This window comes from Semicossyphus pulcher, unplaced genomic scaffold, assembly GCF_022749685.1.
Source record: "Semicossyphus pulcher isolate SPU_LCO1_2020_fin unplaced genomic scaffold, fSemPul1.0.p SCAF_12, whole genome shotgun sequence".
Taxonomy (NCBI): domain Eukaryota; kingdom Metazoa; phylum Chordata; class Actinopteri; order Labriformes; family Labridae; genus Semicossyphus; species Semicossyphus pulcher.
In genome coordinates, this window is record NW_027211626.1 from 24,031,344 (window position 1) to 24,103,432 (window position 72,089).

Sequence of the window (72,089 nt, forward strand, 5' to 3'; positions counted from 1 at the left end):
TATTTGGTAGCCCCTTTGCTCTGACATACATTGATGCATGTGCATAAGTCCTGTTTTGTACATGTCAGTATTTTAGGCCTGTTCGTGTAAAACAGAGTGACAAAATTGAATTCTCCCCAGAGGGATTTATAAGGTATGTCTTCGTCTTTTTGCGAAGTGTGATCAGTGGCAACACTCCAAGTCTTTTATTCACCCTCCTTGTCGGTGGTAAAGTACATATGGTAGTCAACCTACATTATCTTTTGGGGGGGGCTGAATATGAGTGGGCCCCATAGGGAAGAATGAGTCCAACCCGTCTCCATCCCAGAAGACATGGAGACATTCCTTATAATGTTACATTAAGTTACACAACTTTCTCTTCAGTTTCCATGAAGGCCCCACTATAGTTAGCCAGGATTAGCTGTTGAAGGGCATATTAAATGGTCTCACAAAGGAGATGGGGTTGAATGGTACTCACCTGGGACCCATCCAGTACCCATGTTTGTTGTCAAGGTGGTATATCCATTTATAACAAATACGTACATTATTCTGTCCATGTGGGGCTCCTACAGCAACCTATTGAAAAAAGACCTAGCCCTGGTGGAGCCCACCTAACCCAGGTTGCACAAAATGACTTCAAACTCTCTCTACAGAAGCTCACAATTCTGACTAGTGACAAATACCGTGATTATGTCTCAGATAACCAGGGACTAGCGAATGAATGTGTTGACTAAATGGTCCTTATAAAAACATATGTGGCAGGGAAATAACATCTAAGCGTGAACAAGCCTCTCCCAAAATGTAAATTACTCTGACAACACAGAAACAAAGAGAGCAATGCATGTTTGTACGTGTATTTTGTACAGGCAGTGAGGGGTAGGAGGAGCACACAAGAGCCAAAGAACAAAAATAGACCTTAATTGACACTGCTTCCACTTATCCTCAATCTTCCTTCCCAGGTGCCATTTGTTTTGGAAATATGGCCATTGCCATGATGGAGCCAACACTGCCAATCTGGATGATGGAGACCATGTGTGCAAGGAAATGGCAGCTAGGTATTTACAAATCTCTGTTAAGTACACATGTATTGTTTCATTGTCAAAAAAATGCATATGGTGTTTAGCCTTTTTTCAGACTTTTGCATGGTGAAATCAATGAATTTTCTTTAATGATTGTCGCACAGGCCACTGTTAAAGACATCCATCCATTGTTAGTCAAATTAGAATTTTAGAATTAGAATTCAAATTGACTTTGGCTCTTTGTTATTGAGGGTAGGCTTGTTGATGATTCATCCTTTAAAAAATATTGTCAGTCATTGCTCCACGTCTTTTGGTAAATGGACTGTACTCATAAAGCGCTTTTCTAGTCTTGCAACCACTTTTACGCTACATGTCACATTCACCCATTCACACTCACAGTCACACACTGATGGCAAAGGTCTAAGTGCCAATCTCCAATCACACCTATGCCCATTCATACCCTATGCCATTAGGAGCAATTTGGGGTTCAGTGTCTTGCCCAAGGACACTTCGACATGTGACTGTAGCAGTCAGGGATCGAACCCCCAACCTTCCGATTGAGAGACGACGACTAATATACATACACATTTCAGGGTAACTTTACGCAGATAAAATGTCACTGCTCCATCATGCTGGATATTTGGATATCTTCAGAGAGGCATCTTTCAGTCTTTACTGTTATTAGTTTTTTTCCCCTCCAGTCCCTCGTATATGAAGTCTAGGTCAGATAAAAAAGGGGTGAGTGGGGAACAGGATATTAGGGTGTCATATGCTGGCAGGTGGAAAGCACAAGTCTTCATTACAGACAATGGAAGATGTACAGCAGCTCAGTGATTAGGCACTGATAGAGATCTGCTTATCTGCCCACACCTTCACTCTCTCATCTCTCTCTCCGTGTCTGTCTGTGGCCCAGGCGTCGCTTTCTTACCAGCGTCCATCTCCTACCTTATTGGAACCAACATCTTTGGCACGTTGGCGCACAAGATGGGGAGGTAGGGAGGGAAATCATCCTTATCTGCTCTCTGTCTCTCTCCCTCTGTGGATGCGATATCTGTTTCCGCTCCTCTAAATTAGTTTTCAGTGTTTTTAGGGTTTAAGAGGCTGGCTTTATTGAGGCTTTGACGATACAGAGCATCCATTATATCTGTACGTGTATGTCTTCCACTGGGTTTGTTCATTCAGAGTATTGCCTTTAAGCGAACTTTTGCATACCAATCTTCTTTAATGTTAAAATGGTATTTTCAATATAACCACTGCTTATTATGCTACTTCGATTACTACTTCTACAGGTTAAACCCTGCTTGTGCTACTTCTCTGTCTCTATTCCTTCTGATACAGCCAGTGTAACAACTTCCACTGCTGTTTAACATTAGGCCAACTGTTACTGTAACTAATACTGTTGCTGCTGTTAAGAGAGTAATTGTAAGTTTAGAAGTACCAATGTGGAGAAAAATACATAATAGAGCATATTTTGGTGCAAAAAAATGAATACAGAACTATAATAAAAATAAGTAAAACACTTAAATAGAATAAGTTTAGTAAAGGTGTTTTATAACACTGACCCTATCTTCTTTCATTTGCAGGTGGCTTTGTGCTCTCATTGGAATAACCGTGGTGGGACTCAGTGTACTGTGTGTAAGTATGAGCAAGACATCTCCACCACCAGTGTCAATTCACTTGCCACCAATGGGATATTTGATCAGCCCTCGTGACTTGATAAAGAGTTTAAAACGAAACAGAAATGTTGAATCCTAGAAAGTTATTACTCAGAATATTTCTCGTCACTCAGCCTCTGGAACAATACGTTGGATCCACTGAATGTGGATTTTTAAGCGCTGTAATGTGGTTAAAACCAATTCGTTTTCACGCAGAAGAAAATATTGACAGGATTGGAACAAGTGTTTTTTTGGGGTAAAAACATCCAGATTTTGTACATGCCAACCGTATTGATAAGAATAAAGCAAAATGTTCATTAAAAAATTCAAAGTTTAAGACATTTTCTGGTATGGGTCTGTCTGTTGTAGGTTCCATTTGCCACAGACATCTATGGTCTGATAATTCCAAACTTTGGGGTTGGTTTTGCGATAGGTAAGTCTACTAAATTTAACACTGTGTTAATAATGTGTTCCCTATTGGGCAGTTAACATCGTTATTGTTTGTTGTGTGTTACAGGCATGGTGGACTCCTCTATGATGCCTATAATGGGTTACCTCGTAGACCTGCGGCACGTGTCAGTTTATGGAAGTGTGTATGCCATTGCTGATGTGGCTTTCTGCATGGGATTTGCTTTAGGTAAGCAGAAACCCAAAACACAGAAACTTTTAACCCCATTGTTGATTGGTAAAACATCTAATGCACCATCTCTGTTTCCAGATTCTGCCTCTAACCTTTGATGTTTACTTAAACATAACATGAGCATAAAATTAAGTAAAAGATAGGTCTTTATTTTCCGGTCATGACTCATGTGGTTCTGTTCTCTACTGATATAGGTCCATCTATCGGAGGATCTATAGCGGAGAATATCGGCTTCCCCTGGCTGATGACCATAATTGGAATAGTGGACATTTTGTTTGCTCCGCTCTGCCTCTTCCTCAGGAATCCACCTGGACAAGAAGAGAAAATTGTAAGATTGAAAACACACTTAAGCATAGTCATAATCATGTCAAGATTCTACATGAACACAGTGCAACACAACTCTCAACACATTTTTTCTTGCATTGCTTTGTGTGTGTAAAAACAGTCAATGTCAATGTAGTTACATAAGACCTAAAACATATAGACAAAAAAAAACACGTTACACTGTTTGTGTTAAATATATAATATATGCTAATTGCACAGAAAAAAAAGTTTACTGTCCATCCATTCTAAACACATTCACATTGTACAGAAAGTACCAATCAATCATTGAATCGTTTAAAAAAACGGCCAATTATAACAGGGATTGTCTGGACACTTTAGATATAAAGCACCTCTGGACTGTATTCTTTATGATAAAATTACCGAACCATAACAATACGACCAGGAGCAAGCACTATGGCAAAGAAAAGCTTATTTTAACAGGCAGAAACTCAAGCTAAACCAGACTCTTGGAATCAGAATGAGAAAGATAAAATGAGGAAGATAAACACAGAGACAAAGGCGGAGAATGGCAAACAGACAGATAGCAGGAAGAAGGAAGGACACAAGAACGTCCAACAGGAACTTGGGAGATAAAAATGTTTCCGTTCCGTCAGAACACGTGCAACAGCATTAAAACCATGTCTTATTAGAAATAAAAAAAACATGTTTGCAGAGACACTATGATTTACCATCACTGGGGAACAATGGGCTGCATGCTATTCTCTGTGGCTGAACCTCCTCATCCTGCACTTACATCCGCCTACCCCCATATGTTTGTTCATCTCTATGCATCATCTGCTGTCATTCTTCACCTCCCTACTCCATTACATTATGTTTATATTCACCCACAACCATTGTGGGTGAATATAAATCTCAGCTGTCATTTTTATTGCATCAGTATTTGTCTTTTTTACCCTGCCAAAACAGACCAGTGTAGCCCTGGCTTTAATTTGCCCTAATATCTGTTTGTGCGTGTATCCCTAGTTATCACAAGGGATACATTTAATGCATGACCACATTTTTATCTGAAGGCAGCGTCTTCAGTGCACATGTAATTCTTTTAGCTACGTCATTCTCAATGTAACCATTTCAGATCCTTTTCAGGGACAATGGAATGAATTGACGGACAGGTTGTTTACTATGGGAACTTTGACACATGCAGCAGAAACATTTCCCATCAATTGTCTGTTTTTTAGGCCATTTTGATGGACACCAACTGTTCAATGAAGACCAGGTCCTACTCCACGCAGGGAACGTACTACCAGGGTGAAGACATGGATCCAGAGTATGACGATTATGATTAACAGAACACCAGCCATGCAGGGTAACCCTTCAGAGGATCTATTTTGTTGTACAAAAAAAGGAACACAGATGGAAAAAACAGCCAAGATATTTCCATGTGAATGTCCTGCGGTCAGTCTTCACTGTTCAGTGTCCTCTTAGCGGTTGTTCTGGGGGAAACCAAAGTTGTTCTTGATCTGTGGTTGCAAGCGCATTGTGTGAGAGATATTTTTTTAGCCAACAGCCTTATTCAGTAGAGAGATGTGTCAGAAAGTACCTTTTGGAAGCAGGAGGATGCTGAGCAACAATTACGCTTTGCTGGTTTATTTTGAATACAAATCTGTCTTAACTCATGTGTTAGCCATTAAAAGTCTCTTGTTTATCTACTGTATGTCCATGATACTGTCCAGAGTATTATTACCAGACCTTGGTGTGCAAGTCGGTATTTTATTGGGTAATTGTGCAGTATGTCAAGAAACTGTTTTGTTTGAAATCCAGGAAGAATTGTTGGTCCGGTCCATGGTCCTTGATTGCATCATTACACAGTGTACATATGTAGGATTTCCCCAGCCCAACTAGTCTGGAGGAATTACGAGAAAAAATCAATACAGATAAGCTGCTTAAGAAAAGGATGAGGAATGTATTCTAAAACATACTATAGCTACATAAAATCCTCCTAATAAAAACAGCACCTACATGTTGTTTTTTTTGCATAATCCATTTCCAACTTCTGAGAGAGAAATAATTAAAAAGCCGCTGTACAATTGTTTTTTTTTAAATAAAGTATAATACTTGAAATTTTCCAATATTGGCATTTTTTTTTTTTTTTTTTTTTTCTCAATGGCAGGAAAACCAAGGCTTAAAACAGGCTCATAGTGCAGACAACTTTATTGCTGGTGTTGAAATAAAAGTTGCCATTTTTCCTCTATGCTAGGCAAAAACCGCAAGCTAGTTCCTTTTCAATATATAAATGGATAGATAAATGTTATAGCTAAACTAACCTGCATTACCTATCGGCAGGTTGTAATTTGAGTTGTTCTGAAATTCTGCTCAAACAATGTTTTTGCTGCCTATGTTTTCTCTAGATGTGCTAGCTTGATTGCCTCTAGCTAGTTTAGCTTGAACTTGCAAGCTAGCTTAATGTTACATGTCGCTTCAAATGATTGGAGGTGATCAGCAGCTAATTTTCCTGTACCCTGGCCCAATTTAACCCCTGATATATTGTGAATGAGAGAAGTATTGGGTTTCATTGTTGACATTGATTTGGCAATAGTGGAAAGACGAGCATCAACTTGTCATTGAAATCAGTATTTTTTTAAAATGAGAGCACAGTGGAGAGATTAAATTCTTTGTTTTTGAAGCCTACTGATGGACCACTGTACTGAATTTATAATGCAAGAAATGTAGTTCACCCTTAATATTTATGAAACCCCTTATGAGAGGCAGGAAAACAGCTATAAGAGATGGGCAGATAGCGTGCAAGGCAAAATTCAAATACGGATATGAACTGTGACTTGTGACATCTGTCTTATTTTTATTGGACGCTATTATTTTACAACACTCTGATCAGATGTTTCTCTTGCACTGATTTGTATCGTAAGCCAAAATAGTAGCAACAATGGAAGCTGCTGTAGACTGCATACTGATTGACAGCTTGATGGATCCACCCCCTGGCAGCTGGGGGAGGTGTCAGGATTTCTTGGAAGTCTTTCTCCTCACTCCATGTGTTTGTGCCCTGAGCCATCATTATCTAATTACTTACACCTGTGTTTCTTCAGCCATGACCAGTCAAAATGTCAGCCTTGGAAAGGGTTTGTTGTCACATATTGTAAGTGTAGGCTTTTCTGATGGAGTTTTATTTGTCACTGTAAACCAATGACTGTATGGATGAAGCATCTCCATCTCCTCTCGTTATACAAAAGTGAAGCCAAAATACCCCCGCAGCAGACGCTGCCATCTTGCTCACTGTGAGCCAGAGATGGAGTAAGCTCAGTAAAGAAGGGCTGGTGGAGCCACGGTATTGATATACCGCCTCTTCCTCTGACCTAAACATACATTTAACTTACAGATAAACTGCAAAGATCCCTCATGTTGGCATATTAAACAGCAGAACAGCTTCTTGTGCTGTTCTTAAGCAGATATTCATAGATAGGCAAGCTTCATTGACTGTAGTCATTGTTTCCTCCCACTGATCCTGCTCCACTCTGCTAATCCCCAACAGATCAACTACCATATTTGTCGGCAGAGCTGCCAGTAATGGCATTAGACCCTTTTTATAGCATCAAATATCTTATTAAAACTAAACATGTTTGAGAAAACTTTATTCGACGTGTATTTTGATTTTATAGTTTGACTCATGTTCCATCTGTAAACATGGAGGAGGCGGGCTTTATGGGGGGCGATAGAGATGCTTTAGCTTCACTTTTAGGGAGCGGTCATTGTATACGGTCTATGGTGTAAACAGTCCATTCACATTTGGTGTGACCAATCTGCATTAAAGGAAGAGGTTAACGTTTAGGAAACATGTTTATTTGCTTTTCCCGAAACTAAAAAGAAAAAGTTATCAGTCTCATGTGTCGATGGGTAATGCTTATGGGTAGCTTAACATTAAGACTGTATGCAGTTGGAAAGAGCTAGTCTGTCCTTTGCCAAATGTCATAAAGTCTGCGTACAGGCACTAATGTCATGTCTCGTTTTTTTTACCTGTACACGAACCAAAGTGTTATAATGACAACTATACATTTTAGAAGAGATTTTGAGTATGCCTGATGTGCTGTGCAAACCCCCAGCGCCTATTCCTGTGCCAAGCTACCCTAAATGTTACTCTGTGCTCCTGTTTTTTTTTTACAATGGCATTTTTAACTATTGTTGTTAAATGTAAAAAATGTATCTCTCTTTTAATTATCTCATGGGTCCTAAAGTGATAATCTAAAAGATTTACATTTAAATAAATGTCTGTTAAGTCACTATCTATCGCTGAATGAGGTAACTGATGGTAATGGTAATTTAGCCTATGGCCCACTAATGAAAGCCTTATGGACTGGGTGTCACAAACAGCGCCCTGTTAGTGACGCGTTTTTCATCACCCAGCAGTGGTCGGTCTGCCAGAGAGGGTAGGCTGAGCTAAGCGGCTGCTTTTCTGGTCTCTGCAAGTGTTGCGAGTAAACAGTAATCTACTATGGCTGAACAAACAAAGAAAAGATGGATGACTACAGATACAAATTCAAAAATAAGTGAAAATCTAAAGAAAAGGGAACAAATTCGACGCTCAGATGAAGGCAAACATATCTGGGAAGTGTGTCCCGCAATTACCGTTTATAGCCATAGGTGCCGCCAAATACATTGAAACTGAGATCTTCGAGATTATAACTTTAAAGTCGTGTCCTTCACCCACTGCTTTCTTATCACCGGCGAGTGTCTGAGCTTCTTTAGTCTGATAGATCAACCATGGTCAGCTACCACCACTAATGAATGAACATGCACAGACTGTTAAATATGGCCACTTCTGGAACCAAGAAACCATATGGCTGTGACTGCTATACAGAACTCTGGGCTTCAAAAACACAGATGACAAACCATCTGGTGAATTCATGGTGGCCATGTTCGTTATTGATAAGTATATGATCCAGGCCCAGATTTCCTCATCTATCCGCTGGTCATCATTGGAGAATGGAGTTGGAGTTAAGCGAAAAAGTCGACAGGATTGTTGTCTTCATTCACATGCAGATATCTGTTTATAGAGATTAAAAAAACCTAAATTTTCATCTGGTGTTCGATGATGGGTTCCAGGATTACATTTCGGCCTGTTACCTGCCTGCATACCTCTAAAACCCGATCAAACATGATTGGTCAGTTTTACTTGAAGTTTGTTACGGTGTTCATTTCATGTAAAATAATTTTAAGCCATTCCGATTTTTAACACCGAAATATTGTTCAGCAGTACTTAAAAATGAAGATTTCAAAGACAGGAGTTCTGTTGACAAGAGTCAATGATCATGTGGAAAATCGTAAATCCCAAAAGCACTCGACCTGGAAATTGTACCCTCGAAATAAAAAAAGGATTAGCTTCTTTTGCCATTGTTTTTAACAGTTGAAGTTGATATTGGAAATCCTGCCCCTTCTTGATTTTGATTGGTCGGTAAGGGAGAAGGGAGAAGTAACATTGATGGGTGCCGCGGTGTTCCGAAAGTTGATCTATATTTTGCTTTATTTTGCCACCATTCTCTGTTGGAAAAGGGACCACCTTTGGCTTCCTTGGATGCAAATTTGATCACTGTGATGGATGAATGGAATATTATTTCTGCCTCTGGTGCAGCTCTGCCTCTCAGTTTTTATTTTTTTCAAGAAATCTGCATTGTCCATTGTGTGTACGATGTACTGCTACGCTCAGAATTATGTGTCACATATGTTTTTGAATTTTCTCACAAACTTGCAGAAAAAAAATCAAGAATGCTGAAAAAACATCAGTGGACTGCATTGGATTATAGTAAAGTATTAAAGTATGTTGTGGTTTTAAAATCTAAAATGAGGAGAAAAGTGAAAGACAGCAAACTGGCTAGTCCAAACGAGATTTACTAAGTCGTATGTTGATGGTTATCATTTTTGTTAATATGTTCTGTCGCAAACGTTCTCCACAATACGTGTGTGTCCATGTCATTATATGAGCCTTCTTATGTATGTCGTTTTTCTTTTTCTTACTTGTGGGAATGCCGTATTCTGCACTAAATGAATTCTCTAAAATTGTAGTTCTCTCAAAAAATAACAATGCTGAAACAGAACATAGACAGAAGGATTTTCGGCACCATTACGTTTTGGTGCATTAGACCACTGTTGGTGTTACTGTTGTTTTCTATTATTGACAAGACAGTTTAGAGCAAACAGAGGAATCACATGTATGAAACCGCTAAGAAGGGGCATACTTTTCAGTTTGGTATCAGAAATACTGGCGTTGATTGCCAGTGTTTGGTGGAAGACAGCAGAATGAGTTCCCATGATGGGGAAATGTGGGAGCAGACACACTGTAATCAGGCTGTCCATCCAAACAGTGGGCTTCAATTACTTTGCAGATGCCCACACATTACCTTCCCTCCTTTCCCTCTTTACTAAGATCCCAGACTGTGGTTCTTACAGCAACATAGGTACAAAGAAGCATTGAGTTCACTTTTTATTAATTCATAGGTCAATCAGGTGTTTTTGCAAAGTGACGTTCAGTGCATCATCAGCGCTCCTGCACAACATTGTTATCTGCACAATGCAATGCAACTTCCCAATTATACATCAGACAAATAAAATCCCAAATCATGCAATTGTCTTAATGCAGACTCTCTTTTCTTGGAGCACTATATATTTGTGCACATAAAATTAATTTAATGTACCATTATGCTACAGTGTTCAATCCATTATCAACTGAGTAAATGGTAAAAATACATTAACAACTTGATCACAAAAATAATGAATGAATGAGTTTAATTGGCGACAACCATCAGCTGTTTTTACTGAAAATATCAGTATACATTCCTGTTGATCATTTTTTTAATGTAAAAAAATATTGAATGTAGACTCAGCTGTTGTCCTTTAGGTCTTTAAGATGTTGTCTTTAAGGTGTTTAAGGTGATTGTTTCTTATGTGGTAACTCTTGTTTACATTTGGATCACAGATTGTGCCTTTAAAGTCATTGTGTGTGGGCTGATCGAACCACAAAGCAGAGTGATACAATTTCATTTGAGCTTGTTTATTTAGGTTCTGTACAATAAAGCTTCATCACATGGGCCTTCTGAAAAACTGTGCACAACATCCCTCACGTACACAAAAAGAAATAAACACCATCTTAACCTACTGAAAGCCGTGGTGGGCGGTCATATTCTAAGTGCAGTTTCAAAGGTTAGAGCTGGGGGAGGGGGTGCAGAAGCGTATGATTATGAGTTCTGTGGAAGAGCACATTTTTGGAACAACAGCAGCAAAAGCAGCGCTTCTCAGGCCAAAAGAGGGGTCAAGTCCTCCACTCAGGTTGTCATTGGTCCCCAAAACCCACCGGGTACATTACCAGACATAAGGGCACATAGACTGCACATTTTCAAAGAGAAAAGAATAGAGATCAAAGACCTGGGGATTCACTTCTCATTGTCAGCTTCATTTCCTACAAAAATATTGCACAAAAAATCTGGATACACAGAGAATGAGAAAAATCGACAGGTATAGCAGCCAGTAAGCCAATATCTACATGAGCAACATAACTATTGCACAAAACAGAACAGGAAATGTGCCGTTGCTTCCTCCGATTCCTTCTCTTATCCCATTAGCTTGGACGATTCGTTTTGAAGACGCGCTACATTAAAAGGAGAAATCTACCCTCTGATTCCTGAACTCACTTTTGTATTATTAAAGTATTAGTTGAATTTACCATCACCACCCATATAGGTTCCAGGCCATGGAACTTGTCCATCACGCTAAGAGAAAACAATGATACTGAAAAAACAATGTGGATTAACATGGGCTGTTTTGCAGGTGCCCTGAACTTGGTGCATCTTTCCAGCTTGTTCCCTTCAACACTCACAACAGGAGACTAATTTTGTAGCTCAATAGTCTGCGAGCTCATCAACCATATACCAACTTGATCTGCAAGTGCTTTGTTCCTATGACTGCGACGACCAGCTCGCTAAAATGATCAAAAAATGAAAAAACTTTCAATTGGAGAGCTTTGAAGTTTGTTTAGTTTGCTTAAAGGCCTAATGAATCTGTTGATCTACTTAATGTCAGATCCAATTCTTTATTTCAGTTGTGTAGGGGAAGGGCCACTGGTTCACAACAATACTATTGATAAAGAAATGGTCTGTGGTGCTTAGCATGTTGGAAATATCTGCCCTAAAGTTCTTAATATGCTTCAACCATCATCGGTATGGCTGTGGAAAACGCAGGCCCCTTATCAATATGAAAATGAAAATTGCTTCTCCAAAACAGTCATGGTGCCAATACAGGGTCGTTAGCAAAATAAGTGCTACTTTTGACCTTGCAATAATCAGCAGGAAAGATCAACTGCCAAGATTTTAAAAACTCTTTATTTTAATATGCACTATGGTACAGTGTTTAAGGGTCTGATAAGTCTCTGAAATCATCAATCTTCTGCTAAAACTGCGATAGTAAACTTCTGGATAGTCGGAGTATTTTTTCATGTGCAACTGGATGGCAAAATTACCATCAGAAAAAGCTAGTAAGGGATCCAAGCAGATTTTTCAGTGTTTCAGGGTAGAGTTTTCCTTTTGATATGCAAGCGTAAGATATTCCCTCTATACAAACAATTTTTTTCCAGAAGGCTCTATGAGGATGAGAAATAAAGATGAACAGCATAGCATTTTGAGCTGTGACTAGTTATGATAGACTTACTGTAACAGGCTACATTGATGCTTGATGTTTTGCTAGGAAACGGGGGGGAAGGCAGTGCCAAACAGCTGTATATAGACAAAACACAGCAAGGGCTGAAGGTACATTCATTTGGGTATGAAAACAATTCATGAAGCCAAATGATCCGCACTAAATCACACGAAAACTTTCAGAAGCATGGAAGTCGTCTGCATACAAACATACATACAGACATTAAAGCAGTTAAATAAATGTTTGAGAAACATAACATCATCAGAGTTCCTGCACAACATTCGTTCAGACTTCCCCCAAAAATGTGCCTTTCCCAAATCGCACACATGAAAGTTTGATCAGTAAACGGATGATGGTGGGGTGTTCTGAACAAAACAGGAGGGCAAGACAAAAATAAAAGGTTCAAAATTAAAACTTAACACAAATACCTCTTACACATTCCCAAGGGAAAAAATGGGTTATGGGTTATATAGTCAATTATGTTTGGCCTAACCAATACAAACAAAAATACCACAAGAAAGAGGCAAATTATATATAAGAGTCCACTAATAATTATTCAGCTGCTGAAATTCCAAAGAGCTTTGTTAGCAGGGAGAATCACTTCTAAAATCCAAATATATTACAGTACAAAAAAGTGCTCAAAACAAAAGATATGTATGACCAATTGCTGGGTCCTTAGACAAATGACTTGTTCTACTGAGGTGGAAGTCTAACCCTGCTTTTCCCTGGTAGTATTCACACTGAAAGAGACTAAAGTGTTCCACCTTCATATGGGTTTGTTACAGCAAACAAATAATGAACAATACATTTTTGTCACAGAAATTGAATCAGACCGGTAGAACACAGCAATGTGCTCATTTTCTAGAGTCCTTATGGCAAAGCAGTTACAGACAAGAACGGAAACTGAATTAAATGCTTACAATGAAATCTTGAAGCCACAGGAAAACAAAACTGGAGGATACACATGCAGCACTATTGAGGGCAGATAATAGTCTAGCTCTCAAGCTTCCCTTTAAAACCAAGAGCGTGGAAACAGGATAACATTGTGCAAATCAAAACATCAATAACAGGTTTACCATGAATCCTTAGGAAGGAAATACCTTAACCCCTTCTTTCTTTTTCACCTAAAAAAAATGTGTGAATCATCAAACACTGGACCCCTAAATCCCCGTAATTAAAACAGACTTCTGAAATGACCCAATCTCAGAATACAAACTGGACATTATTTTGCTGGGAGGCCCAAGCCCAGAGCACTGGTTCCACCTTTTTCACTTTTGTAGTCTTATTTAGTGGAGTGCCTCCACACAGATCTGCTCCTCAGTAATGTCATCCAGCAGCTGCACCTCCACAGGGCTGCATATGTCACTGTCATACACCTCGGGCACCATCAGAGCCTCTTCCTCCAGGCCTTCTGCTTTGCCTTTAAAGCCTTGCTGCTCGGAAGGAGAGGTGCTCTCCACTGACTCCAGGTCCTCAATGCCTGCCCGGTAGTGGATCATTAGCAGGGTAAGGGCCTGGAGTCTCTCCCCAGACTTGGCCAGGGCAGTACTAATTAGGGCCTTGCGCCGGGCATCTGTAGCCTCCCTTTCCTCCGTCAGAAGAGCATTATTGTGTTCCAGCTCCTGGTCTATTTCTTGCTGCAGTTTGTCAAGCATCAATTCCAGCTTCTGAGAGCGCTCATCAGTGGGCAGCCCCCGGTACAGGTCGCGCCCTATCTCCTTCACAGCAATGAACACACTGTCATCCAAACCACCTTCCTTGCGTACAAGTTTACTGCTGCCACCAGTGCCAACAGGCTGTTTTGAGGGGCTTGCACCACTGGTGTAGGTCTCAGTATCACTGCTCTCATTGTCTGAAGTGTTTGGGGTATGCTTGGGTGAGGGCTCCACCACTCCAGGCACCACCTCAGCCACCTGCTCCACCAGCCGAGTCTTGGGCACTTGGCGAAGGTTGAGCAGACGGGAGCTGGTATTGATGATATGGCGCGTTAGGCCTGTGGTGGCCCTGTTTATCGTTGATTTGGCTTCAGGGTCAGCTCCACGCCGTTCAGTTGCTGCCACACAGAATGGATTCTCAGCAAGGCACTTGTCCTGGCACTTCTTGTGGCAAACATAGGCGCAGATCATACACTGAGAGGCTGCCTTGGTCCAAACCTTCTTCTTGCAGTATTCACACCAGGTCGGATTCTGGAACTGGGTGTCCTGGAAGTTGTGCCGAACCTCCACCAACTGCATAGCGCCATAGGCCAAGTCATCACGTGGTGCTGAGGAGATATGCTCCCTCTCCTTCTCTCTTAGATCCTCGTCATGGAGACTCCCCTCTCGCTCCCTTTCTGCCATACCCACTGGATAATCAAACTCACCCTCAGCTAAGTAACAGAAGTTCAGAGATACATCTCCATAACACAGCTTCTCATTGAAACCCTTATGTGTGCTGAGACTGCGTAGCGCAGTGCGGCTGACATTAGCTCTGGGCTCTGGAGGCCCCAACCTAAAGGTGCTCTGGTACTCTGAAGAAGATGTAGCCATACATTCCAGGGCTAAATGCTCCAACTGAAGGCTGACATGGCCCAGGCACAACAAACTGCCTAGCTTAAAGGGATCTTTGCACCATAGGGCCACATTAAGGTACTTATGGTTGCTCTCCACCTCAAACACTACAGAGGCCTTATGCCAACGTGACGTCTGGTTACGAAACATGGTTTCTGGGGATTCCCAGAGGGAATGGTCCTCCAAACTGTCCCGTGTGCTGCAGGAGCTCTCAGAAACCTTGTCCTTTGCTTGATCAGCCTTACTGCTGCTGGTCACAGTGGAGGGGACTGGGAGCTCATCATTTGACTCTGCTGGCTTGGTAGACTGCTGCTGCTGTTTCACAACTATTTTCTCAGAGCCAGTCTTGTCCTCATTGGCTCCAGTCACAGGAGTTTTTTCTGGAGATTTCTCAGAAGCAGCAGTGGTGGTGGTAAGGGTAGGAGCATTTGCAGCATTAGTAAGTGTAACAGAATCAACGCTTTCCAAGAGACTGGTCTCTGATGAGGCTGATGTCAACCTTATCTGAGGTCTTGGTGGTACTGGGGGACGAGAAGGAGGAGGTGGAGGAGGGACAGTTGGGCGTTGCAGACCCTCCCCTGGATCACAACTAGTCTTATGTGGTGAGGGCTTTGGTGATTCTTTGGGCTGGGGTTTCAGTGGGGATTGGAGACCCACTAGGTTTAGCTTGCGGTTGAGGATGGGTGATATGGTACCAAGGGGCTTAGAGGCCAAGCTGGCCACAGTCCTTTTGGGGCTTTGGTTTACAGTAAGTAAGGAATCCTCCTTGATTTCACTGGTGTTTGTGACACTGCTAATAGGGCCACCAGTCTGGCTAGGTTTGGAGTCCACAATCAACTCTTCAAACTCAGAGTCCATATCTTTGCTGTCGGATATGTCAGAAAGGGTGGTGATGGGGGCTGGGTCTTCCTCATAACCACCTGGCTGGGATATATCCTCTAGCTGCCCCAACCCTTCCTGTAAAGTTCCCAGACTTCCAAAAGAGGAAGTCTGGTGACGAACCGGTCTCTCATAAAGCACCTGTACCCTGTCTCCAGCTTGCTTCAACAGTTTTGGCACTTGAACCGAGGATGTAACTTTGACACCTATGAAAACAAACAAGAACAGGATAGTTGTTTGTCAGTCATGCAAAAACGGAATGAAAAAATGTTCCTTTTATGATTATTACAATAGAAACCATGACACATTTCAGACCTCCAATAGCGATTAGGCGATCGCCCCTCTGCAGGTCTGCCAAGGCCGCAGGCGAGTTGTGCGTAACTGTCTCGATGCTGACGTGCACAGCATCTCCCTCACTGGCAGGGACGTGCCTGAAGGTCATCCCGACACTGCCACATGGCCCTTTGATAACCTCCGTCTGATGCATGCATGAAACAAGAGAAAAATTATGATTAAGTTAACTATATTCATAATCTACTTGATGTGGTGTGAGGATTGCAGTGTTCAAGAGGATGATTGATACATGATCAGTGGTAAGAGATTTAATTTTACTTTTGTAAGTTCAAAGCAGCATATTGTGTTCTCTTTAATCCTCATACCTGTGTCTCAATACTTATTGATAATGGTTTATTGTAATGATAAACGCTAGGAGAGGGAGGATATAGTTTTGCCCAGGTTAGTTAATCTGGGTGAGCAACCAGAATGGCTGTTAAAGACTTAGACCATGGCTCAATAAAATCATTACACTAATCTAAAATCCTTATACTAATCCAGGTCACTCTTGACAAACAGATTTGAATCTCAATGAGGCATTTAGTTTGCTAAAGAGAGGTTAAGAAACAGAGATTAGAGGAAAAAGAAAATAATTTTAAAAAAGTTTAACAAACACTTATTGTAGATCATGTGGTCACTGCTTTGTATATTTCTTCATGGTAAAAGTCCCTAACAGTCTGTTAAGATGCAAAACAATAATACTGAGAACACACTATACAACTGATATAAGTGCAACACTAACATCTGCCTCCAGCTCTTTGATGAGAGGCTCGAACTGAAAGTGGCAATTCTGTGGCAGGAGAGAGAGCAGCAATTAAACCCCCACCCCCATCTGCCGTAATAACAGCCACTGCTAACAATCCAAGTCACTTATGCCAGAATACACCTGTTGTGATGCAGAGGTGAGCTGGTTTATGCATGACAGGAATTCTATCAAATTACCATTCATGTGTTACAGCAAGAAAATCACACCTTCTATACTGATGATCAATATTCTATGTAAACTAGACAATTTGTGATTTGTGGAGATTGTCAGCTTACTCAAGACACACGTGGTTGGATCTTTCAGGGTAAAGAGAGCTAAATGAAGTGGAGGAGGCGGAGTATTCGAGGGGGCTGAAGAAGGTACAGGTGTCCTGGTTTAAAAGACAGAAGAGGAGGGCCGACATGATCGGAGTAGACGGAGACGAATGACTGTAATTTCCCTGCTGTCATTTGTTGCAGTTCTGGTGGAAGGCAGTGATTGAGTTAGGGCTAGCCACGAATAAGCAGATGATATATACAATCTGGCAAGGAGGCAACGAGGGTGAGCAGGGTGGGAGGCTAGTTTTACTGAAGTCTGGGGTACGGGGCCCTGATCCATTCTCATGGTAGTCTAATTATTATTGTCCAAGACACTTGGCTTGGCTAAAACTATGCTTTATATAAAGCTATATATACACACATCATATAAACATTGATGTGAAGAAAATTCTTATAGTATGGAGAACTGAGCAGGAAACGGTAATAATGCTTGAACAAACAATGCTACAGTGTTAATGTTGCCCACTCATTTAAGGTTTAAGGTTTTTAGTTTAGTTACATATTAAAAAATGTCTTCCTAAAGCATTACAAATTACTACTTCGATCAAAGACGGAACAATGACTCCAGTGTATCCAACATATGCAAGTCTTTTGACGTTCTGATTCTTTAAGGGCTTGTGAATATCCATTCCTTTCAGAGAGAATCTGCCTCACCGAGTGTGTATATGCGATTGTGTGTGTGTGTGTCTCAAGGTTTAATCTGATTTGGCCATGTTACAGCTCTTAGATGAAGACTATAACAACATTGTGGAGGCAACAGGTTGCTGTGGGGGAGAATGTGCAGGCTAAAGGCCTATTCTGCCTCTCATCACACAATCTTATTACACAGTGCACAAAAGTCGGTTCTGTTGGCAAATGCTCTGAATGCAAAATCACGTTACATTAAACAGGATATTGAAAGTGGTATGGCACATTTATCTTCATTGTGGAAATGAATATCCAGTCAATCATGGGGATATCAATCCTGTGAAGCATCCAAAACAATAAATCTTAAAGGCAAATATATTACGCTACATATAGTATGTATTTTTATCATACATATGTTTACATATACTTAGTGACCACTTTATACACGTTAATCATATTGCATAGGACTTCCCTTTGTCACAAGAACAGCCTGCATTCTTTTTGGCATAGATTCAACAAGGTGGGAATCACCACAACCTTGAGAGGTTGTTGATTGATTGATTGACTCAACCAAAAACCTGTCACAATTATTAAATGCCGTAAACCTCACACACACAGATAAATGATTACAAAGACAACATGCAGTTTCACAATTCACACAGGCGATACTAATGTGCAATTTATGTAGCAGATCAGTTTTTCACTTTGCTACAAACCAGTGAGGCAGACTGTCCGTCTTATTCATCTATCACAAATCTCACTGGTATTTGGCACATGGCGGGTTTCAACTTCTGATCCTGCCAGTGCAGTGTGGCAGCATCTGCTTGGCTACAAGGATACAGACTTTCATGGCAGTGATAGTTTGCCGTTTGAGTAAGAACAACAGAGTGTGGTTGCTGAATATTACTAATTGGACTTGCTGTGTGTATTCAGCTGCATCACTGGCTGCAATGTGGCCATTGTGCCTAGAATAGATTTACAAAGGAGAGCGTCCGAGTCCATTCTGCAGCAGTGCAAACAGTCGCAATCTCCCTTTAACACACTTACACCACTAATATATGCACCCTCACAGACACTCATATGGACCTAATTACATGACAGTGCAGACAAAACTCCAGGGATAAGACTACACCCATCCAGCAGCAGCATTAGTTTCAGAGATAAAGCTTGAGGTTTACCCCTATTTCTTTAGAATCTGCTTTTTTATTTTCCATTTCAATATATAGTCCAAGTCACAGAGGAGCAAAGGACTGTTGTTCTTGCCCAATTTTTTTACAAAATTACTGTGACACACCTAAAGGATTTAGGGCAACGTTTTATTCATACAAAAATGTGACACAATAAAACTTGTAACAGAAAAAGCTGTAAAAAATAAAATGAATAAACGCATTAACTTATTGTAAAACACAGTGTACAACTTTAGAAGCACTTATAGTGGTAAAAACTTTTCAGGGAATCATGTAGTCAAACAAAGAACAGAGAGAAGATTAAGTGGATTAACTGTGCTTTGTAACAACCACCTTGAAGGTTAGGATAGTGTGTCGTGAATAGTACAGATTCAAAAGCAAAAATGTGACATCAGCAAGTAAGCTGTTGAGCTAAGGTTGAAAGTCCATTTGATACACAAGAGAGTTCAAAGGTATGTCAGTGTGTGATCTTTGTATTCTATTAACACGGTTTTAACTGGAAAAAAAGCAATGACATTTTCAATGATGACAGCATGAAAAAAAAAAAATACAGAATGCATTGACAGAACATTTGTAACGTCAGGGTGTCAAAAACGGAAACCATTACGAAACTGAAAAAAAATCAAGGTTTGGTCAGAAATCAGAAGCCCTTTTTACAAAGAGATCCTGTAACAGCACGCTAACCAAGCTCTGCCCCTGGGGGGAAAAAAGCAGGCCACCAAAGAAGTCTGAACTCCTGCTTTTTGGGTGATTTTATTCATTTGTTAGCCCTTTTTTTGTTTCATGTCTGCACTCCTCATAGCTGGCTTATAAGCTTGTTCAGTGTTTCTCATACTTTGGTTTATTTGTGGTGACACCCCAGGGACGTCACTTCTTTTTTGAAAGTTTATATTTTTCTGACAAATATGTTTGAAAGGCATATTTTCTAAATCCATTCATCCGACAGTAGTGTGAGCTATGAATCCTTTCTCCCCTGAATCTCCTGAGCGAAAGTAGCCGTTTGTTGTTCTCTAAATCGCAGAGTTTAATTGTTGTGTAATGGAGCTTTCTCTCGGGGCCGAGCAGCAGTGACTGAACTAACCTTGTTAACATCGACTTAGACAACAGGCAGCTCTTGGTTCCCTGTCTCTGAGCAGAAAACACAAACAAAGAACTCAGCAAACCTCAAACAGGCCGGATGTAAATGGAGCAATTCAACGTCTGTTTGAGCAGAACCAGTCTCTCTTTTATCTGCTCTGCCACAGAGAACAAATGAAAGGTTAATATGTTCAAATAGCAGCTATCATTGCTTCAGAGTTCTCTCCTTTGACTCCAGGACTAAATCCCAAGTCCTCTTTTGATCCCTATAATAAAATCCTCATTATAATACACAAACAAACAAACAAACAAACAAACAAACATCTGTGACACTTTCTGGTACAATTGGACCAGAGGTTTGAAGTCCTCCTCCTTCTGAGTAAGGCTGAGCGCATCCTCATTGACTCTGCTCACTGAGGATGGTTACACTTAGTGACCATGAGTAGTGGTTAGACTGCTAAATGACAGTGACTGTTTCTTAAAGGTAGAATTGTATGGTATTTTGGTCATGGCAAGTGCAATGGTAATCCGTAAATACTTATGTGGTACAATAACAAATTGCAACAATGGCCACATGACTCTGTGTCTGGGATAATAATACTAACAGTATTAATACTATACAGTTACCCACAAGTGGTGAAATGACTGATATTGAGTTTAGAATAAAAGGCATTGTGGGACTGAGCAATGAACCTGCTGTATCTGATCAGCTAAATTTTTTCAACGTATGTAAATCTCTTTATTTATTAAAACATTTACAGTAGGGATGCACGATATTATCGGCACGTTATCGGTATCGGCCGATATTGGCTTAAAAATGAATGGATATCGGCCAACACGCTGATATCCGCCGATATAATTAACCAATAAAATAATGGGCTGCTGCACACTTGATTAAATGCCCGACCTCGGCGCAATGTCCCCGGCACCAAGAAGACCTGCGTGGCGCAGCGTGATGACGTCACGTGTGTCTACCTGCAGCATGAGAGAGTTAGAAGCCAAAATGTCCGTGGTGTGGTTTTTTCAAGTTTCCGAAATAGAGAGCAAAACTGCTATTTGCAATGACTGCTCAGCTTCGGTGATGCGAGGAGGAGCCAAGGCAAAGTCTTTCAACACTACAAACTTGATTAACCGTCTCAAGACCTGTCACCCCGACCGTTGTAACAAATGTGATGAGAGTATCACCATTATACTGTACGCTAATTCCTAAACAGAAGAGAGTTGATGATCTCTGCAATTAGGTGTGCGGGGAGAAAAAAATTCGGTATCGGCTAAATTAGTTGTAAAATATCGGCATATTGGATATCGTCAAAAAATCTAATATCGTGCATCCCTAATTTACAGCCAATTGCCTTTATCATTGAAATTTGATGTGTGTTAAGTGAGTGGTATTGAAACTCGCACTGTTCAGCAGATGCCTGCTCAAAGTAAGAAATTGTTAGGAATATACAATTAAATGCCTTAGAGGTAATGGAGCATCATCCAGTGTAACAACTGTCAACTGTCAAATTTTGAAGCTTACTGACTTAAAAAATATATATAATTTTTCTTCTCCTGAAATCTATAATCATTGTGAGAGTGTGTGAAGATGATTAAATTGGGGTTCAGCGACCACTGACAGGGTTCCAGAAGGTTGCTTCACCAAATGCAATAATGTGCTCCATATATACGGGAGAAGTCATCAGACAGCTCTGTGTGTACTAAAAGCAGTCCACAACAAGAGGTGGCTAGCTGCAGGCTGGTCTGAAACCCAGGCTTGACAAATACATCGGATAGAGCAACATCTCCTGTTGCTTGGCTGAACATCCCTCAGCTCCTCTGCAGGTCTGGGAGGGTGCGTGTGAGATGGAGGGGGGAGTCGAACAAATCCTTTTCCCTGTCATTGCGCTGTTTGGTAATTTAATCTAATAGCACATGTCAGATCGATTTGTGTATGGTTATAGGGTACAAGTCGCTGCGAGGCAAGTACGCAGCAATTCCCTGCCACATCCAGTTAGCAACCCCAGTGGTGACGGGGGAGGAGCGGGCTGAGGGGAGGGGTGCATGGCCAGTAGCTGCTCAGGTGTTTACATGAGCACTTATTAGGCTGGTTGATAGTGACGCATATTCTGTAGTACGTATTCTCAGACACAATGTCAGTCAGCTGTTAAGTCTCAGTTGGAAGTCTGCATTGGACACATTTCAAGCATCTATCCTTCTCAACTATCCGATACAGTCAAGGATCATGTCCAGATATCATCTGGATGTTTCTATGCAATATTATTATTATTGTTAATATGATTTCCATGCAAGCATTGCTTGAGCTAGCATTGTCTTGAAAGGGGACTAAAGGTGCCCATTACTCCTCTTCTAAGGGGTCACTCCTCAATTTTAATTGGGAAATAAACAGTTCTGTGAACACTTCACCGAGTTAGAGCTAAATGATGGTGTCAAAATGATACTCAACTTCATATTTGGCAAATTATGTTGGAAAAAGTTTTTCCACAGCATTACAAATTGATTGATTGATTACAAAAACTTATACATGTTAAATCATACAGAGGAAAATTAAGGTACACAATTAAGTACAATCCTCCACTGTGAAGTTTGTAATGTCACAAGGACTGTACATTAGTTACGGAAAATGAGAACCTTGCAAGTTTTTCAATTTGTATCAAGCAGCAAAAGAAGTTGTAGCATGACATGTTTGAGTTCATTTGGCTTACTTGATATCGCACGCTCTGCGTTGTGACTGCATGCTGAAAAATAAATACTGTGCAGTCATAGTCTGTACTCAGCTGACATCCAGCTAGAACATACAAGACTGAAAAAATGACCAGAAGTGCTGGATGTCGTAAAACATACAGGGCTGGAAAAGGGAAGAGAAATGATTGTGGATAGTTTATGAGCAGCTTCACAACGCTGTTTTTTGAATGGCAAAAAAAAGAATTATTTACTGACTGTAGTTTAAAAAATAAATAAATAAATAACACAGGAAAATGTTGTTTCAGTGGTTCATTGTTGCATTTTATTTATGATTAACTCAATAATGTCATCCTTCACCCTCCCCCCACCACGTGCTTTCAAATGCCACGGTGTATTCACACACCTTTCACAAACCGTGGAGTAAAATCACTATGAAGTTTACTTTTACACTTGTGGTTGCTGTGCTGCTGAATCTGAATTTTAAAGTTGCCTTTTTATCATAGGAAGCAGGTTTCAAAAGGACTAAGAACAAAGGAGTTGTTATGGAGACAAGGGCAAACAAAAAGGTGCATTGCCTAATTTGCACTTGTATGGACGCAACAGTGGTTCAGTTGCCCACACGCTCCCTTTATGTGGCACGGTCATTGTCTGGAAATTAAAAAAAATAGTGATCCGTCATGCTGTTACATCATCCTAGTTTATTGAACTACATTTTAAACTACTACTGTTGGTTCAGAAATGAGTAAAACACAATTTTCCTCATTATCAAATTGGCATTTGAGTCCTTCCTCTCCTTTGAACAGCAGAGCTCGTCTGTCATGCAAACACTGTGCGTATCTGCCTGCTGTAAGCTCAACAGTTGCTTTAAACCCTGGGATTGCCAAAGTGTCATTTTGCTTCTCAGAACCGAGAGTCTGACCGCTTGACCACGTAACATTTACTTATCACTCATTTAACATTTGCACATTTTCACACCTAATTTCTGCCTATAGGAAAACAGGCTTGGTGTCATTAACATCTCCGCTCTGCTGGCTCTTTCAACTGCTATTCAAAACCAGCTCTTCAAAACAGTCGATTCACACAAACCCTCATTCTACAGTGAGTCGGGAAGGAAGGCATGATAAAAATAAATACTTTAATTTCATTTGTCTCTGCTGCTGCACAAAACATCCGATATAATATAATTTTTGTGTTTAGCAGAAGAAGAAGCAGAGAGCAGAAAGAGCAGAAACAGTAAATACTGAGTGGTTACCATCACTCCAAATAACAGGGACAGAGCAGAAGAAAAACAGACAAGCCTACGTCATGTCAGTTGTCAGGTCCTTCTAGATAGAAGGAGGCAATCAGAGTAATTTTATAAATCAAGAGCCTGTATTATCTCCGAGTTACTCAAAGATTATAGGTAGTTTGTCAAGCCAACATGAGCTTACTGCATGGTTTACACTGCTGGCTGCTGCCCAAGGTACATCATCAAGACGTTCAAACCTCAGAGTAATGAAACAAAGTTTAAGTGATGGTAAAATGTTTGGTAAGATCTTATTTCTAAGGGGATACTTTCCTATGTATGTTTTCAGAAAGGGAAAGGTAAAGGTAAGTGGTAGAGTCAGTCGTCTCTCACTCGGAAGGTTGGCGGTTCGATCCCTGACTGCTACAGTCACATGTCTAAGTGTCTTGGGCAGGACACTGAACCCCAAATTGCTCCTGGTGGCATAGCACATAGCAGTGTGTGAATGGGTGAACGTGACATGTAGTGTAAAAGCAGCTTTGAGTACAGTCCATTGACCATTCCATTTACTTTGGTACTCAGTAAGAAAACAAATGCAATGTGTTCAATTGTTACATTTCCAGTTTGAATAATAATTTGTCTCTGGCAAAAAAACAGTGTTTTGGAAACCGTGCTTAGCAGGTCAGCTGAATATGAGTGATTTAAACCTGCATTCTTTCTCATGGCCAGCAGGGGGCGACTCTAATGGTTGCAAAAATGAGTCACATTGTAAGGAAGCAGATGAGAAACTGACCCCTGTTCTCACTTAATTACTCAGTAAGCATTTTCCTGATGACTTCGTGGTCTCTGGCTAGTTTCAAGTCGTCTTCAAAACACCACAATGTTACTTGTGACAAATGTGAAAGCAGGGTATGCTGACGAGTATGGCTACACTGTAACTGACAAGTCAATGCCACAGTGACCAGAATATTTAGTACATTTAATTTAAAGCCAAAGTTTTTTGCTTGCCAAAATCACAATAACTGTCAAAGTTACCTTTAAATGGCTAAACAAGTGAGCGCTGGTGTCAGCATCTGATAATCGCTCAAGACTCTTCAGCTCCACTTTCACTTTTGAACGCGTCTCCCTCCCTCCTCTGACAAAAACAAAGTTGGCAACAGCAAAACATTTCCAGAATCAAAACCATAGACCACAAACCAATGGGGGACATTACAGTGGATTTTTATTTATTTTTTTATTTTTTTTAACAAGCAAGCATACTTTACAAACTCATGCAGGAATAAAGTTTGCAAAAATAAAAAGACACATTTTTTAATAAGGTGACCAAATGACTTCACAAAATTTCTACCTAAAAGGCTGCACAATACAAATAACAGGGACTTTATTGATTCAGAAAGACTATAATATATATTATTGAAACATGATCAAATTCTGGATTTGGATACAGGAACATTTCTAGTGGGAAACACTGATGTTTGCCAGCTTCAGTGATCAAGTATTCCTGTCTTTGAATGTGGCTAATATCACATCACACCTTTGTGACACTCTGCAGCAGTTAACAGGTCATTTCTTTCTAATGACAGATCATGTCTATTGGATCAAAAAAAAACACTTTAAATGAAAATAGCCAGAAAACTGTAATATAGCTGTGGCTGTGTCTGTCATGCACATAGCGGCTGGTCTATTGAGTTTCCTCTTAGGTGAATTGATCTGTGGAAGGAACGATTAGGAACAAGCAGCCTGTGCGACAAACCTCTCATGTCTTTAATCTGCTCTCCAGCGTTCGGTCAGCTGTTGTCAAACAGAATTAGAACAGGCCATTTAATTGGCACAGCAAGGTGGAAATAGATGATGAATGTGTCACTCGCCACAAGTCAATGTTTGCCTTAAGAACATTGACAAAGGTGATAGGCTCCCTCACAATCTGATTATGTGGTGGATGTGCATGGCGACATGATCTAGCCTTGTTTTTTGAAGTAGAGATGAAGCATAATAACACTGTAATTTAGAAACGTAACAACCTTTAAAGAGCATCAGACTGTAACAGAACGGACATGGTTGACTTGCAGGACGCATGTAATAAAGTCAACAAACTCTTTTTTACTCGTGATCAGCTAATATGATGATTATATGGTGGCAACAGGGCTGGAGCTCGGATACCAAAGTCCCCCCAATATTAGTATTTAGTTTTTACTATTATCTGCATTTTATTTGTTAAGTTAAACATATATATGGGGAAATACTGTGTACTTTCTAGGGCTGCGTATCAATCCTCTATGCATTCTGACTATCAAATTAAAGGTGCCAGTAACATCGTAAGTATTGGTATTTAACACTGATATCCAACAGATTCTAATGTTTCATTACATATTTCCTTATGCAAATAAGGAAAGTCTTCTAACTTTGAAATATATTGTATAATTGTTTTGCAACTGCAGCTACATCCAAATGGAGGTTACTATCCAATTCTACATTTTTTTAAAAGGCCAAACAGAACAAAAATGTTCCTTATACATTTCTCAATCAGAATGAGAAGGCCCAAAGAGATTTTTCAAAGGTTTAAACCTTTTCTTAAATGGATCATAATCAAATAATATCATAATTGTACCATGTAAATCCACCCAAACCGATTTATTCCTCCTTCCTGACTTAAATCTGTGGGTGTGCCTATTCTTCCTCTTTGAGTTTAACTGGTCGTTGGGAAACCAGCTTATAGGCTAATTGCAGCCAGCAACTTGACTGAGGACATATGTTTCAGAAATGTGTTTTTTTGTAAGCCGTTACTACAATGATAGCAACTGCTGTGCTAAACAGACAATAGGTATCCATTTCCAGAGAGCTGATCATATACATGCCAAAGACATATTGGGTGCTAAAATGTTGTCCTTGAGGAAGATGATTGCTGCTACATAAAACATGTCTGCTCATGTAAATGTAAACAGAAATAATGAGATCACCATCAGCCCTTGTAAATCAGCTGAATTAGAATGGAAAAAAAGGGTGCAAGACCCGTCTCAGTGCTACTGATTCATTGATTTGTTCGATCTATTCCGATAAATAGTTAACAGAAAAACTGGTCATATTCCCCCAAGTAAGGTACTCTGAAGGTTTTTATTCTGATAGGTTCCTCTATCAACAAAAAGAGAGATGTTCTGTATAATCATTTTTTTGTTGGCCTAAAAGTGGTCATATTAAAATTATCTTAAATTTGCAGGATGACACCAAAACAGATATTTAAATTAGAGATTTTATTAATAAGCAGTTTCTCATTTGATTATCCTAAAAATGTTTAACGCAATAATATGTCGATATTAAAATAAAGATACCATAATAAAGATATTAACCGTATTGTCAAGTTGTACTCAAAAAAACCTGAATGAAATGACTCATTGTTGTACGTTGGATGTGGGTGTGTGCATGTTTGTGTGTGCATATGTGTGCGTGTGTGTGTGAGCGAGCCTCCTCATCAACAAACTGTCTTTCATCAGGTGTCCGGGGCAGATTAAAGACACAAAGATACCCTGAGTGGAACATCAAACAACCCAGTGATGAGGACGTGTGTGTGTGTGTGTGTGTGTGTGTGTTTTGTCTGTGTGTGAGAGAGAGTTTGTGGAGCGTGCGTCAGAGATGCTTAAATCAGCGGCTTAAAATTGCCTACCTCCCTCCGCCCCCGCCCCCCCCCAAGCCTGACTAGTGCTGTGTGTGTGTCTGTTTGAAGTGAATATTGACTACAGTTTGAGAGGCTAAGAAACAGAAACTGGGAGAGGATAAGATGTGGTTATGATCGGGAGGTCGGGGTGACAGCTGTGGACAAGACTCCAGCATGTTTTCAAGATATGACTGAACAACAAAATCATTAACAGCAGTCTCGGATATAAAAGCTGCAATCTGTCCTTTTCAAATTGCAATAGTTACAGTTTTCTGCAATCAGTTTCAGTCTGAAAATTCTTAATACTTGAAGAGAAAAACACACTTGCCAAATGCTATCCTTGCACAAAAGTAAAAAACAAACAGTTGTTTCCCACATACAGTATATGGACTGTATACATAGACTGGCAGCCCAGGTATATCCGCCCAACAATTTAAGCATACCTCTATTTTTTTTTTTTTTAATCTGTACACAGATTGCCGTCAGAAATTGATAACCTAGTGGACAATCCCTCACATACTTGGGTCTGTCTCAGTGATGTTGCTAGGTACGCGTCCTGCGTCACTGATGCATTAACATTTAAAAGGACGCAGTAAACTTACTATCCATGCATCCCAGGGACGCACCTCTTCTTTCACATACAGAACGGAACATTGTGAACGAGATTTGTAGTGAAACTCAAACTCAGCAAAAGAAACCTCGCTGTCAGAGCAACCCTCTGCGCAACTAATCGGCGTAGACGAGATCATGTGTATACAGTCTCGGGACGTGCTAGTTCAGCCACAACAACAACAACTAATTTGTCACCATGGATTTCATTTCAACAATTGAGGATACCAAGTTAGTAATGGTTGACAAACTGCCGTTTTCGCCGCTCATGTTATGTTCGTTCATGTGGTTGATGTTTTACCATCTAAGATGCGCTGTAGTGAAATAAACAAAACAAACTCCGCTGGCTGTGAAAAATATGCTTCCCAATGGCAGCCGCCGTTTTCTTATTCTCAGACTACAACGAAGTTTCATTTTTGTGACAAAAGTGTCAGAGATTGACTCGTGGAGTCAGGGTGATACAATGTTTATTTTATTAGAATTTTGTATTTTGTGCAAAAGTAGTTTTCTAATTAACTTTTCAGATTTGCAATTTTATTGTTCTAATTTTACATACATTTTGAACATATGTGAATATATCTGTTATTTATAACCATATCATACCATACCAACATCAAACATGAGTTTAACACCACACCAGGAACCAAACATTTTATTGGGGGCCCATTCGATTTCCCAGGGACCTACTCAAATCACCACCCGGGGCCTACATTGAAAACCTATCAACATCACTGCTATCTGTACACATGCTCTGCAGAGAAACAGTCATCCTGTTGTGTGGGGGAACTCCGAGGACAGCCGAGCATGCGGTCTGTGGATTGTCACGTGGAACAAAACAATAGCCAATGGGAAAGCAAGCTGGCCGCACAACAACCGCAGCCATGGCGACAAAAGTAAACGGGGAGCATAAAGTAACATGTACAGCCCGTGGTCATGCTGTCTCCACCACTTCATCCACAGTTTGTTCTTTTTTCTTCCTGAATTTTCAGTAAAAAGTCCAAAAACTATCAGCGCCAGTTCTTCCTGCCCGTCGTCCGCCATGTTTGTTTACTCTAAAGTAAAGTAACTCTAAAGTTAAATCTGTCATTATATCGTCATGTGTCGTCATATTTTCAATATCAGTTAAAATTGAAAAATCTTTTAGTGTAGGTGTAAAATTCTGTTTACCTATATTGCAGTCAAAATAATGAATCTGTTGAATATGAACAAATCTTTGCCAAAAGATGACTAGCAGAGCCTTCAGCCTCATACAACCATAAATACACACCTTCTTATATACAGCACAAACATGGACCCAAGTTCACAGATACAAAACAAGATGTTGCACTGTACTGCACGTGTGCACACACTCATTGTATGTGCCTTCAGTCAAGCTGTCAGCAAGCATCAGCACTCAGGGCCGCCGAGGGAATCGACAGGGCAGATGTGCAAACACGTCTGACAGAGTCCCCACCCCCCCACCTCAACACACCATAAATGAGTAATAAAAGAAAATGAAACACCCGCCCAATCTCACACTGTAATGGAACAGGGCTTCATTTACCCCGTTCACAGGTGGTCCCTGTTGTGCTGATGCAAGCTCACACAACACAATGTAGGGCTGAGGTTAAACACCGGCCAATGGGAGACTGGGGCCATTAAAGGGACCTCTTTTTCTGAATAATAAATATAAAAGAGAATCTATTTAGAGCTACCAACATTAGGTCAGCTCAAATCCAGAAATGTTCAGATTTGAGAATAAGTACTATTGATATCAATACTAACAACTATTTAATAGATATTATGCTTAAAAGTGTGAGTGTTTTTTAAGAAGGGGCTTAAGTGTCATTGCCATGTCACTAAGAAATCCAGACACATAGCCTCTTCCATCTCCCTGACATGTCCTGCTAACAACCATCAGGCAAACTAAACAAAAAGAGAACTTACTTGGTTCATGAATCAAAACATTCATTCAAGTCTGAAACTTCAGTACTGTGTTTATTAAGTCTGTAAGCCGAATATTTTGGCTCATGGCTTTTTTTTTAAGGATTCTCACAAAGACTTGTTGTGTGCCCTTTAAATACTGAGGCTTACTTGTGGCCTAACTTTGTAAAAGCAATATTTATTTTGAAAACCTCAGACTTGCATAGCATTTCTTTTTTCTCAAGTTTCTTGCCCGGTGTAACTACATACAAAGTCAATGCAAAGGTGAAACTACACAAAACAAATCACGTTGGGCAACGTGAATCATGCAAAATTGTGTCATTAGTGTATTCAGTGTTTATTTTTTCAACTCGAAGGAGAAATTTGTCAGGATAGCCCATCAGTGTGTAGATTCTCCTGACATTGTGACATAGCATCAGCAGCTGAAGCGGACTGGGGAAATTGGCCAAACCAAGTCTGATCTCGGTAACGGGAAATCAAACTGGAACCTGGATGGTTGGAAGTTGGGCTGTCACTTTCCCAAAAATCAAGTTCAAACACCCCAGGGGAGCAGCGTAAGAAATTCAAACCCTGTTGCTCACTTACAAAACAGCAACAAAAACGGCTCCTGCCTACCTGAACGCCCTCATCCAGGTCTACACTCCCTCCCGCCCACTACACTCTGCCAATGAAAGGCACCTGGTACTCCCATCACAACAGGGCCCTAAGTTGCTAACTAGCCTCTTCTCCTCAGTCGTCCCCAGGTGGTGAAATGAGTTACCAAACTCCATTCGGTCCGCAGAGTCTCTTCAACCTTTAAGAAGAAGCTAATGAGGCCCTTTCTTGATTTGATGATTATTATAAAATAAATAAATAAACGTCCTGTGCACTGGCTGTCGGCACCAGTGTCCAATCGCACTTGAAGCCGTTTGTTGGCACTTACTGACTTTGCTCCGTCCTGTCTTGATCGTTGCTTGTGTTGTATTAACTCTCAGATGTACGTCACTTTGGACAAAATTGTCAATTAAAAGCTAAATTAAATTGTAACATTGTAACATTGTAAGAGCAGAGGAAAGAGTGATCGCTAGCTATATAAACAACAGAAACAATGTACAGTTTAGGTGTGCTGCTGGCGTATTAAAGTGATGGGAGTTAGCCCTGAAGCTAGCTACAGTTTTGGCCCTGGAGCAGAACAACAATAAGTCTCCCCTCTGCTAACCGACTACGGTCGGGACGCTGAAACAGGGAAGGTTAACAACGGCTTGGCTCGTTAGTTTCCTCCAGTGGTTTGTAGCAGGCATCTGTTGGAATACAAGGCACACTACTTAAAACGTGATGGCATTCTGGGACTCTGGAAAGCAGGTTACTAATTTGTTCGTGGGCCAAGTTTTCTGCTGTGCTTCAACTTTGAATTTGATCACATCATTGCGGTTAGAACTTATCGAATTTCGATTGAAAAGTGAAATCCCTAGATGGAAGCGGATGTGAAGTTAATCCAGACACATTTCCTGGAGAAGGAGATGAAATCTGCTTGTGTCCATCTTTAGTTAAATAAACTCAAACGATTCTGAGGTCAAACACCTGCAAGTAACAGAAGCTCATAATTTGCTTCACTTTCTGCCTGAACACAGCTTTACTTTGCCGACACCACATACAACAAAACAGTGGTAAGCAATAAGCTTCTATTGGCTTTCGTCGACAGGGCCCGATTCAAGATCTGTTCATCATTATTTATTTTCTGTAAGTGTTTTACAGTCACAAAAGACAAAAAATAAGCTTACAGAGGCCTAAAAACAGTACACCAGATCAAAACCAGTGGCCTTTAAAGACCCCAGGCTCCTTTGATGTTGTCTTGAGGGCAGCTGAAGGACAAGTGTGTTTGTGAGTGGACATGTAAATGAGGAGGACAAGCACAATGTGTTCCAGGATGCTGGCTTTGGTAAAGAGACAAGAGTAAGATAAATGAATGCTACAGTGGAAATTGTTAAGTTACTAAACTTTGATGTTTAGAGCCTTAAAAAACTGCTTACTTCAAACAGACTCTCTGTGACTGCACGTTGTGGACAATTTAAATATACTGTACATTTAAAACTGTACCGAGGGCTTGAGTTGTTGTTCGTGTTTAAAGGAAGTCATAAAGCAATGACGTGCAGAGAAGAAGCAAGGACTAAAATACAACATATGTCACACATATTGAAACCAATGTGGACACATAATATCTGGCAATTAAAAAACAACGCTGAGCAAATAGAATGCTGACAACTTGAAAAGCTGATTAAAACCACCCTGTGTCTCTCCGGCTCATTCAGAAGTGGTGACTTTCTATTGTCTGTGAACCAAAAGCTAAAGAGTGATTTCCTGCTGGAAGAGAGAGAGCCCTGAAAAGCATGTTGAACACAGTCCAAGTCCTGACAAGAGCTCACGCCCCTTTGGAAGACGGACACATGGTGCGGTGAAAAGCACGAGCAAGATGCTCACTCTGGTTAAAATGAGGGAATATTCAAATCGCATGAAAAACCATGGACACACGCAAGACAAGCAGCCATTTTCATACGGGAAGCCAGGGAAGCTCATATCTGGCAATCATCGGTGGAAAAAGGGAGAGTGAGAGAAAGATGGTGAAATGACCTTTTCCAGATGGTATAGCCTTTAATCCTTACTACAGAGTCCTGCTGGGGACACACAGACTGGAGGAGTCTGATAAATCAGGCTCAAATGCCACCGTGGATCTGCATTTATATGTGTATATTAACTAAAAAGGGATGCAAGTGCTTTGAAGTGGGTCCACTTGGAAAGGGCTGCGCTGATGGTTGCATTGGCTGAGAGGTGGGAGGATCAGTTCATTACAACACATATTCATTACTTACAGGATGACTGGCTGTACCTTTAACTAACCACAGAGTCAACAATTCAATATTCCTTACCATAAATGTAACGTGCAAAAACTAATTTTGTTGTCTACCACATTCTTGCAATAACAGTCAGGTCATTTCAGAGGGAAATGAAGGTGTGTAAGAATTCAACCTGTGACTTTGTAAGCTTTACTGAAATTCTGCACTTCAAAAAGGTTTCTGAAGAGTTTTACGCTAGTGAGCATTTTCCTGGAGTGTTCCTCTCATGCAAATACAAGCTATTTTTTAAACATCTTATTCATTAGCTATATCAATCACATATTGTTCATGAATTGTGTACACCAATGTCATTTAAATTATGTCAAAAGTAGAAATAAAGAAAAAACATCAAGCAACAAGCAGCGTAGCTTCAGTAATTATTTAAATCTCCAGACACACCGAAGGATCAGACAGGATCACATCAATCGGAAGGTCGGAGGTTCAATCCCCAGCTCCCTCAGGCTACATGTCGAAGTGTCCTTGAGCAAGACAGTATGAATGTGATAACTGATTGACAGTTGAGCACACTAGGTAGCAGCCTATGCCATCAGTGTATGAATGTGTGTGTGAATGGGTGAATGTGATATGTAGTGTAAAAGCAGCTTTGAGTGCTCGCAAAGACTAGAAAAGCGCTATATAAGTACAGTCCATTTACCATACGGTCCATTTATTCTCCAGTGCGTGCGTAATGAACACTGGACAGTGTATTAATATATGTGGGCACGATTGTCAGCGCCACAGGTAGTTAGCTGTTTGAGGATTGTAATAAATGTACCTCTTAGTTTAGTGTGTTCGAGTGTGTGTCGGTTTCTGTGTGTATTAGAGAGAGAGTGCTCATCAGAATGAGCGTGCGAGATGGAGAGCTTGGTGTCGGTCTCTGGCTGTTTTTGGCCGGTGTGTGGAGGCAGCAGAGAGCATGTCCTCATCTTCTGGCATCACCAGACCGGCACCAAACCGAAAGCTGTATCATGATGTGGGGAGAGGAGGAAACAAAAACTTGCCGTCTCTCTGTCTCATAAACAACTTAATTTCACTGTGTCAGCAAATACACTGATATTTCCTTATGAGGAAGAGCGCTACAGTGCGTCGCTGTGTGAGTAACAAACAGAGACTTGCACATTGTAAACTCGCCGATGTATGCCAATCTTGCTAATGCGCCCTTTAAAAAGCAGAGACATTGCCTCGGGTGAAAAATAGCGCTGTGCGCCACGGCGCTTTGGACCGTGAGTACGATACAGCCCGATGGCCGCTACAAGCTACATTACAAGTGCGCTACACTTTTTTTTGTAGTGAGGTTAACCAGATATGTGATTTTTTTTTTTTTTTTTTTAGAGAATATTGGAATATTGACATGCCTTCAAATGCCCATCCCAAGTTTTTACACAGCGTTCCGGCATTGTGGAAGCAAAATGTGCATGCTTCACATACACACAAACGCTTAACTGTTTGTCTGGCCGATTTTGTATTTCAGTTGGAACCTGACCAGATAATTTTTAGATAAAGTTTTACATTATATCGTAAATTTAATAAATTAAATTAATTCCCGCACTTCAATAGAGAATTATTCAGCAACCTTCTTTATCGACGTACAAAGCCCTGCAGTTTTGGAGTGACAGAAATGACATAGAATATAATTTGGTTAGTGCTGAGTAGAAGGCCTGATATTTCACAGCCCCAATATTTCACAGCCCCCTTCATGGAAGAAGGATTCTGCCAAAATCAATAAACATTATGTGAAAGCACAGGTCAAGACATTTACTTTTCAATAGAAAACAATCTTTGAGCCACTGCATATCATTTACAAGTGTGAGAGGATAGCAGCAGCAGGCTTTGCTGGAGGCAGAGCCAGTAATTAAGGCTGACATTTCACTCTAAAACGGTCATTAGTCACTTCCAAACCAGCCTGATGTGATAACTGTAATATCTCTAAATTGCAACAATTACAAAAGGTTTGCCGGAGGGGCTTGAAAATTTTCTTTGCCGCTCAAAATGTCAACACTGGGACAATCTCATCAGTGTGAGGAAGTTGAAAGAAGCTTGTATTAATGTGTCTATAAGACACAGTGTCCAATAGCTTCAACTAATGTTGCAAGTGTTTGTCTGAAACCTCAGAGTGTTCAGCAGCTCGATTGATGAAAACCATTGTCTGGGTGAATTCTGGATTAAATGACAATGATTCTTGCTAGCTAACAACAGCTTTCTGGCTCAAAGCTAAGACAGTATGTTTTATAAGATTAGCAGAGTAGAAATATCTCAATATATATAATATTGTTTCAGGTAGTATTCAAGCCTAAGAGCAACCTCTGTGGCTGAACAATGAAGTAGATGCAGAAGTGCTAAAAAGTGCTGTTCCTCGAGTGGCCACTTGAGGCTGGTTCCAAAAGTGAGTCAATCCCCATTAAGCCCCATATCAAAGTGTCTCATTTGACAGCAGAATTAAATATGTTTACAGGGAATAAATGGTTTTGCTGTCTGTTGCTTCAACTGTATGAAGGTTGAATTTCTGTATTACTCACTCATTTAAATTATATCAAGCTTGAAGTTATGCATAATTGGGAGTTTGGCTGCTTTGAGTGACAGGATAGAGGTACTAGCTGTCTGCCAGGCATCAACTCAGCCAATTCAGTTACTGAGTTTAACGTCTCGGGCAGTGTCTGTGTTGTCAGTGCCTTTTGGAGATCTGGGTCTGCACTCACCGTACCTGACTAGTTAGCTTGTTCAGTGTTCCTGATACAATAATTGATTTGTGGCAGGCCGTGCATGGGAGTCATTGTTGCTGGCAGAAAGGACAGCTTGCCATGGTGATGAGGTGACCCGTTGTTTTGAGTTACACAGTTTGTTTTGTACACCGGCTGCTCGCTCTCTCACTGGAGATGTAGGCGACTAAGCTGCAAGTTCACCATGTTCGACACGTTCTCTTAGCTTCTATAGGCTCAATAACACCAGTCAGCTGTCACCACAAACAAAATCTCATTCTGTGTGAAACGCTTTGGTCATCTAATTTGGGGATAGACTGTATAACTGTATGGCTTTGATAACCTGCCATTTTCAAGCCCCTTGCTTCTCTCCAGCTCCACCCTCTATCCGATCTTTAACAAGTGACCATGGTTTAAGCAGGAAAATGCCCTTTGATGTGTTCATTATCAGGAGGTATTGGACGTGGCCTCAGCGGGCATTTCCTCTTACATATTTGACAATTAAAGCTCTTTGGGTAGATGAGTTACATCACACAGTTTTTAGCTCTTTGTGATCTTACTGAAAAACACAAAGACAGTTACCAAAGCCATGAGAGTTTGGCGTTAGCATCATCTGTTTTATGTCAATATTATTTTGAATTTGAAACACATGAAGGCACCACTACAACCCCGCATTCGAACTCTGAGGTTCTGGGCAATTTTCCATTATTCACCTTTGTACACTTTACATATACCTTTATATAGAACGGTGGAATAAGGCACATCTTGTATATTTAAGAATAATTCAGTTAAATCTTGAACCAGAGGAAAGAGAGAGATAACCAGAAGGACAGAGAAGTTCAGTGAGATGTTAAAAGGGAGGAGGCCCACCTGTTTGATGGAGCTGCGAGTCTTCTCCTTCCACTGGTTGCTGCTCAGCTCCAGGGTGCAATGGACGTAGGTTTCTCTGTCATAGGAGCCCAGGATAAACAGTCTGCAGGGACACATAAAATAAAGTACTCTATGAGATTCTGCCACCACAACATTTAAAAGCACCATTGAAGTTGTCTGTTTTCTGTTCATTGCCTTGTATTTCTTAAAGTCCTGGTCTTAAAAGAGCTGGAAATATTCTCACCTCTCACCGGAGAGATAATGTCCAACAAAAACATTAAATTCTTGGAAGTTGGAAAAGTTATAGCTAATGATAAACTTTTCTACATGTGTGATTATGTTCATGCATTCTTCATCAGTTTGAAATGTCCAGATCTTGATGGGAAAAATATGACGCCACAGATTTGTTTCAAAACCTAATGACACTTTGTGACTGCCAATCCAATCTGATCAATCAAGCTTGGAAGTCAGGATTAAGCAGATACAGTATTTTGAGTGTTTAAACCTAAGTGAATAAAACGTTTAGAAGGTTTCATTTTTCAACCTCATTCATTCATCTATGAATGAAAACATCATGTTACGGGGAAATACTAATGACATGAAATGTGTTTGGTCTTTATGTCTTATTTAAAGTATTTTAAAAGCCTTTTACTTGAAAGGTCCAGATAAATAAAATTGTCTTGTCATAAATTTAATAATTTCAGGTTCAACAGCCCAGACTAAACACTACACTTCATCTAATGATTGGACTATCTTCACTTTATAGATCATTTTCAGCTCATCATATTGTTTGTTTTCCTTAGCAGGAGGCCATTTTGTTTCCTAAAGAAAATATTGTTTGTGGGTGGGTCATCGAGAATAAAAATAACCATATTGTTTGTACTTACTTTTGCTAAAATGTAATAAGAATGAAGATCCTACACCACCAGTATGTATATTATCCATTAGCATACTCATGAGGGTTTAACACTGATGCGTTGTGTTTGCTCTGACCACAGAGACATGCAGAGGTAACTCTTGCAGTAGTGAAGAAGATCTTGAGGTTTTTCCTACTGTAACATTTTACTCTCAAGGCAACAACCTGAGGTTATAAAGGTTTTATTGATCTTCACCCGCAGACACCTAAATCTTCCCTCACATTTCATAAGAGGACTGAGGAGATCTTCTGTCGATACCGTAAATCATTCCTTTCTATTTCTACAGCTCAAACATCTGCAGAAATAATACCTCTCATAATCTCACATAATAAAGTCTTTTTTGTAGCCCAGCAAATCTTATTTTACATAAATTCATTTTCAATTTAGGCCTGCAACGATTATTTTGATAATTTATCTTTAAAAAAAACAAATATTGATTGTTACATTTTATATAAGATATTGTAACAGTCAATTGTGAAAACTCTGAAAGCTTGGCTGTCTATAAAAAAAGCCTCATTGATTTTACATAAACTCGGGCTTTACCTGATACCACACTTTTTATGAGTTGAATCAGACTTGTTGTTCAATCAGATTGGCAGGGCGACCCTTTTGATTTAGTGAACCTGCTACTGTTAGCTTTCTCTTTCACACGCCTATTACCCTCTCTATTTGGCCATCTGGAATACTGTTTAATGTTTTGCTTAGCCTAATCTGCATTAATGACTGTTTGGCTAAGGTTGCTAAATCTTAGTTGTGAAAGTTGGAAGCTGTAAGTGGTGAATATCACTCCACGCCAATGTGTTTATAGGATTGTTTTTCCTGTTGTGAGCACCTGGTGTCGCTTTTTAAAATTCATACCTATGTTTACAACTGAGAGGCACTGTACCTGTAGTTTTAAAAACACCTTAAATACAGTCAAAATCCAGAAGCTTATGCGATTGTGTAAACGGGTGAAAACCCCGGTAAAAACCTTATAAAAGATGTAACACTTGTAGAGCTTACAACCTGTCATGCTGTTGCTCCTGCTTTGCTCTGTGAACATTGATGCAGCTCAAATACAAATATCAGGTGCAACTGACAAAACACAAAAATAAAAAGTTGACACGGATCTTCTTGATTGACGACCATTAGGGGGCAGCCCTTAGATTAACGGTTGCGATTGGCCCGACCTGGATCAGGTTTAACGAAAATCTGCCTGGATGGGAGGGGGACCAGATCTCTCAGAGCAAATGTTTACTGGCTAGCAAAACCGAACCCTACTTTAACCATTCGCTCTCCGTCAGCATGATATGTGGCCAGGAGGATTTAAACTAAGGATCATTAAGTGGGTCACCCACACAATTAACAAGAAGAAATTGTTGCCGATTGATTTTAAGAGGATTAACCCTTTGATTAATATGCTTACATTATTATTTAGACTCTTTTGAGCAGTAAAGATGTTTTCTGATCCTCTCCAACTCCCAGCTCCTCTTTGATTAACTGCTGTCACTAATGCTGAAAATGCAATGGCCTAAATCTGGACTTTAAACTATACACCACACCTGACCGTTTGATGTGATACTGAAAAGCAAACAGGAGATCACAGCAACATATTGTTTGGCCACTGCTGCCCCCTGCTGTGCTGAGTAGGTCAGTGCATGATGCACTTGTGGAAATGTATTCTGAAATAAAGTGAACTTCTAAAGAAACTCATAAATGTAACTTTATTATTCAGGGACAGCGTGACTGTCATGATCATCCTCAGAGACATGATGCTGGTTTTCATAAGAATCAACAGTTACCTTTGTAAGAGTTCACACAACATGTTAAACGGGGGGACACTTCCCTCTACTGGACATTTAGAGCACACTACACCTGATATGTTTGGCAAAGAAAACCGAACAATCGCTTATCCAGCAATCGGTGTAATGATCTATCTAACACTCATATTGTGCGACCAAGACAACAGTCTCCAAACTTACAACCTGACACCTATGTGGAAGAGGATGATATAAGATGGACAGGAGGGAAGTGAGACTGTATGATTATAATGGGCAGGATGTGAATTATTAATGGATGAGCCTGATCTGTGGTCTATCAAACACACCCAACCACATTCAAGTGCAGTACAACACACACACGCACACACACACACACACACAAGCATATCATAGCACACACACCCCGTCTTTCTCTCCAAGGCAGCGAAGGATAAGCCTCTTTATTAAGGCAAGCCTGAGCTAATTGATTTGACTCTTTAGCCTATTAAAATTTAAACATGCCAGCTTTGGACAAAGAGGAAGTGTGTTTGTCTCAGAAAGGAGAGCCCAGAGAGAGAGTGTGTGGTCTGTTCAATATAATGGGCTTTGCACATGTTGGAGGATTTGAAGACGCTGTGTAACAGCAGCAGCTGTCACAGAGATGAGAAGATGATACAATTCTGAGAACATTTAGAGTTTTTAGAAACAGTTTTAGAAACAGTCGTAAGCTTTTGAACGTCACGCTGTTTAAACGGGAGAATCTGAACTAATTCTCGACGAAGTGGAAAAAAAACGCTCTCAGAAAGTTACCTAAGTATGGTCTTAGATGTGACTGTAAATCTGTGTCCTTGTTTTCTTTGTCCTTCTGAAACACTTGACAAAGTGCATTGCCTAACAGCGCAGTTGGATCAAAACAATGAATCATATGCGTATAAACAATGCAGAAAATATGTCATGTTTCACCTGAAGGTTTTAAAGGGCAGTTAAATTGAGCTAAGTACTTTAAATAAATGTAATAAGACGCATTGAAAGAGCATTATTTCACAATCCTGTTTATTATTATTATTTCCTACATTGGATACATGTATTTTGGATTATTATCATTTTACAACCTATTGGAATACAGTTACGAACAAAAACAAAGTGATAAATCCAATAAATGTAACAAAAAAATAATAATAAAATCATTATTACGACTTCCGTAAAATGGGGCATCTGCAAACATCAAAAAGACAGGCCTCTGTAGTTCTGAAACACCAAATGCTGATTCCATGTTCACTCATGTTTTGTGCTAAGCATGGCTTGTACCCCTTTCCCACCGAAATTAGCGCAGGTTTTCAGACCCGGGAAGACCTGCTTATAAATGCCAATTGTTTCTTTTCCCATTGCCAGTGAAGTATACTCCTTTCAGTCTCTGTTCTGCTGCGTCACCGTCTGACGTCACAAAAGCGCCCGAAACAGGGTTAGTAAACAGGTCTTTATTGTATCTTTATTGTATCTATTACTCATTCAGTCTATTTATCAAAATCAGCGCTGACAAATTTGGAACGATGTTCGAGCGCTGCTCGGACGGAGACAGGCGGAATTTGTAGCTGAGATGACGAGGAGTCGCAGAAGTTACAGACGGAGCATAGCGTCACGCCGGAAAGGGGAAAGAGATCAGTGTGTCGTCCCGGGTTTTGTGTTCCCACCAAAGCTGATCAGAGCCGAGGCGATATTTACCCGGGTCTACTGCAGAGTCATTTGACCCGGGTCTAGATGCTGATTTCCCACTAAGCAAAAAAGCCGAGTATTAGTGAGTTTTTCTGGGTTTTTGACCAGTGGGAAAGAGGCTTTAGTGATTGTTTGTTAAAACTTGCATGTTTAAACCAGGTTTTCATTGCCTTGGTCAGTGCTGCTCAAAACCCCAAATAAACTCAAATTAAGTTTCACATGAGACCCCAAAGGCAGAACTCATGGGCAAAGTGAGTTGCAAAGAGTGTGAGGTGATTTTATTGAATGTACTGAAAGTTGCTGTGCCATTGGTTCATTAGCAGGCATGATTATAAATAGAACATGATACATGCTTAATGTAGTGCGAACATGTTTGAGGACACATTTTAGTTTGTTGAGTTTAAAGCATCGTCTTTAGAGTCAGAAAAACTTTACCAAAGCTGCTTGGCCAAGATTCAAGTAAGTACGTATCCCTTATATGTTCCGTCCATAGTATTGTGATAGACAGGAAATGGGCCACCCCCTAAACTGTTTCCAGAAAAAACTGGAAGCACACCATTGTCTAAAATATCAACATATGATTTAGTGAGATTTCCCAAAGTGGGACCAAGGCTCCTGGCCCAAACAAACAACAAAAACAACCCCAGATAAAAAAAGAAAACACACACAAAGGTTTATATCTGCTGACAGGTAAGTGTGTAAGAAATACAGAAGGAAACGAAGTGTCTCACCTGCTACATTCAATGAGGGTGACTTTGAGTCGACCTTCCACCAGCCTGCTATCTTGGACTGACAGGTCCAGATCACACGCCGGACCCAGAGGAGGCTGCACCTGGAACGGGAAGAAGGGCTTGTATCTGGAGAGACAGACACAAGAAAGAGTTGGTTAAGCTCTGAACTTACATAACAGCACTGATGTTAATTGTACAGGGAAAAATGATCCCTTAAAACAACCATTTAATGCAACCGTACCAACACAGGTGACAGGTGATGGTGTCTTTTTTTTACCAAAATGAAACACTTCCTTTTTTAATGCCCTTTGATGAATAAAAGGAGTAAATGTTGACCAAATTGTTATTTAAAATGTAAACAAATTAAGAGTTAATCAGATCTGTAAAACCTGTTGACCTGCTTTGCAATGACACACAGGATGCAATGCTTCGGCTCTGGTTTGACTATTTGTCAGGAATGTAACCGCTATTCAGAGTTACAGTACATACTGGTCACACTGTGACTACTTCTGCTGGGTGTGGTTCTTGGTGCAGAACTGGCTCTCTAAGTTAAGCAGAGCGGAGTCCTAATGAAAGCAGTGCTTGTAAAGTCAAAACAAGACGTCTGACAGCACACAACCGCCCTTTGCTATTTTGGGCTGGTGGTGCTGCTCGTGCTGCGGGCCTGAGGCATCCTTTGTTCTAAATAGTGGACATTGTTTAGAAAAATCATCCACATCCATGATGAAACTGAACTCAGTCTGTCCATAAAGTGATCTGATGAGAACATGGAAGTAGTCAAGCAATCTTTCTACTAGAACCTGACAAAAAAAGAGTCACACCAGACGAGGTTTAAAAGGGGCGCAGCACATTGAGAGTAATTTCCTGTGTCTGTCATGTGGTATTCACCACTGCAATCCCATTAAGGAGACTAACAGCTGGTTCTGAAATGAACATGAGCTCTGATTCTATGCTCTATAGTCACTATAGTAAATATTGGACTGATTATTATGAAATCCTATTATTTTGATATTATTAAACTGTTTTCAGAGCAAAGGGAAACAACACCCTGTCAGCAGACAGGACATGCATACCATTTCTCATCATTGGAAATTTGTTATCTTAGTTTTCAAAAAATGTTTGGCTGCACGACTGCTTCCTGTTTTCATTGTAATAGCAAAGTTAGGCTGATTTCAGGTTCAGTGGGTCAATGCAAATATCAAGCAGCAAAGTTAAGTCAAATGGTGACATCAGACTAATGGCAGGAAAAAATATTGGCCTTTAAAATCTTTACTCCTCCTGGCGCAGAGATGAAGCATTGCAGGGCGGTATATTGGATCTGCACGCCTGTCAGGAAACCGGCAGAAATGACTGGGGGCTGCATCTGCAGGTTCCATTGGTCTAATGCTCATATAAAAAGACTTTCAACTGCATCAATATGCATTATCTTACTGATCTTATTTCGCTAACTAGCCACGTTGCTTCCTTATAAACAGATTCACATAGACAGGTTCTTACGGTTCAGATTCTTTGTTGACGGAGGGGCTGGGAGTTAATACAGGCCAGTAAACAGCTGATTAGACAGCAACATGAGGTGAAAGGTAAATTATAGAGCAGCTAATGGCTGTTTTTGAACTATACTGCGACTTTGAACACCAGGCAATTACAGTTGTGTTGTTTTACAAACCTCATCATCTCTGGCTCCTGGGCCATCGGCCAAAACAACAGCTAAACTACAGAGACAGTCCAATCAATGCACAAGTCTCCTCCTGTATCTGGTGCAAACACAGATGGAGGGCTAAAAGGGAACTGGACTCCTCTTAAATGACCAGCTTTTTTGCAGTAGTGCAATCATCCTTCCCTGTCTGGCAGTAAATGACAGAAGGAAAGAGGTTAAAGGGAGTGAGAACGGATATCAGCAGTGCAATTATGTAACAAACAGCCGCTGAACACTTTGCGTGAGTGTGAATGTGCACGTAGGGAGAGCGGATGCAACCAAAACATATATATACTGTATAGTTGGATCCAACAGATTTGAAATAGTAGTTTTTATTTTATTTCTTAAATTCATAACGATCTCATCTGCAGCTTAAATATTTGTTTCACCTGGCTTATAGTTCTTCTTAAGGTAATCAATCCGAAACAATAACACATGGACGACGTTCAAGTTAACTAGGATGTATGTGTTTTGTTTTCTTGTTGAATAGAGGTCAATGGAAATGGTAGAAATCTCTGTTAGCAATGGAAATGTGTGAACATGTACCAAAGCTAAATCTTTCCATTCAACCTGCTTTAACTTACTTACATCAGAGCCCCGTCAGGTTCAAGAGCTTTCATAATAAAAGGCGAATACTTTGGTTGAGGTCTTTGCTCGACTCAGCAGGGAAATGTAAGCTCACAACAGAGAAAATGAAAGCTTCTGCTACTTTGGAGAGTTACCATTAAAACATTAAAGTCATTTTACTATCAAAAGGCTTTGAAAAAACTCGGACAGCCTCTGATCAAAAGCGCTTTGACTGACTGAGCGTATGTTAAAAAGATAACTAAGATTTGCGCCTCAGTGGTACAAGTAATATACTGTGCTGTCTGAGATCAAAAGACCTCCGAGAGCTTCCTGTGCAATAACACTATTGAAGAGTTGTATGTAGGGCTGACTTAAGGCTGTAGTAGTTAAGTTATATCAACGTGAATGGATGGATAATTTTACACTGAAACGTTGAGTGTGATTATCTGTGTTTGTGTGTTCGTAATGTTAGCATGCGGCTTTCAGATGTGTACTTAACAAAAACAGGAAGCTGGAATTATGTTTGAGGCAAAGTGAAACCGTCCCCGATTTGGCTTTGAACATAGTATTCCCCCATAGCTGGAGTTGTGACACTACATGGGTGCTGTAATGCTTGGATTACCTCAAGTGGGCCGCGGTCCCAGCCCTCCCCTCCCTCCACAGAACTACCATCTGTGCTACTCAGCAAATCCCAAGGTCCAGCTTTCATTCTCGGAGGCTTCTCTTCATTACATCATCTCATCGCACTCACTCGCTCTGCATGATCGTGGGAGATACACACACACGCATGTTTAATGTTCTTCTGTTTGCTGCAATCCTCTCCCACACAACTCAGAGGCAGTGAGTCTGTGGCAGTAAATATGTGTCTAATGCTTCTACTTAACAGCTGGACAAACATCACAGCTCCTTTAATGAGCTATTTAAACATACATCTTGTCAGCCTATCTGAAGGACCTTTTGATCTTTAAAGTAAAGCGTAAAGCCTTTCAGCCTCTCCTGACTTCTCCTGCTGTTGTAACGGATGCTTCCTAAGAATATTTTTTACATTAACAGCACAAAGTTTCCTGTAGTATTTCGCTAAACACTAGAGGCCATCTCGTCTGATATAAAGAGTGCCTCCACCTACATCAAGGGAAACGATTCAACTCTTCTACAATATAATATAAAGCTTCAGGGAAAACAAGCAGAGGTCTTTCAGACAGTCAAAGGCCTTATACATAGTAAGTTAATTAGTAACAACACAAGATGAGTCACAATGTGTCTCAATTAGTTGAGAGAGTGTGTCTGTTTGTGGTAATAAATCACACTGTGGTTTTAACTAGGGCTGCACGGAAAAAATATAATATAAATACATTGCGATATCTTTTTGTTATTTATCTTTATTTATTGTGGATTTATTGCCAATTAAAAAAAATACAGGAAATTATACCAGATAAACACGCGTGTTTTCATGTTTAAATATAAACACTTAACAATCCATCCATTATCTATACCGCTTATCTGTTCAGGGTCGCGGGGGGTGGGGTACACCCTGGACTAGTCGCCAGCCAATCGCAGGGCCGACACATAGAGACTGACAACCTTAAGAGTCACCAATTAACCTTTCAAGCATGTCTTTGGACTGTGGGAGGAAACCGGAGACCCCGGAGGGAACCAACGCATGCTGAGGAGAACTGGGGTTGGAACCGGTGACCTTCTAGCTGTGAGGCAACAGCGCTATCCACTGCACCACCAAGTCTATTTGCTAATAATAAAAAAAAAAACCCTCCTACTTTTATCACTCTTGGTTCAGACTCTGACACCCGCATGAAAAAGTAGAGCGTACAGTTGGAGCGACACGTTCTTATAAAACAAATAGTAATACACCTGTGGGCTGCAGGTGTGTTATTAATACGGTATGTCATCAACCATTGCTAATGATGATTAAATGTATGTTTAATCAGCTGATCAGCCCCTGACAGTTCGTTCCTGTCCGCGCACAACCTCAGGCGTTGTGTGTGCTGCAGGTGTAGCCGCGAAAAGTAAACAGCACCTCCACTCCGTGAACTGTCCCTTTATGTAGCCCCAGCATCAACCAGCACCAGGATAAGGTGACGCTGTTAACGGCAATACACTCACTTACAAGCCACCTCGCGCAACGGAACCGCTGACATCACAGTTATTGTCGCCGGGATAATCGAGGCTCCGTTACGCGGGGTGGCTCATAAGTGACTGTATTCCTGGTAACAGCAGCACCTCATTTCAGTGCTGGTTAACGCTGGGGCTACATAAACAGACAGTTCACGGAGAGGACTAGATGCAAGTGTTAACTGTTAGCGGCTACACCTGCAGCACACACACAGCATGAGGTTGTGTGGGCCGACAGGAAGCAGGAGAGGTGAGTTTATTGTTTGTTTACAGTTTACAGGCAGGTGACAGTCTATGAGTAACAAAAAAGCAAACGAGCAACAAAAAAGTGGCAGCTTGACATATTTATATATATATATATTGATATATTTGCTTCAATATCGCACATCCTGCGATGTGAATATTGCACACGCGCACATCGCAATTGCTGTTGTTAAACAATATATCATGCAGCCCTAGTTTCAACAAATGATTATCTTTATTTTTCAATATGTACTGTATATACTGTATAAGATGATTATTTTCTCAGTTAATGGATTACACTTTTCTTTGATCTATAAAATGTCAAAAAGTGAAAAATACCCATGACAGGTTCCTTAAATCCAGGGTGCATTTGAAGGTCTCATTTTGTCTGAAAGTCCAAAAATTATTCAGATGAATTGCTCCAGAAAATAATCTTTAGCTGCATCCAAATGAAGTTTATAATCCCATAAGAAGGGAAAGCAGCTAATTGAGACGTTGGAACAAAGGGCATTTCTGTTTGAAAAGTAACTTGAATGATTATGGTGATTATGATTGTTTAATGACTATGAAAATACTTCCCATTTATTTTGCTGTCAATTTATTAGTAATGACCTAATCAGAGCAGAACGAAATGCTAAATGGACTGTACTTATATAGTGTTTTCTAGACTTTGCGACCACTCAAAGCTGCTTTTACACTACATGTCACATTCACCCATTCACACACTGATGGCAGAGGCTGCTACGTAAAGTGTCAATCAGTTATCAAATTCATACCCGTTGGCTAAGGTGTGTTTTCCGATTTGCCCCGCTATGAAAAGTAAGGAAAATAAAAATACAGATGCAAATATCTAATCAGCCAATCACATGGCAGCAACTCAATGCATTTAGGCATGTAGATATGGTCAAGGCGATCTGCGGACAAGTTGAAATCGAGCACCAGAATGGAGAAGAAAAGTGATTTATTAAGTGACTTTGAACGCGGCATGCTTGTTGGTGCCAGACTGGCCGGTCTGAGTATTTCAGAAACTGCTGCTCTACTGGGACACACAATCGCACAACCATCTCTGGGGTTTAAAGAGAATGCTCCGCAAAAGAGAAAATATCCAGTGAGTGGCAGTTCTCTGGGCAAAAATGCCTTGTTGATGGCAGAGGTCAGAGGAGAATGGCCAGAGTGATTCCAGCTGATAGAAAGGCAACTGTAACTCAAATAACCACTCGATACAACCGAGGTATGCAGAAGAGCATCTCTTAACGCACAACACATTGAACCATGAAGCAGATGGACTACAGCAGCAGAAGACCACACCGGGTGCCACTTCTGTCAGCTAAGAAAAGGGAAACTGAGGCAACAATTCGTGCAGGCTCACCATAAATTGGACAAAAGAATATTGTAACAACGTTGCCTGGTCTGATGAGTCTCGATTTCTGCTGCAACACTTGGATGGTAGGGTCAGAATTTGGCGTAAACAACATGAAAGCATGAATCCATGCTGCCTTGAACAACGGTTCAGGCTGCTGCTGGTGGTGTAATGGTGTGGGGGGTATTTTCTTGGCACACTTTGGGCCCCTTAGTACCAACTGAGCATCGTTTAAATGCCACAGCCTGCCTGAGTATTGTTGCTGACCATGCCCATTCCTTTATGACCACAGTGTACCCATCTTCATGTTACAAAGCTCAAATCATCTCAAACTGGTTTCTTGAGTTCACTGTACTTAAATGGCCTCCACAGTCACCAGAGCACTTTTGGGATGTGGTGGAACGGGAGATTTGCATCATGGATGTGCAGCTGACAAATCTGCAGGGTGCATGCGTGATGCTATCATGTCAAAAAGGATCAAAATATCTCAGGAATGTTTCCAGCACCTTATTGAATCTATGGCACGAAGAATTAAGGCAGTTCTGAAGGCAAAAGGGGGTCCAACCAACTAGCAAGGTGTACCTAAGAAAGTGGCAGGTAAGTGTATATGATTCAGATGTTTTACAAGTGGTCTCTTTATTTAGTTTGTCCAGCGGAGCCTGCTACAACTTCAGAGTCTACAATACTCTTATGTAGCAGAGCATTACAGTTGACCAGACTTTGTTTGTAGAATTGACAATGTAAAAAAGTTCCTTATTAACTAATAAACTAGATTTTCTTAATTGAGTAGCCTTCTAAGTAAAAGTCAGCAAGATTTATGTTCATTGGATCAAAAAAAAGAGAAAGAAACGGTATCTAGTTTGAACAAAGTTTGAAACATTTGTAATAATGTAAGTACAAACATAAATAAAATGTATACAGTATATAATTACAGGCCTGCACGATATGAGAAAACTCTGCCATGTGCAGTTACATTGTTCATTACAGCGATAATGATATGAAGGCCGATAAATGAACAAATGTTAAAGAGTGCACATTAGCTACAACTCTTAGTTTCTATGTCCATGCTGTTCTGTATGTTTATCACACTCCCTGTGTTTGCAACATGTCCCTTCTGAATCCAGAATAAGTCCCCAAATTGACAGCAATTAATCTGAGGGTAGCTGAAAGCTAGCTGCTTCATCTGATTACATTACAATGCTGTGAAAGCAGGACTCCATCAGATATGTCAAAGATTTGCAAGTTAAGTGAGAAAGCACGGCTTGTTTCAAAAAATTATTTTTCTTGTTCAAATTCAAACTTCTGCTTTGAGTTTATCGCGATTGCTCATTTTGTGATAGCAATGAAATTGTGATTTATTGTGGAGCCCGATATCATGAAGTTAAATCATTTTTAGACATATTGTGTGGAGGAATGTTACATGTTCAACTTGAAGAATCAAAGTCAAGCCTCTGCATGGACCTCAAACTGTAAAACTGCAATGCTGCAAGGCACAGGGTTGTTCTGTTGTCAGAAATACCATTCCTCTATTTTAATAAAGCTGCTTGATAACCACACACTGCTGTAGCTTTAACATGAAACTGAGATTTCAAACCTTTCAGCAGTACAGTATGTATAAATAGAAGTTGGGGTTTTAAATCTGCAGAGCCATTCTTGACCTCTGCATACTACGATGAATTCACCGGCCTGTGCAAGTGTGCCAAGCTCTCACTAAAGACTGCAAGGTGAATTGGACAAAGAGGGGGTGAAACAGAGCAAGTGTGTGTGTGTCAGAGAGAGCGAGAAACGCTGCACACTGCACTGTGATAAGCGATAGGAAACAACATAATGAGCCAGTCTTTCCCCTGGTGACTAAGGGCGGGACTCTCTCAACTCAGGCTGAGACTCCAGTCAGAAAACACATTTGTCTTGTTGCCATGCTGCTGCGTGTGAAGGCCCCCACTGTTCCCCTGAGGACAGCTGGGACTTGAGTAAGTTTTGTTTGAAATTACACATTCTGAGTTACGAGATGCCTCAATTCTGTGTCACTCTGGCCAATGGAATTTCAGCAGTCTGTCACCAGTCAGGACATGTTGGCCACATGATAGCTGCTGAGTTTTAATCTTTTTAAACTTATTTCCTTTGGGAAGAAGCCACACTGAAATATGGACCTATACAACGCAAGTCACCATTTCGTTTTGCTTTCTCTTTCAACACACTTTCTACTTCCCCATTTCTCTCACATTCTGTTTCTCTCACTTCTTCAAACTCATTTCACATCCCTATTTTCGGGCGGGACAAATAAGACTATGGCGGACCGCCTCAGTCTAGGTAATTATTGGAAAACACTGTAAATTCTCCTCCTGGTAAATTTCACATACTAAACCATTACTGATTTGTCAACTCAAAACTTTGTCTGTGAACATGAAAACAAAGGATCTCCTTCCATCTCCATTTCACTGACTTTCAAAACATATGTGGCAAGATCAAGATCTTTACCACTGCAGGCGCACAGCCTTTGTCATAAAAAACACACAAAACAAAACTTCCTTATAGCAGTATATCAGGGGAAGGACGCATGATCATTTCTAAGGCGCTGTATCATGCAATAAGGTCAATCATGAAAAACTAAAAATAAATTGTAAACCTGCAACAGCAGGCCATCCTTAAACACAGACTCTCTGTATGAGAAGAGCACCAGTATGAGGGAAACCAACATGAGGCCTGTGGCTTTAAGGAGCCACAGGGACCCTTGGCTGAGAAAGAGTGCATTTAGCAACCGTTGCCTGGGTGCTTCCCCAGTCGTAGCTTTGTGGAGAGGTGAAGAGAAAAGCTACTGGTGAAAAAATCCACATGACATCTGGATTAGTATGCTAGAAGGCAAGTGGGACACTCTGAAACAAAGTGGAAGTAGGCTCTGCGGTCTGTAGAGAACAAATTACATAATACATTGTAGTTCATTTTGTGATCATAATCCTGAATGCAGTTTTGTGGATGTCAAACACCCACAGAAACACAGCATTATGGAGCTGAAACTATGGTGTGATGTAAAGGGGAATTCTTACTTGGGAAACAATTTGGAGGTCACATGCTAATCTAAAGTTTGACACCAAAAAGAAGCTGTCTACAATGATGCACAATCACAATTGGTCCAATTACTCTGTAGTAACACAGTGTGGAAAATGGCAGCCATACAAATCAGTTTTTGAGTTGACTCCAATGTGTCCGAGTGATTTAACCTTCTTAAGTGAATGGATAAATGACAGGAAAGTTACTTACTGATGAAACGGTTTCTATTTTCTATCTTACATCATGCATTCTATTTTCAAATCTAATTTTTACTATTATAATAAAGTGGGTTTTGCTTTTAATCTTATTTTTCTTAGAGCTAAGTTAGGGTAATTTCACTTTGAGTTGCATTTCTTGTATGACAGGTTCTACACAAATAATCTTTATTATTATAATTCAGTAAAAGTAAAAGATTCAGTCAAGCCCTCTGAGGATCAGGCACGTTGTGGAGGATGGTATCGTTATGGCCCAGGGTTCACAAACCCTATGTATTTTCATCCCAATAATATTATCAACCGTTTTCCAAAAGCCCTGTGGATTTTGTCTTGACAGACGTGCAGTCAGATTTATGATTCAGGATACCGACAGTAAAAGTGATAGGCTATTTTAAAAAAAAAAATGAGCAGCAGCTGCAAGTGGGAGTGAAGGAATCTAAAATCTTCTGACTCATACAGTTGGATATTTCATTTTTGATTATGGTGGCGTCTTTGTTTCCCAAAAAAACTGTGAGAGTGAGGCAGTACAACAAGGTACTATGTCTAACGTGTTATAAAGCATAGGCTAACCAAATCTATGTGGAAATCAAAAACAAAGGAAAGTCGTTAAAGTTCACACCTGAGGTGAAGAGGATTGTTGCAATGCAGTTGACAGCTCCAGAACAACTACTGAGAGGACCCTGGGGTGACATTGTTTTGTCAACATAGATCATGTTTAGGTCACGCACTGACTCCATCACCCAGGTCATCATTATCCTCATACACCTGTAGCAACTACAAGTGAATCCATGAACGCAATGTACGATTCTTGCTGTGTTTTAAAGGGGAACTGTGGTGTTTTTAAAGTTTTGGCCCTATGTTTTCATGATTTGGGGTTTCATGCTGTGGTGTGATCCCGTGATTGCAAATGTGTCTGATCTTAGTTGCAAAAACAAGCTGACCAGATCCAGATCCAGATCCCTACAACAATAACCTTTTTGTGAAGATATCTGCTTATTTCACAAGAAACAGACCCTGTTTTAGTCAATGGATCCTGGTGGTTTGAATAGAGGCAGTCATTTAAACTCCCAGAACAAGGTTTTTCCTTTAGGGATCTTTTCTGAATGTTTTTAGACATTTCAAACTACAATCTGAACGTGGCAAAGACAAGCCGTTTAGTGGATGTACTTTGACTAGGCCCAGTTGCCCACAGATGTTGATAAGACACTATTGTTCCACAATAGCACTTAAATGGAAACTAAGGAGCTCTTCGGTGCTGGTAAACATGGAAACGAATGTGAGAGGCAGAGCACCAGTTCTGGTGACAGCTCAGAAAACAATGAATGTCATAAATGCCCAAATGGTTTAGAAAAATACTTTTTAAAATCTAAATTAGGCACAAATGTCACATCTACTCTTGTGCTGAATTGTTGAAATACCAGTGTAATACAAGTGCATGCGTTTGTTTCAGAGAGATGCACATACAATGGTGACCTTTGTAAGCTAGTTTTCCTCATATTATCAGATGTTATAAAGACTTATTTCATTATATTTTTTTATCACCCGAGGGGTGGGTTCAAAGAAAAGAAGTTACCCATATACAGTGTATTTAATTATTTAACACTTTAAATATTTTGTTTCTTCTTATTCTGGGACAAATACTGGTCTAATTTTAAGGCCTTGTATCTGGTCCTATTTGAGTCCATTGACTTCTGTTGTATGCTGGCATAGCACAGTCAAATATATTTACAATACACTCTCTAATCAGGACACAGAGACATTACCCTTGTTCCTCTTTAACTTGATGGTTTCGTTGTTTATCTGTTTACAGCTTCACTGGACCTACGTGGTTTTCTGGTGTTCAGGAGTTTCTTCTGCACACAGTCTTTGATAAGGTTAACTGTGTTTTTTTATAAGCCTACCTGATTTTGTAGTTTGGTAAGGTGTGTTTCTTTTTGATGACCCGTTTCAGTTGGTTTACAATGATGGAGGTGAGCTGAGGCAGCGGCCTTCCTTCAAACTGTGACTTCGCCTCAAAATCCACCAGCGGGTCCTCAAGGAAGGAGAAGGACCAATGAGAGAAGGGCATACGCGTGAACTGCAGCCGTAGTCTTCCCACAACACGCCTCATCTTCACGAACAGGTAGGCAGACTTCCCAAAAACCAGCTCAACGTCGATGGCGAGGTGGAAGCCGCCATTGTATTCGATGTCCACTTCAAAGTTGAGTTCCTCGGGCATACCGTCCTCGTTCAGATGCACCGGCTTCATAAGTTTGGCCGTTTTAAAGACCGGCATAGAATTACCCAGGGAGATATCCCTGAGACTGAGTCCCTCCAGGAGCCGACCTGCTGTCTTGGTCTGCAGTAGCTCCTCAAACTCCACCTTGATCTTTTTAGTGAGCCAGTGTCTAACGACAGGGGTGTCTCGGAGCTCTCTGAATAAGAACAAAAATATAGCATTTAGGAAATTGCACGTTTCAGGTTTGGCCGCATCGGCGGACTCGCTTTGAGAAGGCGGTGGCGGCTGTTGTTTGGGGCTGCCGCTGGTGACAGCCGCTTCCTGCTGCCTTGTTGAGGCGGCCTCTTGCTGTTTCGATGCAGCAGATGCCGTGCTGTCCTGCTGCTGCTGGCCTGGTTCGGCATGTTGGGTATTAAAGTAATCCTTCAATGCGTTATCAGGCACTACTTTGACATACTGCACTGTCCTGCCTGCGGGCTCAGGGCTTCTCCGGTATACCAGCAAGAACTGTAACACCAACGTAACGACTGCTCCGGAGAAAGCGGAAATCAATATTAAGTAAATCATCTCGCGCAGCTGCCGTTTCTCAGTCAACGTGTTTTCATAATCAAAGATTTAGCCGTGTGAACAAAACAAGTTCCACCTGGTCGCTCTCAAAGCTGCCATATCATCTGCTTCTTTCCTGAGCTTCAGGCTCTTCACCTGATTGGACAAAAGGGCTACGTCGCTGTGCGTAATGACGTATGAGAAAGTGCATCTTTTGATGCGTTCAAGGTATGTCGGATTTCTACCTACCAACCAATGATTCTATGATACCAACTAGGAAAACCTGTTTGAATTGACCTTTGATTATAGCATCCAGCAGGATATGCATTCCGTTTACTCCAACAAATGTGACCACAAACAACTGCAACAGATTCCATCCAACTTCGTTTAATAAAAAGAAATATCTGAATTCCCCATGCCCCCCATGAAGGTGTTGCATTAATAAAGTTTTATTATTAACTTGTTCATACCTTAAATTATCCTTTATTTTGCTGAATCTAATACCAGCTTTATTGTCATTGTTCTGTAACTGTAAAGTACGCTTCACGCACAAAATTAAGAGATTGCATTTAGAGTATTGAGGATAAGAGTCAATTATTTTGCATTTACATGTACTTATCATTATATACACTATGTCTGGAAAACCCCTTTCTCATAGGCTTTTATGTATAAGACAAGTAACTCAGTAGTAAATGGTTAATAAAAACTGCAAAGGATAATGATGAAAACAAAAGCGTTGCGCTCTGTGGGTTGAATATTTCCCTTTTACAAATCTAATTTAAAAAAAATGTTTAATTTGGATATCCTGCAGCTTGGTGTGTCAACATTTTCTAAATGCCTTAATGACTTGCTCTGCAACAGGCCAAACCTGTTGGGCCCTGTTCAGATCGTGTATCTTGTATCCCAATATAGCCTACCTGTGACACCTCACACCCTGTCTGGGCAAAACGACACCTCTGATCCTTAATTTGTCAGCACACACTGGCCTGCAGGGAGAAGCCTGAGGTCCGAACTGCAGTCACCTTAGAGGAAAACTACTTTCTTATAAGCCTAAAATTTTAAAACAAAACATGATCATAAGGTAAGCATAACCAAATAACCACCTCCATTATTAAAGTGATAGTGAGAATAAGAACTGCACTAGTGACAACTCTACAGGGCAAAAAGTTCAACCAACAAAACAAAGGTCACATACAGTCAGTCCTCTGTATCTAATCTATGATTTGTACCAACTCTGAGTGAGTTCATGAAATGATTCATTTACAAATACTGGGCGGATCTTTGGCTGATATGAGGGTTTTTATTTAAATATGACCACATAGGATCTTAAGAAGACATTAATTTAGAGTTTTATTTTTTGCAAATAATATGTACAGAAGATGCAACTAAATGGTTAATGAATAATATATTAAAAGGCTAAATATCTGAAATATTTCAAAGGTGTCTGGTCAATATTTTCTAAGAGGGTTGGAAGTGAGGTGTAAGGGGGGACATCAGCATTTCCAAATTATGAGTAGTGTAGTTTTAAATAATTATATTGACTGCAAAAGGTTTTTCTGAGCGCTTGTGTTTCCTAAAAAGTCCAGCAGAGGTCCCCAGTGAAGTCTTGATTTCACTTGTTGTAGCTGTCCCCTTTTCCCTCTTGATGTCACAGTTATGGGATGCTCTAGTCTCTCACAAAGCTTCTGCCTGATGTGATGTCAGAGCTCTAAACTGCAAGGAGGAATGGGGCCATCCTTGTACCTGTAAGGTACTGAAGAAACAGATCCACATCAGTAATGTCCTGTCCTGATATATGACACTAACATACCTCATAGCATATCATCCATCACTTCATGGCAGCTGGCTGCTGGTACTCTTCCACTGAGCGGTTGTGGATCTTCACAGGGCCGTCATGCTGCAGTGGAGCAGTGGAGGGCAGGTGGATGGGGGCCACATTGGACCTCAGGTTGGTGGTGGACTGAGACTTTGTGACCAAATTTAACATCCCTGGAAGGTCAGCAGTTGGGGTGGACGGCAGAGGAGCAGGAACCCGGTTAAGCACTGCTGGATGTTCCACAGAAAGTTTGGAAGGACGGCCAGGGAGGTCCGCTTCTTCTTCAGGGGATGGTTGGCAGCAAGGCAGCAAGGTCAGTAACAGAGAGAGGATGCCAGACTCTAGTAAACCCCTCAACATCGCACTCAGAATCTCACACTGAGACTAAGATTAACTTAATAGGCCTATTTCACAGCAGACATTTTTCAATCCAACAAGAGGGAAACACAGGTGTATTTAGTAGCATTAATGATAGCTGTATTCCATTTAGCTGGTTCAATTTCATGGTCCTGGTTGTGTGCATGCTGACTGCCCGTCATGGCTTTCTCAGACACCTGAATAGAGCAGCACCATTGTTAAAGTTATTATTACCACCTGTGCTTTTCCTCCTGTTGGATGTAAAACCGTGAAATAAGCCCATTGTCATTCAAGCTATACACGACATTACACATTCAAACAAAATTACGTTGCATTGGCTCCCACATTAATAAAAGTGGATAGTTAACTACAGCAGGAGTACTCTATAGCTACAACAGTAATACAAATACGAATATATTGTCCTATATGAACAACAAAAGGCTCGGAGTAAAAATTGTGTCTAAAATACTTTAGATAACAGGAGTACTCTAATAAATATAAATATAACAAAGTTAGTGTTGTATACTGTATATTGCACATTGCCCATAAATAGGTTATTTACAATATATTGCTCCACCCACTCAAGACTGTGGAGATGACAGTAATATATATATTTCCCTCTGGCTACATGTCAAAGTGTCCTTGGGCAAGACACTGAACCCCAAATTCATTCACTTCATTTGGTACACCTGAAAAATCTAATGTAATCCAATACACCAGCTCAGCCATAAGATTTGCTTTTATGTTGCCTGTAATGTCCAGGCTTTTCTAAGCTGTCACAGAGGTGTTAATTCAATGATATTTCATCGTCAAAGTCATAATTGGTGGTGGGGCTGTACTGAGCTGCATTATATTCAGAGGTGTTTCTCGGTGCCCCCTCATGTATGTAAATATAGGGAGGACAAAAATTAGAGACACTGAATTTGCTCCTTGATTATCCTTACCAGTGAGGTTAGTAAAAAATACAGGAGTGTTACATTGAGTACCCTTTCCTCTTGAAGAGACTCAAATGAGTATTTTCTTTAGTTTTTAAGCTACAGCAACATTATTCCCTACAATGAAAGAGCAGTCATATTAATTTCATCTGTATTGAAAAGTGTTAACAATGCTTAGTTTGAAGACCATGTGTGTCGTCTAAGACGCATACATAATACTCAACTTTAAGTATCCCCAAATGATTAAAAACAAGACTTTCTGAAGGCTTTCATCAATATAAGTGTATTTAATCATTGCATATTTTCTTCAACCTTTAAAAACAGGTTCACAAAACTTTCACACTTAAATATGTATCATAGCAATATTTGTTTTTTACTTCACAAATTTTCTGAAGTCTAACGATTGGCCTAGATGTTGCTTCAACAGAAAGTTCTACTTTGAATGTAAATCTGATGTTATAAATAAATAAAAACATTACTGTCTAGTACTTTAGGAGTCTGCAACATTTTTCAGGTGGAGGCAGAAGCTGCAGTCTGCCAGTCGAGGCTGTAGGTGGAGGTTCAAGCTATAGCTGTCTGGCAGAGATTAAAGGAGGATGTACAGGTTGCTGGCATAGTAGGTAGGTGGAGGTTAAGTCTTCAGCCATCTGCCAGAACTTGCAGGTAAAGGCAGGAGCTGCAGATGGCAGTTCAGCCCTTAGCTGTCTGTCTACAGGTGGAGATTGTGGCTGTAGGTTTCTTCGAGAAGCCGACGTTTGAGCAGAAGCATTTTCTACAGTCTGAAGGTGGATGCAGTGGCTGTAGTTGCAGGCACAGGTAGAGATTAGTGACTGGGTGGGCAGAGAAAGTGGCATAGAGGTCTGCAACAACAAACCAACAGTAAAAACTATAATAGTGACTAACAAAAGCATTGCCAATAATAGTGTTAAAAATATGGCTAATATCAGCGATAACATCAGGCTGGAGCTGTCAGCCATATTCTTCGGATAGGGGGGCGGCATATGACGGGGGGGGAGGGGGAGGGAACAGTTGACATTGTTTGAAAGAGGTTTGAAATGTAGGTGCGGGCGGGAGCTGTCTGTGATTATCTGCAGGCAGTGGCGTAACCTGCAGTTGCTGCTCATGCCTCCACCTTCAGCCTCTGTCTACCAAAACCTGCAGGTGGACAGTGCATCTGCAGATTGCTGGCATAGTTTGTAGGCGGAGGCTTGCGTTGAACTGTCTGGCACAACAAGTTAATGGTTGAGGGTTGCTGTAAGAGGCTGGAGGTGAAAGTTGACAGTTGTTCTTTAGCTGACATGTGACTGGAGGAGGTTTGAGGTGCAGAATTGGTGTAAAAGTATCTGCTGTAGGAGGAGAATGGAATGGAGTATGTCAATGGAGTAGGCTGTAGGTGTCACTGGCCTCCTGAATCTGAAGCTAGAGGCTGGTGCAGCATTTGGGTGGTAAAAGCTGCTGGCAGATGGAGGCTGCAGATGTCTAGTATCAGATGGATGAGATGCAGCTTAATAACTATATTAATACAGGAATATGCAACATGTGTGCAGAAAACGGAAAAGAGAGGAGGTCCAGGACTCCAAGAAACACTTTACGATCAGATGAATTGCAGAGGACAACTTTGTCAAAAGAGGAGAGAGAGACACAGATACAGTTAGCAAACACAAAGCAACAGTAAACACTGTAATGATAATAGAGACTATGCTTCCTTTGTCACTCAAAACAAAAAACTTTACAAAGACTCTTTTAGACGCGCCATCTACACCGGTGCCTCACCTACACCTCAAAACAAAGAAAAGGTGCATCAACAAGTAAGTCATAAACCTTCCTCTTGATGAGTTACATAGTGTAGTGTTATTAAACTGTCAATCTGCATCTGCAGTTCATTGTCTAATGCAACCACGGATCATGCCATAGGAAAGACCTAAAGAGGAGGAAGGAAGCGCTGGTGTATTGGGCCCAGTGACTAGACATCGGAGGTGGAGGTTGCAACCAGGGAGTGGACCACACATTGGAAAGGGCGGTTTGACATGTAATGCTGGACAGTAAGAGGTAAATGGTTGCGCTACTAAAAACATGCATGGCTATTAATTAATCAGTCAATCAAATTCTTGTTGTAAAGTGCCATAACCAAAGTTATCTCAAGACACTTTACAAATAGAGCAGGTCTAGACTGTACTCTTTTTTTGTATTATTTAGAGAGAGACCCAAAATAAATCTACCATGAGCACTAGCAGTACTAAGCAACATTTGGCAACAGGAAGAAAAACTTCCTTTCAACATGCAGAAACCTCGAGCAGAACCAGACTCATGTTGAACAGCCATCTGCCTCGACTGGATGGGCTAGAGGGAGAAGCAGGACAGAGACTGTCAAAGAAAGCAACAACATCAACATGTTCTTTTTACAACAACAACAACAACATATGTTCTTGTTACAACCACAACAACAACAAAAAATACATACTAATGGTTACAATGTCGATAAAAATGGTACAACTGTGTCTGTGAAGGTTCTCAGTCATCCAGGTCATGGTAATTCTATCAAGCTTAGAATTACAAATGTGTAAAATGAGCAAGTACAGCGAAGTAATGATGAAAGGCCGATAATAACAATTGTAACAGTTGAAGTCAACAGGTTTATTATAGCAACTATAATAATGATACTATGGGGAGCACTGATATTAATAGTTGTTGCAGTCTGAGTCGAGCAGGTCCACAGCAGCAGGTGGTCTGCAGCAACAATCTCCAGGAACCTACGAGACAAGGGAGCTCAAAAACTCCTGGGAAGATATATGGTTAGTAACGTTAATGGGACAAGAAGATACATAGTTAATAAGATGCATTAATATAACATAAATGCATACAGAGAAAGTGGGAGAGGGGGAGAGACAGGAGCTCTGTGTGTCAGATCCCCCGGCAGTGTAAGCCTATAGCAGCATAACTAGGGGCTATTCCAAGCCAGAAACAGTCCTAACTATAAGCTTTATCAAAAGGGAAAGTTAAAGCCTACCACAAGCAGGCCTGCATCCTGGGAACGCAATGTCCAGTTTTTAAATTATATTCTAGATTTCACAGGAAGAGAAGAGTGCAGAGAAGATAATACAGATACGATCTCTTTTCCTAGTTCTTGTCAGTACAACTGCTGCAGCATTTGTTACCAGCTGAAGGGTCTTAGCCTAATAATAACGAATTATAGTAGTCCAAACGAGAAGTAACGAATGCATGGACTAGTTTTTCTGCCTCGTTTTGAGACAGGATGTGTCTGATTTTAGTTATGTTGCGAAGTAAAAACGGGCTGTCCTTGATATTTGTTTTATGTGGGAGATGAAGGACATATCCTGATGGGGTAGAACTCCCAGATTCCAGAAGTTGATTTCATTTAGGGCAGCTATTTCATTAAAGAAAGAATCTCTGAGGTGTTTGGGGCCAAGCACAATAACCAATAATAATCTTCAGCAAGTATCAAATGTTGATCAATGATGCAAAGGATTCGCACAAAACACTTGAGTTTTAACCTGTGGAATAAAAGGAAAAACACAAAATATGGTTCAAAGCAAAACTGCTGGGTGTTTATGAATTATCTGACTATTAACATTATTTTGTTGTCAGCCATGTTAACTTCAACATTTTTAGCAGCTAATCACTTGCAAATGCTAGTGTTCCAAATGTTGAATCAATGTCACACCTTTCAAATAAAAGTTGCAGTAGCTCAAGGTCAAGTGGATCAAAATAAAAGTAATTTGCACATGCACAAGCAGAAGCCAAGAGAGCTGTTCTCTGAAAAAGAAACATGAACTGGAGAAAGAGGCAGAAACCTTACGCAAAAGTATGGAGCAAATGGAAATTGATGCTGAGATTGAAGCCCCAGGTGCAGAAATAGAAGCTTTGAGAGCAATTTCAGATCAGGATGGGGTGAAATCGTGTTTTGAGAAGCAAAAGCAAAATCAAACAGCTGTCAAACTCATATCAGTTGAAAATAAAAAATGACCTGTCATGTTATCTTAAGTGACTGAAAATGATGCTGATTCAGTTTCTAGGGATATTCAAACCGCAGAGGAATGTATATCAAAGGGACCAATGTCTGTGCTATTAACAAACTACAACACGAGAAAAAAGAAACCCAACAAAGTGACACAAAAAGCATCAAGTGTTCTGTTTACAGGGCCACACTAGTTAAATGTCAATCTGCAAATAAAAAACATTTTGTAAAAAGAAATTAACTTCTTAAAGGGAAAAATTAGTATATAAAATAGAGTATCTGTTGAGTCACTTGAGCTGCTATTGGAGTAGTAGTACCAACATGATTTGGTACGCTGAAATTGTCCTCACCACAACGCAGTTCAGCCAGTGGGACCATGTTTTTTTTTACATTGTTCATCATGGGGTTTAACCTCCTTAAATGATCAACTTCTGCAGGCCCGAACCTTGCAAGTTCCTTAATAGGAGAAAACACTTTCTTCGATTCCTGTCGTGGCCCAGTGGAGTAAGGAAGTTGCAGGATATAGGATGGCTGTACACCAGTTTGGAGCAGAGTTGTCTCCCAGCTGTGCTTGCTATCCTTTAAGGAAAACTGCAGATGACCACCAGGGTAGTTTTCTGGATAAAGTGATTGATACTATGCATTAAAATTTGTATGTGGATGACTGTCTGGAAAGCTGACCATCTGTGGAGAAAGCAGTGCAAGAATGACCTTGGTGACCTTTGCCAGAAAGGAGGCTTTCATTTAACACAAGAGTTTAACAGTGGATCAGCAACAGTCATAGAGTTCTGCAAGCTATTCCTGAGATGGACCTCTCGAAAAATTTGAGCTCAGTTTAGACAGAGACCAACTCCCAATGGAAAGAGCCTTGTGACTGCAATGGTGTATGAAAAGCGACACTTTCAACTTCCAAATGAATAGCAAATAGCAGATGCAAACTTGACGGAGGATTTTATCAGCAGTCAGCTCAGTGTATGATCCCTTGGTTTGTTCTGCACAACTCTTGTAAAATGCGCTTGGCTGAATGAGTGAATGAATGCAATACAAACCCAGTAATACAGTGAGACTATTTCACCCAAAGCACAGCTGCAGCTGACCTACAGAGTTGCAGCCATGAATACAAAATGTGCAAAGCAGGCATGGGCGCAGCTTCAAGGCAGGGTTGCAGCTGTTGGCACATAATGTGCTCAAACAGGCCTTTGTAGGTGCCAAGCAGATGTGCAGCAGTTGACACAATCTGTACTCGGACAGGCATTGGCACAGCTGCAAAGCAGTAGGTGGTAATGTGGGTTGCAGCTTCCGACACAAAATGCACTCAGACAGGAGCCAGGTGCCTTGCAGAGGCCGTAGTTGGAGATGTGGTTTGCAGCTGTCACCACAAAATGTGCTCAGACAGGCATGGGCGCAGCTGCAAAGCACGGTTGCAGCGGTTGGCACAACATTTGCGCAGACAGGTGCCAAGCAGAGGCCGCAGGTTGATATGTGGGTTACAGCCGACGGAACAAATTGTTCTCGGACAGGTACAGGCAAAAGTGTACAGCAGAGGTTGAGGTTGAGGCGGCAGAAATTGTGCTCGCATAGGCGCATAGCCCTAGCAGATGCCGTTGGTGGAGATGTGTGTTGCAGCTATCGGCCCAAAATGCGTTCCGCCAGGCACGGCCACAGGTGCCCAGTAGGACTGCACTAGTCGACACAAAATTTGCTCGCACATGCACGGCCGCAAGTGCCAAGCATCGTTGCATCTGTTGACACAAAATGTGCTTGGTCAAGCTAAGCTTGCCCAGCACCTGCTGCCGCAACTGCTCTAGCGCATTTTGTGTCGGAAGCTGCAACCCACATTACCACCTACTGCCTGACTGATGGAGATGTGGGTTTCAGCTGTCGGCACAAAATGTGCTTAGAAAACCACATTCCCAGTTGACTAGCAAGGTTGCAGCGGTTGGCACTAAATGTGCTCAGACAGATGCAGGTCCCTTGCAGAGGCCTAAGGTGGAGATGTGGACAGTTGTTGGCACAAAATATGCACGATCAGGCAAGGCAGCAGGTGCCAAACAGATTTGCAGCTATCGACACAACATGTGCATACATGTGCAAGTGCCATGCAGGTGGAGATGTGGGTTGCAGGTGGAGATGTGGGTTGCAGCTGCTGACAAAAAAAAATCCTAGATCAGGCGCGGGAGGAGGTGTCAAGCAGATTTGCAGCTGTCGACACAAAATGTCTGTACAGGCGCAGGAGCCGCAGCATTTGACACAATCTGTACTCGGACAGGCATGGGCGCAGCTGCAAAGCAGGGTTGCAGCCGCTGGCACTAAATGTGCTCAGACAAGTGCAGGTGCCTAGCAGAGGCAGTAGGTGGAGATGTGGGTTGCAGCTGTCACCACAAAATGTGCTCGGACAGGCGCCAAGCAGATTTCTAGCCATCGACACAAAATGTGCACGGACAGGCAGGGCCACAGCTGCAAAGCAGGCTTGCTGCTGTCAACACAAAATTTGGATGCACAGCTGCCGAGCAGAGGCAATAGGAGATGTGGGTTGCTGCTGTAGGAACAAATTGTGCTTGCAAAGCCGCAGGTGCCTTGTAGAGGCAGTAGGTGGAGATGTGGGTTGCAGTTGTCAACAGAAAATGTGCTTGGACAGTTGTGGCAGCAGGTGCTAGGCTCTTGCGCTGAAGGTGGAGATGTGGACAGTTGTTGGCACAAAATGTGCACGATCAGGCAAGGCAGCAGGTGCCAAACGGATTTGCAGCTATCGACATAACATGTGCATACAGGTGCAAGTGCCATGCAGGTGGAGATGTGGGTTGCAGCTGCCGACAAAAAAAAATCCTAGATCAGGCGCGGCAGGAGGTGTCAAGCAGATTTGCAGCTGTCGACACAAAATGTCCGTACAGGCACAGGAGCCACGTGGGAGGAGATGTGGGTTGCAGTCGTTGGCACAAAATGTGTCCAGAGAGTTGCAGGTGCTTCGCAGAGGCCGTAGGTGGAGATGATGGTTGCAGCTGTCAACAGAAAATGTGCTTGGACAGTTGTGGCAGCAGGTGCTAGGCTCTTGCGCTGAAGGTGGAGATGTGGACAGTTGTTGGCACAAAATGTGCACGATCAGGCAAGGCAGCAGGTGCCAAACAGATTTGCAGCTATCGACACAACATGTGCATACAGCTGCAAGTGCCATGCAGGTGGAGATGTGGGTTGCAGGTGGAGATGTGGGTTGCAGCTGCCGACAAAAAAAAATCCTAGATCAGGCACGGGAGGAGGTGTCAAGCAGATTTGCAGCTGTCGACACAAAATGTCTGTACAGGCGCAGGAGCCACGTAGGAGGAGATGTTGGTTACAGTCGTTGGCACAAAATGTGTTCAGACAGTTGCAGGTGCTTCGCAGAGGCCGTAGGTGGAGATGATGGTTGCAGCTGTCGACACAAAATGTGCTCGGAAAAGCACAGCTGCAGCTGACTATCAGGGTTGCAGCCATGAATACAAAATGTGCAGAGCAGGCATGGGCGCAGCGTCAAGGCAGGGTTGCAGCTGTCGGCACATAATGTGCTCAGACAGGCGCCAAGCAGATTTCTAGCCATCGACACAAAATGTGCACGGACAAGCAGGGCCACAGCTGCAAAGCAGGCTTGTTGCTGTCAACACAAAATTTGGACGCACAGCTGCCGAGCAGAGGCAATAGGAGATGTGGGTTGCGGCTGTAGGAACAAATTGTGCTTGCACAGCCGCAGGTGCCTTGTAGAGGCAGTAGGTGGAGATGTGGGTTGCTGCTGTAGGAACAAATTGTGCTTGCAAAGCCGCAGGTGCCTTGTAGAGGCAGTAGGTGGAGATGTGGGTTGCAGCTGTCAACAGAAAATGTGCTTGGACAGTTGTGGCAGCAGGTGCTAGGCTCTTGCGCTGAAGGTGGAGATGTGGACAGTTGTTGGCACAAAATGTGCACGATCAGGCAAGGCAGCAGGTGCCAAACAGATTTGCAGCTATCGACACAACATGTGCATACAGCTGCAAGTGCCATGCAGGTGGAGATGTGGGTTGCAGGTGGAGATGTGGGTTGCAGCTGCCGACAAAAAAAAATCCTAGATCAGGCGCGGGAGGAGGTGTCAAGCAGATTTGCAGCTGTCAACACAAAATGTCCGTACAGGCGCAGGAGCCACGTAGGAGGAGATGTTGGTTACAGTCGTTGGCACAAAATGTGTTCAGACAGTTGCAGGTGCTTCGCAGAGGCCGTAGGTGGAGATGATGGTTGCAGCTGTCGGCACAAAATGTGCTCGGAAAAGCACAGCTGCAGCTGACTATCAGGGTTGCAGCCATGAATACAAAATGTGCAAAGCAGGCATGGGCGCAGCTTCAAGGCAGGGTTGCAGCTGTCACCACAAAATGTGCTCGGACAGGCGCCAAGCAGATTTCTAGCCATCGACACAAAATGTGCATGGACAGGCAGGGCCACAGCTGCAAAGCAGGTTTGCTGCTGTCAACACAAAATTTGGACGCACAGCTGCCGAGCAGAGGCAATAGGAGATGTGGGTTGCTGCTGTAGGAACAAATTGTGCTTGCACAGCCGCAGGTGCCTTGTAGAGGCAGTAGGTGGAGATGTGGGTTGCAGCTGTCAACAGAAAATGTGCTTGGACAGTTGTGGCAGCAGGTGCTAGGCTCTTGCGCTGAAGGTGGAGATGTGGACAGTTGTTGGCAAAAACAATGTGCACGATCAGGCAAGGCAGCAGGTGCCAAACAGATTTTCAGCTATCGACACAACATGTGCATACAGCTGCAAGTGCCATGCAGGTGGAGATGTGGGTGGCAGCTGCCGACAAAAAAAAATCCTAGATCAGGCGCGGCAGGAGGTGTCAAGCAGATTTGCAGCTGTCGACACAAAATGTCCGTACAGGCGCAGGAGCCACGTGGGAGGAGATGTGGGTTGCAGTCGTTGGCACAAAATGTGTCCAGAGAGTTGCAGGTGCTTCGCAGAGGCCGTAGGTGGAGATGATGGTTGCAGCTGTCAACAGAAAATGTGCTTGGACAGTTGTGGCAGCAGGTGCTAGGCTCTTGCGCTGAAGGTGGAGATGTGGACAGTTGTTGGCACAAAATGTGCACGATCAGGCAAGGCAGCAGGTGCCAAACAGATTTGCAGCTATCGACACAACATGTGCATACAGCTGCAAGTGCCATGCAGGTGGAGATGTGGGTTGCAGGTGGAGATGTGGGTTGCAGCTGCCGACAAAAAAAAATCCTAGATCAGGCACGGGAGGAGGTGTCAAGCAGATTTGCAGCTGTCGACACAAAATGTCTGTACAGGCGCAGGAGCCACGTAGGAGGAGATGTTGGTTACAGTCGTTGGCACAAAATGTGTTCAGACAGTTGCAGGTGCTTCGCAGAGGCCGTAGGTGGAGATGATGGTTGCAGCTGTCGACACAAAATGTGCTCGGAAAAGCACAGCTGCAGCTGACTATCAGGGTTGCAGCCATGAATACAAAATGTGCAGAGCAGGCATGGGCGCAGCGTCAAGGCAGGGTTGCAGCTGTCGGCACATAATGTGCTCAGACAGGCGCCAAGCAGATTTCTAGCGAGATGTGGGTTGCAGCTGCCGACAAAAAAAAATCCTAGATCAGGCACGGGAGGAGGTGTCAAGCAGATTTGCAGCTGTCGACACAAAATGTCTGTACAGGCGCAGGAGCCACGTAGGAGGAGATGTTGGTTACAGTCGTTGGCACAAAATGTGTTCAGACAGTTGCAGGTGCTTCGCAGAGGCCGTAGGTGGAGATGATGGTTGCAGCTGTCGGCACAAAATGTGCTCGGAAAAGCACAGCTGCAGCTGACTATCAGGGTTGCAGCCATGAATACAAAATGTGCAGAGCAGGCATGGGCGCAGCGTCAAGACAGGGTTGCAGCTGTCGGCACATAATGTGCTCGGACAGGCGCCAAGCAGATTTCTAGCCATCAACACAAAATGTGCACGGACAAGCAGGGCCACAGCTGCAAAGCAGGCTTGCTGCTGTCAACACAAAATTTGGACGCACAGCTGCCGAGCAGAGGCAATAGGAGATGTGGGTTGCTGCTGTAGGAACAAATTGTGCTTGCACAGCCGCAGGTGCCTTGTAGAGGCAGTAGGTGGAGATGTGGGTTGCAGCTGTCAAAAGAAAATGTGCTTAGACAGTTGTGGCAGCAGGTGCTAGGCTCTTGCGCTGAAGGTGGAGATGTGGACAGTTTTGGCACAAAATGTGCACGATTAGGCAAGGCAGCAGGTGCCAAACAGATTTGAAGCTATCGACACAACATGTGCATACAGGTGCAAGTGCCATGCAGGTGGAGATGTGGGTGGCAGCTGCCGACAAAAAAAATCCTAGATCAGGCGCGGCAGGAGGTGTCAAGCAGATTTGCAGCTGTCGACACAAAATGTCCGTACAGGCGCAGGAGCCACGTGGGAGGAGATGTGGGTTGCAGTCGTTGGCACAAAATGCGTTCAGAGAGTTGCAGGTGCTTCGCAGAGGCCGTAGGTGGAGATGATGGTTGCAGCTGTCAACAAAAAATGTGCTTGGACAGTTGTGGCAGCAGGTGCTAGGCTCTTGCGCTGAAGGTGGAGATGAGGTCAGTTGTTGGCACAAAATGTGCACAATCAGGCAAGGCAGCAGGTGCCAAACAGATTTGCAGCTATCAACACAACATGTGCATACAGCTGCAAGTGCCATGCAGGTGGAGATGTGGGTTGCAGCTGCCGACAAAAAAAAATCCTAGATCAGGCGCGGGAGGAGGTGTCAAGCAGATTTGCAGCTGTCGACACAAAATGTCCGTACAGGCGCAGGAGCCACATAGGAGGAGATGTTGGTTACAGTCGTTGGCACAAAATGTGTTCAGACAGTTGCAGGTGCTTCGCAGAGGCCGTAGGTGGAGATGATGGTTGCAGCTGTCGGCACAAAATGTGCTCAGAAAAGCACAGCTGCAGCTGACTATCAGGGTTGCAGCCATGAATACAAAATGTGCAAAGCAGGCATGGGCGCAGCGTCAAGGCAGGGTTGCAGCTGTCACCACAAAATGTTCTCGGACAGGCGACAAGCAGATTTCTAGCCATCGACACGAAATGTGCACGGACAAGCAGGGTCACAGCTGCAAAGCAGGCTTGCTGCTGTCAACACAAAATTTGGACGCACAGCTGCCGAGCAGAGGCAATAGGAGATGTGGGTTGCTGCTGTAGGAACAAATTGTGCTTGCACAGCCGCAGGTGCCTTGTAGAGGCAGTAGGTGGAGATGTGGGTTGCAGCTGTCAAAAGAAAATGTGCTTGGACAGTTGTGGCAGCAGGTGCTAGGCTCTTGTGCTGAAGGTGGAGCTGTGGACAGTTTTGGCAAAAAAAATGTGCACGATCAGGCAAGGCAGCAGGTGCCAAACAGATTTGAAGCTATCGACACAACATGTGCATACAGCTGCAAGTGCCATGCAGGTGGAGATGTGGGTGGCAGCTGCCGACGAAAAAAAATCCTAGATCAGGCGCGGCAGGAGGTGTCAAGCAGATTTGCAGCTGTCGACACAAAATGTCCGTACAGGCGCAGGAGCCAAGTGGGAGGAGATGTTGGTTGCAGTCGTTGGCACAAAATGTGTTCAGACAGTTGCAGGTGCTTCGCAGAGGCCGTAGGTGGAGATGATGGTTGCAGCTGTCGGCACAAAATGTGCTCGGAAAAGCACAGCTGCAGCTGACTATCAGGGTTGCAGCCATGAATACAAAATGTGCAAAGCAGGCATGGGCGCAGCTTCAAGGCAGGGTTGCAGCTGTCACCACAAAATGTGCTCGGACAGGCGCCAAGCAGATTTCTAGCCATCGACACAAAATGTGCATGGACAGGCAGGGCCACAGCTGCAAAGCAGGCTTGCTGCTGTCAACACAAAATTTGGACGCACAGCTGCCGAGCAGAGGCAATAGGAGATGTGGGTTGCTGCTGTAGGAACAAATTGTGCTTGCACAGCCGCAGGTGCCTTGTAGAGGCAGTAGGTGGAGATGTGGGTTGCAGCTGTCAACAGAAAATGTGCTTGGACAGTTGTGGCAGCAGGTGCTAGGCTCTTGCGCTGAAGGTGGAGATGTGGACAGTTGTTGGCAAAAAAAATGTGCACGATCAGGCAAGGCAGCAGGTGCCAAACAGATTTTCAGCTATCGACACAACATGTGCATACAGCTGCAAGTGCCATGCAGGTGGAGATGTGGGTGGCAGCTGCCGACAAAAAAAAATCCTAGATCAGGCGCGGCAGGAGGTGTCAAGCAGATTTGCAGCTGTCGACACAAAATGTCCGTACAGGCGCAGGAGCCACGTGGGAGGAGATGTGGGTTGCAGTCGTTGGCACAAAATGTGTCCAGAGAGTTGCAGGTGCTTCGCAGAGGCCGTAGGTGGAGATGATGGTTGCAGCTGTCAACAGAAAATGTGCTTGGACAGTTGTGGCAGCAGGTGCTAGGCTCTTGCGCTGAAGGTGGAGATGTGGACAGTTGTTGGCACAAAATGTGCACGATCAGGCAAGGCAGCAGGTGCCAAACAGATTTGCAGCTATCGACACAACATGTGCATACAGCTGCAAGTGCCATGCAGGTGGAGATGTGGGTTGCAGGTGGAGATGTGGGTTGCAGCTGCCGACAAAAAAAAATCCTAGATCAGGCACGGGAGGAGGTGTCAAGCAGATTTGCAGCTGTCGACACAAAATGTCTGTACAGGCGCAGGAGCCACGTAGGAGGAGATGTTGGTTACAGTCGTTGGCACAAAATGTGTTCAGACAGTTGCAGGTGCTTCGCAGAGGCCGTAGGTGGAGATGATGGTTGCAGCTGTCGACACAAAATGTGCTCGGAAAAGCACAGCTGCAGCTGACTATCAGGGTTGCAGCCATGAATACAAAATGTGCAGAGCAGGCATGGGCGCAGCGTCAAGGCAGGGTTGCAGCTGTCGGCACATAATGTGCTCAGACAGGCGCCAAGCAGATTTCTAGCGAGATGTGGGTTGCAGCTGCCGACAAAAAAAAATCCTAGATCAGGCACGGGAGGAGGTGTCAAGCAGATTTGCAGCTGTCGACACAAAATGTCTGTACAGGCGCAGGAGCCACGTAGGAGGAGATGTTGGTTACAGTCGTTGGCACAAAATGTGTTCAGACAGTTGCAGGTGCTTCGCAGAGGCCGTAGGTGGAGATGATGGTTGCAGCTGTCGACACAAAATGTGCTCGGAAAAGCACAGCTGCAGCTGACTATCAGGGTTGCAGCCATGAATACAAAATGTGCAGAGCAGGCATGGGCGCAGCGTCAAGACAGGGTTGCAGCTGTCGGCACATAATGTGCTCGGACAGGCGCCAAGCAGATTTCTAGCCATCAACACAAAATGTGCACGGACAAGCAGGGCCACAGCTGCAAAGCAGGCTTGCTGCTGTCAACACAAAATTTGGACGCACAGCTGCCGAGCAGAGGCAATAGGAGATGTGGGTTGCTGCTGTAGGAACAAATTGTGCTTGCACAGCCGCAGGTGCCTTGTAGAGGCAGTAGGTGGAGATGTGGGTTGCAGCTGTCAAAAGAAAATGTGCTTAGACAGTTGTGGCAGCAGGTGCTAGGCTCTTGCGCTGAAGGTGGAGATGTGGACAGTTTTGGCACAAAATGTGCACGATTAGGCAAGGCAGCAGGTGCCAAACAGATTTGAAGCTATCGACACAACATGTGCATACAGCTGCAAGTGCCATGCAGGTGGAGATGTGGGTGGCAGCTGCCGACGAAAAAAAATCCTAGATCAGGCGCGGCAGGAGGTGTCAAGCAGATTTGCAGCTGTCGACACAAAATGTCCGTACAGGCGCAGGAGCCAAGTGGGAGGAGATGTTGGTTGCAGTCGTTGGCACAAAATGTGTTCAGACAGTTGCAGGTGCTTCGCAGAGGCCGTAGGTGGAGATGATGGTTGCAGCTGTCGGCACAAAATGTGCTCGGAAAAGCACAGCTGCAGCTGACTATCAGGGTTGCAGCCATGAATACAAAATGTGCAAAGCAGGCATGGGCGCAGCTTCAAGGCAGGGTTGCAGCTGTCACCACAAAATGTGCTCGGACAGGCGCCAAGCAGATTTCTAGCCATCGACACAAAATGTGCATGGACAGGCAGGGCCACAGCTGCAAAGCAGGCTTGCTGCTGTCAACACAAAATTTGGACGCACAGCTGCCGAGCAGAGGCAATAGGAGATGTGGGTTGCTGCTGTAGGAACAAATTGTGCTTGCACAGCCGCAGGTGCCTTGTAGAGGCAGTAGGTGGAGATGTGGGTTGCAGCTGTCAACAGAAAATGTGCTTGGACAGTTGTGGCAGCAGGTGCTAGGCTCTTGCGCTGAAGGTGGAGATGTGGACAGTTGTTGGCAAAAAAAATGTGCACGATCAGGCAAGGCAGCAGGTGCCAAACAGATTTTCAGCTATCGACACAACATGTGCATACAGCTGCAAGTGCCATGCAGGTGGAGATGTGGGTGGCAGCTGCCGACAAAAAAAAATCCTAGATCAGGCGCGGCAGGAGGTGTCAAGCAGATTTGCAGCTGTCGACACAAAATGTCCGTACAGGCGCAGGAGCCACGTGGGAGGAGATGTGGGTTGCAGTCGTTGGCACAAAATGTGTCCAGAGAGTTGCAGGTGCTTCGCAGAGGCCGTAGGTGGAGATGATGGTTGCAGCTGTCAACAGAAAATGTGCTTGGACAGTTGTGGCAGCAGGTGCTAGGCTCTTGCGCTGAAGGTGGAGATGTGGACAGTTGTTGGCACAAAATGTGCACGATCAGGCAAGGCAGCAGGTGCCAAACAGATTTGCAGCTATCGACACAACATGTGCATACAGCTGCAAGTGCCATGCAGGTGGAGATGTGGGTTGCAGGTGGAGATGTGGGTTGCAGCTGCCGACAAAAAAAAATCCTAGATCAGGCACGGGAGGAGGTGTCAAGCAGATTTGCAGCTGTCGACACAAAATGTCTGTACAGGCGCAGGAGCCACGTAGGAGGAGATGTTGGTTACAGTCGTTGGCACAAAATGTGTTCAGACAGTTGCAGGTGCTTCGCAGAGGCCGTAGGTGGAGATGATGGTTGCAGCTGTCGACACAAAATGTGCTCGGAAAAGCACAGCTGCAGCTGACTATCAGGGTTGCAGCCATGAATACAAAATGTGCAGAGCAGGCATGGGCGCAGCGTCAAGGCAGGGTTGCAGCTGTCGGCACATAATGTGCTCAGACAGGCGCCAAGCAGATTTCTAGCGAGATGTGGGTTGCAGCTGCCGACAAAAAAAAATCCTAGATCAGGCACGGGAGGAGGTGTCAAGCAGATTTGCAGCTGTCGACACAAAATGTCTGTACAGGCGCAGGAGCCACGTAGGAGGAGATGTTGGTTACAGTCGTTGGCACAAAAT

The 72,089-nt window shown here is 42.3% G+C and overlaps 2 protein-coding genes across 2 annotated transcripts in view; one reads left to right on the forward strand and one right to left on the reverse strand.

The window, feature by feature from the left end:
• Positions 1 to 5,652, forward strand: part of slc18a2 (solute carrier family 18 member 2) — a 17,190-nt gene extending 11,538 nt beyond the window's left edge. Inside the window, exons 9-15 of the mRNA XM_069658901.1 lie at positions 939 to 1,034; positions 1,912 to 1,990; positions 2,582 to 2,633; positions 3,023 to 3,086; positions 3,171 to 3,290; positions 3,488 to 3,621; positions 4,814 to 5,652. Coding sequence (XP_069515002.1) covers positions 939 to 1,034; positions 1,912 to 1,990; positions 2,582 to 2,633; positions 3,023 to 3,086; positions 3,171 to 3,290; positions 3,488 to 3,621; positions 4,814 to 4,921 — 653 coding nt within the window. The 3' untranslated portion in view covers positions 4,922 to 5,652. The remainder of the gene's footprint in view (positions 1 to 938; positions 1,035 to 1,911; positions 1,991 to 2,581; positions 2,634 to 3,022; positions 3,087 to 3,170; positions 3,291 to 3,487; positions 3,622 to 4,813) is intronic.
• Positions 5,653 to 10,613: 4,961 nt separating this feature from the next.
• pdzd8 (PDZ domain containing 8) lies at positions 10,614 to 53,749 on the reverse strand. The gene is made up of 5 exons (XM_069658887.1): positions 52,786 to 53,749; positions 41,629 to 41,754; positions 36,529 to 36,631; positions 16,010 to 16,172; positions 10,614 to 15,900 (listed from the first exon to the last, which is right to left on the reverse strand). The coding sequence occupies exons 1-5, from the start codon at positions 53,667 to 53,669 to the stop codon at positions 13,553 to 13,555; spliced, it is 3,624 nt and encodes a 1,207-aa protein (XP_069514988.1). The 5' UTR covers positions 53,670 to 53,749; the 3' UTR covers positions 10,614 to 13,552.
• Between the last annotated feature and the right edge of the window lie 18,340 nt (positions 53,750 to 72,089).

Coding starts and splice junctions, on each gene's coding strand:
- pdzd8 (XM_069658887.1), bottom strand. CDS start 53,669: ATGATTTACTTAATATTGATTTCCGCTTTCTCCGGAGCAGTCGTTACG. Junction 41,755..52,785: donor TTACCAAACTACAAAATCAG/GTAGGCTTATAA, acceptor CTGTCTCTCCAG/ATACAAGCCCTTCTTCCCGT. Junction 36,632..41,628: donor ACCCTCATTGAATGTAGCAG/GTGAGACACTTC, acceptor GTGTCCCTGCAG/ACTGTTTATCCTGGGCTCCT.